The 72,089-nt window shown below is 39.7% G+C and overlaps 1 long non-coding RNA gene across 1 annotated transcript; it reads left to right on the top strand.

Moving 5' to 3' along the window:
* Positions 1-17,138: 17,138 nt before the first annotated feature.
* Positions 17,139-41,341, top strand: LOC132665135 (uncharacterized). Its single transcript, XR_009603993.3, has 3 exons — positions 17,139-17,226; positions 17,475-17,586; positions 39,806-41,341. It is a non-coding gene; the product is annotated as an uncharacterized LOC132665135 (long non-coding RNA).
* The last annotated feature ends 30,748 nt before the right edge of the window (positions 41,342-72,089 follow it).

Genomic DNA, 72,089 nt, shown 5'->3' with positions numbered 1-72,089 from the left:
ACTTCTGGTGACAAGAAACTAGGAGTACAGACAGAAAGCAGATGACTGATAGCATTTAAGCCCATAGCAACTAAAGTTTTAGAAGACTACTCATTTCGATACATTCAATACTATAGAGTAAATCATTTTGTTTTTACAACTTAAGTTTTAAAACATGCTTTTTTTCCCCTTCTCTTTCTCCCTCCCACTAGATCCAGGACTACATGCCAATTGTTTCAGCCTCGGTTTTGTTGCTTAGAATGTGCAAAGTGATGGGGGATGTGGTGGGGGAGAGGGGAAAATGGGTGATGGGCACTGAGGAGGGCACTTCTTGGGATGAGCACTGGGCGTGGTATGTAAGCGATGAATCACAGGAATCTACTCCTGAAACCAAGAGCACACTGTATGTTAACTTGACAAGAAATTATATTTTTTATTTTTTTTTATATTTATATATTTTTGAGAGACAGAGAGAGACACAGACTACAAGTTGGGGAGGGGCAGAGAGATAATGAGACACAGAATCCGAAGCAGGCTCCAGGCTCTGAGCTGTCAACACAGAGCCTGACACGGAGCTGGAACCCACAAACCATGAGATCATGACCTGAGCTGAAGTCGGACGCTCAACCGACTGAGCCACCCAGGCACCCTGACAAATAAGTATATTTTTTAAAAAATGAATATGCAAAGTGAAGAACAGATTCTCCCATGGAACACTGATCTCCTGGATGCCACAGCCACACAGGCATACTGCTACAGGTTACATCAGTCATTAGGAGTCCTATTATTAATGGCACGGTGTGTGAATGTATTGGGGTGGCAACTTCTTGAACACGAGCGGTAAGACTCGCCCTGCATTTTGGAAGTGCCAGCAGGGGACGCGAGACAAGTGAGTGCAGGCTTGACTCTAGGGGACACCCCACGGAAGCAGCACAGAGGTGGCCGTAAACAGGATTCCATCCACCTCCTCGGCCCTATCGTTTGCTTACCCTTGATCTATGATAGAGAATAATCCCAATCCACAAAGGAAAGTGTTCACATTAGTGATGCTAAATATTGCAGAAAGTGCACAAATGTTAATGACATGGAATTTTTTTTGAGAGAGCGAGCATGCACGCAAGCAGGGGAGGGGCAGAGGGAGAAGGAGAGAATCTTAAGCAGGCTCTACGCTCAGTACCGAGCATGACTGTGAGATCGTGACCTGAAACAAAGGGTCAGACGCTCAACCAACTGAGCCACCCAAGCGCCCCAGCGACATGGAATTTTAACGGAGACCCCTTTGATTCCACTCTCTCTGCCACTCGAGCTCTGTGCCCTCTGGCTTGTGGGTTAAACGGAGGTTAAGACCAGGGTCATGGAGTCAGCTATCTCCTCTTCACATCCCCCACCAACCATCTGGGTGGTCTCAGTCCTCTAGTTCAACTTGGTAGACCTGTACCTTATTATCCTTAATCATCAGAATACTTAGCTCACAGACCTGTCAGAGTGTCAGTGAGAGACAGGCACACTAAGCCACAGGCTCTGTTCTCGATGAACCAGGGCTATTACTAAAATGGCCAGAATAATTGGCAATTCTGTGATTTGTAAACAATACAATTACACACACTTCCACAGCCTGGGAAAATTCCACAAAGATGTGGAAACGTAAACAAAGATGCTGGAAGGATAGACAGTTATGTGTCCCAAGGCACATGTGAGAAGCCGCGCACAGCCGGCTGGAAGTCTCAGCCCCTCCACAGTGACTTGTGGCCCTGCTTTATTTCGCACGAGTATAGACATAGCCATGGGGACAGACCAAGTCCTCATCCAACGGAGGAAGAAACAGTTTAACAGATTTGAACAAGCATTTCGGGTCATTTGAAATGGAATTATTTTCTCCATTTGGTTAATAAGATGTACTGTCTTTTTAAGTAAACTCTTTGTTCTAAGACAGTTTTAAAATTTGAGGGAAAAACTAAGATAAATATTACAGTAGTGTGGATATGCTGTATATCAAGAAAGATTATCTCCCTCTGTGACTATGGAGATGAATGTTATTGTATTCCTTCTAGGCACTCTTTTTTGTATTTATTAATGCTTAATAAAATATTAATCACAAGAGAAACAGAGGTTTGGGTCGGAAGAAGTTTTCTGTGCACCATACTGAGCAGACTGGACTCATAATGCAAACACTTTGACATTACATTAATGAAGGCACCACTGTTGTGAGCTGAATTCTTGTTTTTACTGAACTAAGCGAGGGCTTTGTTCCAACGATTTTGGACTCTGGCAAGCCTATTTAAGCCCTAAGAAATTTCCTTCTATTAAAGTCGGCGACATCTTTCAAAGGGCACTCTATTGCCAATTACATTTACCCTTCATTTTAAGGCTATAATTGTAAAGATACATCCAGTAACATTATTTCTTCTGAATTATTAAGCTTGTGCATAGTTGACATATGGTAATGCTTTTGGAGATTATAGTTAGACTTGGTGAAGTGCAGATAATTAGAAGAGTACATTTAGTATTTTTGTTTGCACTTTCAATTTACCATGGTAGGGAGACTGCAGGCTTCACAAGAGTCCGCTGCCTTGATTCAAACCCCGACTCTCCCACTTGTGTGGCCTAGGGCAAGCTGATTAACGTATTTATACACCGATTTCCTTATAGGGGTGATCAGAGAGGAGCACATAAATACTATCTTGAGTCTATAGTACTTACGTTAAATACATGGAATAGTAGCTTGTTTACTGCTATGGGTGTTGCTTCTTATTATTAATATAAATATTCAGAATAGACGACCTGCTCTGTGCCAGGAATTTTTCTAGGTTGTTAATAGTGCAGATGGACAATAAACACTGAAAATAAAACTATATGGTACTTAAATGAGAAGCACTAAAATAAAGCACTTTAAAAATAAAGGAGAGGAAACAGCAAATATTGAAAGGTACCGAAATTTTAAGAAAGGATGGCTGTGTTAAGTATTCAACCTTCGTCTCTGAGTTTCAAACTCACCCTTCCACATTTACTTGGTAAATGCTAACATTAGAACTTTGTAAACCACACCCCTGCTTATCTAGCAGGCTCCTTACAGGGCCCTCCAAGTTTCCTTCGAAGAAAAGTAAGATAGGAGGAGGAAGAATGGACATTCTCCTTCTTGCTCACATCCTGCTTGCTTCCGGTTTCTATCAGAGTCCTTCCAGCCATGATTTACTGCAGAACATTCCAACTGAATCACTTACCGCCGGTTTTTCCCCCCGACATTTGCAGCACCCATCTTGTAATTTTCCCATGTCCCCACAGCAGTACTTGCACTGGCTGGCTGCTGGCCCCTCCTCAGAGATGCTCTAACCCTAGCTCAACGGATCCCTTCCTGAAAGCTCAAAGACACCACTTGGTTAAGCAGCACCCTCCCCTTAATAATCCGGACCAGGCTCTGCAAGGCTTATCTTCTATGCTCTACACTTTTAACAGTCTCCGTCTTTTCCCTTCATTCTCCAACCCAAAGGATAGAAGCCCTTTCCTGCAGCTGCTACCTCTGCACTGGCTTAGTGTTCCCAACACACCATCTCCAGTTACCCAGCTAACAAATCTTTATACTCCGCTAATATTTTATTGTTCTTCTTAAAAACAGGGCATGGGTTTTCTCTCTTGAACAGCGTGACTGTATGATGCACAGCAAATGCTTGACTGAGTAAAGACCCGAATGAAGCGACAGAGGGAGCCACACTGATATATGGGAAAACATTCTGGACAGAGAGTATTGCAAATGCAAAGGCCCTGAGGTGGGCTTTACCTGCTATGTGTGAGGAGTAACAAGAAAGCCTGTGCTTCTGAAGAATAAGCCAGGTGGAGAACTAGAAGCTGAGATCTGAGAGACTACAGGGGCCAGATTATGGAATGCCTCATAAACAGGGGGACCATTACTTATTGTTTGAACAGGATACTTTAGAAGATGAGGGGGTACTATTAATCAGTATGCAGAGATAAAAGCCACTAATTAGAATGTTCTGGCGTATTGATTTGAATTACCTTCCTATGTGCAGGTCATTGTCAGGACTTTCATTTTTATTTAAAGTCACGTATGAAGCAATTTGACAATAGAGAGAGAATTTGCTCCAGCTTACATTTTAACTGCTCCCAAGAGGAAAACAGGGACATATTCACTACAAAACACAGTATTTCTTCACTCAGTATGAATTATTAACTCCAATCTATAAGTGTGGCAAGACATACATGGGTTTTTGAGTAAATCTAATAGAAATAAAAACACAAATATACCACTATATTTACCATGAAACCCAACCTATCAATAACGATCTAAGTTGAGTTTTTTTCTAGTAAGGAAAATCATTGACTTCTCAAACTTTAAACATGTTAAAAATCCTCAGGCCTTTGTCTGTTACAGATTTTTCCTTCTGTTCTTGAATACTATAAAGGACAAATTGGCCTACCCATATTTCCAGCTAATATCAATCACAGGAAAAATGTTAGAAGGAAAGTCAGAGCTAAGAATTAACAGGGCTGGGATGAGCCCTTGTTGGTGTTCAAACCCAGTACCTTTGTGGTTCTCACCAAGCCCCACGTATTAAATCCTTTCTAATTGTATGACCCTTTAATTTCATATTAAACATTAAGCATAAAAAAAAGTACGTGCTGTTTTATTTTGCCATTTTGAGAAAGAATGCCTTTGAAAGTGAAATTTCAACAACTTTAGCTGTTTTCATCTGCCAAAAAGTGTCTATTTGGACTCATCATACCTCTGCTCTAACATTCCCACAGGTGTTGAGAATTGGAAGACTAGACTGCATTGTCAGTAGGGCTTCGAGGGGAGACTGCACCATGGAGATGCACTTCACAAATGGTTCGTTACACGTGACTACCAGTTCTGTGAACTACCCAGAAGGCATAGTCCCTCGTTTTCCGGGTCATTCTGTGTCCTACTCAGGCTAGAAGGAACCTCAATTCTATAATGTTCTCTATATCACATGTACTGGGTAAAAGAGAGGTTTTAATCTACCCAGAGCAATGAAACAGATACTTTAGCTCCTGTCTTGTTTTATTCTTGGTAACACTAAGAATTCAACCTCAAAGAAAGGGGAAAAAAATGTACATCAAGTTCAGTCTCGGTTTCAAACAACGGCCTTGAGTATCGCCCTGGAAACAAGGGTGGTGACAGTGATCTTGAAATAAGGAATTTTGAACTCAGCAAGATAATAAAGACTAAAAATAAAATTCATCAGTTAGAATTTTGCTTCCCCGATAATATATCCTACTGACAGTCTATAAGTTAAATGTGATTTGTTTCCTATTTTGCTGCATATTTAATTATATGAAACAAATATCTGACCTGAAAAAGCATAATTAAGTTATTGAATTCTGGAGGAAGAGCTACCTTCTTATTTTGAAGTTTTTAATAGTGACGTCATTTTTTCCTAAAATCTATATAGAGTTTAATGAAAACCATCCCTCTGGGTGACCTGACGGATTAGTATTTGTCATGATAGTAGATTCAGTGAGCACACGAGGACTGGATTCTAACCGTCCTCCCGATACTGAAAACATTTAGTGACTCTCTCCTGGCTGCTGAATCAAGTCCCAATATCTCATTTAGTCATCAAGTATCTTCTACCAAAGGATTCACACTTTTAACCATTTTTCGCTATTCGTCAACGTGAGTGTTTCTCTTTAGCCAAAGTAGATTTCTCGCTCTTATCTGGAGAGATCCCTCACATTCTCTGCAAGTTTTATCGGACTTATTTCTCCATACAGAACATAACTTCATTCTCTTCTCTTCTGGGACTATTGCCATGGTCTCTGGCTTTACCGGTGACCAGCAGAGCAGTATGAGATGTTTTCAGTTATTCTGATTCACGGGAGATAGGACTTTGCTTCAGAATCTCAGAGCTGTGTGCTGTGACTCACACAGTGCTGGAGATTTCCGTGGCCTATCTCAGTATCAGACCTCTCAGATCACACAATCTTTCTCAGAACATCTTGCTGAGTACTATCTCTTACTCTAGCCTCCACTAAAACTTGAAGACATCATTTATTCCAGTAAAAATGGAAATATATTTAGCAAAAAAAAAAAAACAAAACTTCTATTAGCATCACACAGGCAATGCATCACACATGAACGTATCTTTCAGCATGTAACCCAAAACAAGCTGTACGTAGATAAATTAGTGTAGTGAAATCTATTGTTGTACACACAAGTACATAAGTAGGTTAACTCTGAACTTCAGACAAAAGACTGAAAACCACTTTGCCCAAAAGAGCACTTATTTTTAGACTTTAAAAAAGTATCCGCTTGTAAGCGGTAGAGCATCAAAAGTATCAAACGATGTGCCCAATTAAGCTTCGTAATGCTTAAATGTTACCTGTTCATTCATTCCCTGTGTGGTCAGGACTGTCCTGGCTTGTTTAAGTTCGTTTATTTTGAGAGAGAGAGCAGAGGAGGAGCAGAGAGAGAGGGAGAGGGAGAGAGGATCCCAAGCAGACTCCACAGAGGCAGTGCTAAGCCCGATGCAGGGCTCAAATTCACAAACCGTGACATCATGAGCCCAAACCTAGAGTCAGACACTTAGCCAACTGAGCCACCTAGGTGTCCAGCCCTGTCCTGTTTTTTAATTTTTTTTTTTTTTTTTTAACATTTATTTATTTTTGAGACAGAGAGAGACAGAGCATGAACGGGGGAGGGTCAGAGAGAGAGGGAGACACAGAATCGGAAGCAGGCTCCAGGCTCTGGGCCATCGGCCCAGAGCCCGACGCGGGCCTCGAACTCACGGACCGCGAGATCGTGACCTGAGCTGAAGTCGGACGCTCAACCGACCGAGCCACCCAGGCGCCCCCTGTCCTGTTTTTTAAAGTTCAATTTAAGGGGCGCCTTAAAATAAAATAATAAATAAAATAAATAAATAAATAAAGTTCAATTTAAGAATTTCATAGTGTCATCTTTCAGGATACTTTTAAGACTATTATTTTTAATTTATTTTATTTTATTTTTTTAATTTACATCCAAATTAGTTAGCATAGGGTGGAACAATGATTTCAGGACTGGATTCCTTAATGCCCCTTCCCCATTTAGCCCACCCTCCCTCCCACAACCCCCTCCAGCAACCCTCAGTTTGTTCTCCATATTTATGAGTCTCTTCTAATATCTTAATCATGTCAGCAAAAACACTTAGCTATTCATCATTTATAAGTGGTAAGACCAAAAGCGTTTCCATCCTATGGTTTAACTAGGAGTAAAAAAAAATAAAGACACCAAACATCGAAAACTTAAAAAGCCAAACAATAGCAGAGCCAGTCCCAATACAGAAAAGTGCTCAACTGTGTCTTCGAGCTCATGACGAAGTAGTCAGCAAAATATCTAGCCCAGTTAGCAAAATAAACAAGGTCATTCCAATATCCCCTCTTTTGTGCATGCTAAGTGTTCCAAGGCCAAGTCCACATTTGGTAAGTAGGCATGAAAGCGTGCCTCCTAGTGCTTCAGACCAACGTGCGCTAAGGAAAATGAGTACAGACCCCTCGCAACTACTGCGAGATGGAGGAAAGATTGGGGCTTAGGAAACGAGGAAGAGGAGTTGCTACCGGGTGGAAGGAGAGCAGGGCCGGGAACAGAGGAAGGGGTAGCAGACAGGCCAACAGCTGGGAAAGTCCCACTCGCAGAAATACTTGCAGAGGGGATACGTGTGGCCTTCAAAGTCCACAGACATCAACCAGTCACTCTCAGGGGTAGGAGTTGCAGGGGGCGGCAACTCTCCCTTTCTCTCGGAGGCAAGTGTCCCAGCAAGGCCGAGACCTGTTATTTTTACTGTAGATTTTACTGGCATGCAAGTGGCCACGGAGTTCCTCTCCCACTTCTGGTACACTTGAGTTTTGACAGAACATTGAGGATACTTGCAACATCCTGGTCACCGGGTCTAATTATTAGCACAATGTTAACGATAGGGTGAACCGACAGGCCACTCTTCAGAACGTCCAGATTACTGAGGTCCCTCTTACTACTACGAACGACAGCGGGAGAAGACACACGGCCCTGCAGCAAGACATGAACGCCTGCTTCTGTTCTTGCTATTTAGAGGCAAACTGTTCTTAATCCTCCCCGATGACAGTTTTAAAAAAGAAAGCAGCTGTCAGATCAAAGGCCACACACCAAGGGCCGGCGGTGGTGTCGATATGGTCTGTTAAAAATACTCCATCTTACATAGCGTCTGTGATCAGGGCCACCACCGTGTGGAGAGCAGCAGTCTGCCATTGGGCCTGAGCGATCCTGCTTCCCCTGCGGGCCGCGCCGAGAAGGCAAGCTCCTGACCGCTCTCGAACGGAGCCGTTTCTCAGGGTCGGGTTTTCAGTGAGCAACCTTGAGGGATAAGGTGAGGTCTCCCTGCGGACACGACGTTCTCTCACTTCTGAGTTCCTCAGCTGTGATGCACACTCACTGCCCCTGCAGAGCACAGTCAAGCGATGGTTTCTCTGGCTGCTCTTAATGTATTTATTGTAACATATCCAACAGCCTGAGCCCCCTCACTCTGGCATCTTTACTTGGTTCACTATGGGCACAGTTATGTCTAGATCTCAGGGCATATCCCAGAACACCACTGGGAGGAGTCCCAAGAGTCCCTGAAAAACACTGACTCGTAAGTCATTGACCAGTTTCCTCATGTTAGTTCCCTCCTGTTGTGGTAAGCAGACGAACGACGCTCCCCAGATGTCCTTGCCTAATCCCTGAAACTCGTGAACACGTTACCCCACGTGGAAAAGAATCACTGCCCCGATGGTCAGTTTTCCAAGTTTGTGATGGGGAAATAATCCAGGTGGGCCCCATGTTACCACAGGCTCCTGTAAGACAGAGACAGGAGGGTCAAATGCAGATTAGAAGGGGTTGTTGTGACACTAGTAAGGGACCGCAAGCCCAGGCAAGCGGGAAGCCTCTAGAAGCTGAACAGGCAAGAAAATGAATTCTTCCCCAGAGCCTCCAGAACGAGCGCTGTGCTGCTGAACTATCTTAGACTTCTGGCCTACAGAACAGTAAGGTGAAAAGTTTATGTCATTTTAAGGCCCTGTGTTTATCTGTTACAGTGGTGATAGTGAACCGACATGTCTAGTCAGTCTTCTATTTCTCCTTTTCCTCCCTGAGCCTAATTCCCTCACGGCCTACTCCTCCTAATATTCCAGTTCCTGTCAGTGAATGTCAGCCAGATACGAATTCCTTTTCTGTATAAGGCTCGAACTTCTCCTTATGGGCTACACACTGAGAGCTGGAGGAAATGAGGAGAGAGGAGAGAGGAGAGAGGAGAGAGGAGAGAGGAGAGAGGAGAGAGGAGAGAGGAGAGAGGAGAATGGGCCTGGAGGAAAACAAGCATCACCTTGCAAGACAATGCTTCAAGTGGGGCCATGACACAATGTCTAGGTAAGATGTACCCCCGCCATCTGGAGGAACTCAAAGGTGTTTTGGAGTGGAGGGTATTTTGGGGTTGGCTTACCAAATATTCCAATCCAACGTCTTAGGGTCCTATTTTCCATGGAAAGTTTCAAATGGAGCCTCTCTTGTGGTTAGGCCACCATCACATTATCCTGACCTACTTTTTTTGTTTTAGCACAGGAGCTAAGAGGATCCATTCAAGTTGTGATAAGAGCTCTCTCACTTTCGAATATGCCTTAAATGGTCAATTATCTGATCTGAACTTATGTATCTGAGATACTTGCAGGATATATTTTTCAATGCTGCACCTTTATGCTAGAATCCCTACCACCTCTAATTAAATCAAAGTTATACCATTCACTGCCAAGCAAAATGATAGTATATTATAAGTGAAGGTCAAACATGAACTGAGTTTAAAGACTATAAATATCCCAGGGCACACTTCTTCTCACAGAGCTGAATGGTTAATATCGATCAGGTATCTAATTGCTAATGTTTATCCAAGAAAGGCACACCAGAGTCTAGTAAGGGGACTTTTGTTCTATTGTGCCTTCCTCACCCACTCCAGTGAGTAATTTGTGTTAGATCAGTTTTATAGTTTTTGCAGAATGAAAGTTTTCCATTTAAATCGTCCCAAGTTCCTCATTTTTCGTTCCAAATACACGGTATAAACTTTCTCCTGATTATTAGCAGCTAAGAAGGGTATGGCATTGGAAGTTTAAGGTTGTGGCAAAAGAGGTATTTTTTCCCTAGAATCTTATCAGCGTTGGACAGTATTGTTCAGAGTCAGCACAGGAAGAATGACGTTTGGATAAAATTTGATTGGTAGGTAGGAGATGAAGCCAGAATGCTTTCTTGGAAAAGTTAGCTTGATGAATGGGACAGACAGGGGAGGACTTCAACATCAAGGGCTACTTAGTCAAAGGGATATCCTCAGGGTTGCTGGTTGCTCCTATGGCACATTCCTAAAAATTACTGAAAAGCATCCCTACTTCCAGATACTTTACTCCCATCTATAGGAAAACTTTTATAATGTATCGATCTTCTATCGCCATAGTCTAGACCAAATATGATAAGGGCTATATACGTGTATAATATGTGCTATATGAATGACTCCTACTTAATGTAGGGTACTATGCAGGACACAATGGAGAACTCTGCATAAATGTCCTGGATCCCACTTCCTCACAAAGTAGTAATCCTTGGTTATATATATTCTCTTGTAAAAGCCTGATCTTCCATTGGTCTTACGGGTTATGGATTCAATGACAGAAGCCCAAGTTGATAAACATTAGGATTTAATTTAAATGTATACATAGTTTTCAGCTATTGAAATGTAAATGGGGAATCCAAAAATCAGTGAAATCTCTATTCATATAAAATCAATTTCTGGCATCTTCACAGTGGGTGACTGATGAATCACTGATAGGAAGTGGAGTGTCTTAATACAGAACCACTGAGATTGGCACAAGGAGTTTCTTTCTAACCGTGTAAAAACTCCAAGAATTAGACTGGACTAAGTTCTGTCACAGTAGATCTAACCCTCTCAGACCATAGGACCCTGAAATTTCAAACCAAATGAGAGCTCCTATCACAACTTGAATGAATACTCTTAGCTCCTGTGCTTAAAAAAAAAAAAAAAAAAAAAAAAAAAAAAAAAAAAAAGGAGGTCAGGATAATGTTATGATGCTGGCCTAACCACAAGAGGCTCCACAGGAGAATTTCATGTAAGCACATGATGGTATTTTAACCTAAGTAGTCATGAAGGGTCTCATTCATCAGTATTGATAAATGATATTTATTCTTCTTTACTCCAATATTATTGTCAAAGCTATTAAATTTCCACTACCTTTCATCACCATAAAAACAACTTAAAAGTTATTTTTTTTCTAGTGGGTTCTTGGCCTTTTACACTGCACCTACCAGTAAGCATCATGAATGTTCTCCAAATTATTTGAACACCATTTTGACTTGATTTCTATTTGTATTTGACTTGATTTATATTTCACTTAAATTATCTGCCTCTAATACCTATCCATCAAATACACACACCGAAGTAACACACATCCAGCATAGCAGAAAACTATATCTGCAGAAAAGGAAATGCTGCCTATTGGTACATATTATGACGTATATATCACATAATCTTATAATCCTGCATTAGACTTTATGTTTTCATACTCAGTAACATTCAGAGTATTGGTTCTTGACATTATCCCCAACCTCTCACTGAAACACCCCCTTCCCTTGCCTTTGGTGATTAACCGTCCTAGTTTTGCCCAACTCTCTGTCCACAATTGTTCTGTCCATTGTTCATCTCAGCATCCTCTACTTGGCCATAAAATTCTGGGATTGCTCAGGCTTTCTCCCCCCACACCCCACTCTACTGTACTCATTCCAGGAACATCGACTCTTAGTGATTTACAGAAAAATACAAAATCAGTATTTTTTTTCTCTAAGGCCAAACCAAGATATTTGTCTACACACATGACAATTTAATTGTATCCAAGTAGATTAAATCACCAACTCTATTTACTACCAGCTCTATTGGAGAAGTGTAATTCCATACCCTTTGATACTGAGCTTTCCAGAAGACTTTGGTCTCATGATTTGCCATGTCACTAAAGCAACTCTAACCATGTTCCAAACCAAAATAATGATCTCTTGTCATCATCCAAAGGTTGCCTAATTCTCATAGTGACATCTCCACCTAGGAGAAAAATATTTTTTGGCATGATCCAGAATCCTTTGGACCATACACAAAAGCACTATGCCCTGCATGTGCTTATCTGATACAAGAAAAAATCCTGTCAATTTTATTTTCAAGATACCTTTGTAAGAGAACTTAATACTTACTACAAAGGGCTAAGCTATTACCAACTTTTACCTAAAGTAAAAAATATCCTAAAGCAGTGAAAAAAATATCCTAAGCAGATTCTCAATCTTTAGTAAAGTCAATTTACAATTTTAACTTCAACTATGGCCCCAACTCTGCAGGTCAAAACAACAACAAAACAGCTGAATAAGCTATGTTAACCATCTCAGTCTACCTTAAAAAATCAAAAATCTACCTTAAGTTTATTTATTTTGAGACAGAGAGAATACGTGAGAGCAAGCAAGGGACAGAAGAGAGAGAGGGAGACAGAGAACCCCAAGCAGGCTCCATGCTATCAGCACAGAGCCCAATACGGGGCTCAATCTCACCAACCATGAGATCATGGCTTGAGCCAAAATCAAGAGTTAGATGTTTAACCTACTGAGCCACCAAAGTGCCCCAAGGAAATTGCTTCTTAAGGTTTTGTATTAACCCTTTACCTTGACAGAGCAATAATCAAAGTGCAATAAGATGTATTAGTGACTATACAGAATTCATCCTTTTTGCTTTGCTTGCAATAATGAGGTCAAGGGCAATTTATTTAATGTTTGTTTTTCAGAGAGCAAGCGTGAGTGGGGGAGGGGCAGTGGGGGAGGGGCAGTGAGAGGGAGGCAGAGGATCTGAAGCAGGTTCTGCACTCACAGGTCAGAGCCTGATGAGGAGGCTCGAACTCATGAACCGTGAGATCATGATCTGAGCCAAAGTTGGGTGCTTAACTAACCGAGCCACCCAAGCACCCTCTGTACAGGGCAATTCTATCATCCCTGACAATTGTGGAGAGTGAGCCGTTATTGACCTGAAATTTCTTTCCTGAGCTTAAGTAGCATGACTGATCACTTGAGCTAAGTCAGGGACAAATTTTGAATTCAAATACTTACTTCAAGGGGTGCCTGGGTGGCTCAGTCAGTTAAGCCTCTGACTTCGGCTCAGGTCATGATCTTGTGGCTCATGAGTGCAAGCCCCGCATTGGGCTCTGTGCTGATGGCCCAGAGCCCGCTTCAGATTCTGTCTCCCTCTCTCTCTGCCCCTCCCCCTCGTGTGCTCTCTCTTTCTCTCGAAAATAAACACATTAAAAAAATGTTAAAAAAAAAAAAAGAATAAACACATTAAAAAAATGTTAAAAAAAGAAGAAGAAGAAGAAGAAGAAGAAGAAGAAGAAGAAGAAGAAGAAGAAGAAGAAGAAGAAGGGAAATGCTCAAAACCCTGCTCCCAAGAAACCCCCTCCCCCAGCAATAAGTATTCTACTCCCTAGGTAACAACTGTCAAGGAAAGACAGAAACCCAAACTCCGGAAGCAGCTCTCCCTTGAGCCTGCCTGCTCCCAGATCTTGAGAACACTCACTTTGATGAACTTTTCTACTTGTACCACTCAACCATCGTGTCTGGTCTGTCCTTGAATTCTTTCTTGTAAGGAGACCGAGCAAGAGCCTCTAGGAACAACCTGGGGGTGGGCTGGGCAGAAGCCTCAGAGCAGAGGGGTCTCTCCAGTCCACCTGGCAAGAGCTGTAAGGCCAAAGTTGGCCGAATTGAAAGCTGCTGTGGAGAGGCTTGTAGGAATTGTTTTAAGCCTTCTGTCTAAAGCTAAAATGAAACTAAGAACTCTGAAGTAAATAAAGACTTTCTGAAGCCATTGCAGAAAGACCTACTACAACATTCCAAAGAAAAAGAGCTCTAAATCTAGAACACAGGGATCTTTGACTTCCACTTTCACTGAAGATCTTCTCCCTGACATAAGGCAGCAGATGGAGGACAGTGTAGTTGGATGCCTATGTCAGGGTCCAGTTACCATAGGTTGCACCCCAATTCCTTGAGGAATTAAACAGTAATTGTGTGTATCTGGCAAATGTAGTCTTTACAAGAACAGAAATGTGGCGCTACAAACATTTCAAGCCCACTTAATCCTTTTTACCAATCTCCGAACCTCCCCTATTCACCTCGAAAGGCTTGCAATATTAGAAAGATCTGGAGTGAGAAAACAAAATACCTTCTTGAAGAAACATCCTTTCTCTGTGCCCCTGACATGTAATGTCCTGCCTGGTCTCATTCAGGAACGAGAACCATCTCTTGAAATGCAAGCTTCAGGGAGGTAATTCTTACAGGAACAAGACAAGACAGAGAGACGCTAGTATTTGGAAATTAGGTGAAGGAAAAATCCTAAAAAGTCTTTCCCACAAATACCAGTAAATCTTTAGCCATGTGAGTAGGTAAACTAAACTTACTCTCCCTGCCAAAAACACAATTTGGATTCAACTGCCCTTTTACAAACTACTGAGTTTTCTATTATTAAAGTTATCTCATAGCTAATTTTCTTTTTAAAACAAAAGTTGTAAGATGTGTCTGCCTGGATGTTTAAGTATGTCTGGGCATGCACGTCACACATGTGTGATATTTTTCCACATCCAGATGACTCTGACGATGTTAATTCATAAAGAACTTTGTTTTAGAGGCAAACAAACCCTGTATAAACTAAGCATGCTCTCAGAAATATGAAAACTAACCCAAATGTTTTTCAAGTCCATGGGATCTATAATAATCTTTAGTAAATAAAATCTCATTTAAGTTTGTTGGTTTAATTAAAGCAGGCATATCTTTAGAGTTATTAGCACTAAATGTAATACTTTTATTTTATCTAGGTTTACTAACTGTTAAATATGCTTACGTTATCTTTGTTACAGAATCGTAAAGAAAATGATATGATGGTTGGCTGTTTAATGTCTCATGAAATTTTCATGAGTAATCTAAACGTAACTATTAAGAATACATCCAACAGATGTAAGGTGAAAGTTTATAAATCAACTTTTCAACAGTATTATGCTTTTTGGTATGTCTATGTAAAAATAGTTTCCAAAATCTTCTTGGTAACTGGAAACCTTGAACTTATGTTAAGTGATGGTTATTTTATTGAATACCTCGGTCATTTCCTTTTTTTTTTTTTTTTTTTAACGTTTATTTTATTTTTGAGACAGAGAGAGACAGAGCATGAACAGGGGAGGGGCAGAGAGAGAGGGAGACACAGACTCGGAAACAGGCTCCAGGCTCTGAGCTGTCAGCACAGAGCCCGACGCGGGGCTCGAACTCACGGACCGTGAGATCATGACCTGAGCCGAAGTCGGACGCTTAACCGACCAAGCCACCCAGGCGCCCCCCTCGGTCATTTCTAAATAAGAAGGAATATTGAAACATTAATTACAGAACATAGATTTATCTACTTTGGGCTTTCTTTTAAGAAGAAGTAAAGATATTTGGGCCTAATATTAAACATGTGTTATGCTACATTGAAATAGTACAAGGAAGAATATATTTCCAGAAATTATTAAACGTATTCATAAATTTGTCGATTCACTGAATGTTAGTGTAACAAGAACCCACGAGTGCTTACTTCTTTGAAGACTTTATTCCTAGTGAAAACTAGGGGTTAAGAATTCTAATCAATATATGCAATTAAAACTACTTAGAAATAATAAGGGTCAAAGGAAACAACTGTTTAAGAAAAGCAGGAAAGTAGAATGACTGGAAAAAGAGAAAAAACATAGGACAAAACCTGTTTGATATTACAAAAAACACTGTAGACATTTATGGACATCTTGAACACAAAATTTTATGTGTGATAAAGCAAAAATGGAAGGGATTCATTCAAGGTTTTAAAAGAGTTTTAAAACCACATTGGTGCAAAATTAAAATTTCGTTTTCTGTTAGAGTTTTTGGGGTTTTTGTTGTCTGTTTTCTTTTTGTTTTTGTTTTTTACTTTTGGTCTGCTCTTGATAAGCAATTTTTTTAAAATATGAAATTTATTGTCAAATTGGTTTCCATACAACACCCAGGGCTCATCCCAACAGGTGCCCGCCTCAATGCCCATCACCCACCCTCTCCTCCCTCCCAGCCCCCTCCCCATCAACCCTCAGTTTATTATAAGTTTTTAAGAGTCTCTTATGGTTTGGCTCGCTCCCTTTTTTTTTTTCCTTCCCCTCCCCCATGGTCTTCTGTTCAGTTTCTCAGGATCCACATAAGAGTGAAAACACATGGTATCTGTCTTTCTCTGTATGACTTATTCCACTTAGCATAACACTCTCCAGTTCCATCCAAGTTGCTACAAAAGACCATATTTCATTCTTTCTCATTGCCAAGTAGTATCCCATTGTGTATATAAACCCCAACTTCTTTATCCATTCATCAGTTGATGGACATTTAGGCGCTTTCCATAATTTGGCTATTGTTGAAAGTGCTACTATAAACATTGGGGTACAAGTGCCCCTATGTATCAGCACTCCTGTATCCCTTGGGTAAATTCCTAGCAGTGCTATTGCTGGGTCGTAGGGTAGATCTATTTTTAATTTTTTGAGGAACCTCCACACTGTTTTCCAGAGAGGCTGCACCAGCTTGCGTTCCCACCAACAGTGCAAAAGGGTTCCCGTTTCTCCATATCCACACCACCATCTATTTTTGTTTTTTTTTTTGTTTTTTTTTTGTTTTTTACTATTGGTCTGCTCTTGATAAGCAATTTTGTAAAAGGTATTTGGTTTTGACCTTTTGAGTAATCTGTCTAGAGAGCAAAGATTTAGTGTCTTATCTAAATAATTTACTCTGCTTCGCATTATCTGGTCTTCATTACTTAAGAAAAGCCAGTTTTCTCAATAGTAAAGGAGCTAAGTTTTGTTTACAACTATTTAATCTTGTGCATTTGCCTTTAAAATATTCTTCCCTTTAAATAATTAATCTTTCATAATGATCTGAGATTCTATTTAGTCAAATGTTCAAACCTTTTGACATTTTGACTTCTCAAATTCTAAATGGAATTGACTACATGGAATTCTAAATGGAATTCTTCTAATGGAAAATTCTAAGTGGAATTTTTCACCTCAAAGAGGATCCCTGAAAAATCTTGAAGGATTTGTCTCTCACCTTGTAAACAAGTGACATTAAACTAATTAGGTCATTTGGTATGTTCAATTACTGGGAAGCATTGTCAGGTAAGAAGTGTTAAGAAACTTAAATTACATATATATGGATATACGTTCTCAATATAGGTATTCCAAAAATTGTTAAAAGTTTCTAGACATCTGTCAGTACTATCATGTCCAATTATTAACCGTAATTAAAATATTTAACCTTAATAATCTGTGGCTGTAAACAGCCACAGAACTATTTACTTATCAAATGAACTCTCATCTGATCTTTAACGGTGACCACTTTTTAAAAGTCTTTTTATCATTTACAGGCAGGTTTTACTCTGATGCTTTCACAAAGATGCTTCATCTTCAGAGAGTCATGAGAGAACTTTGGCAGGTACTCTAGAGTACAGGTTTCTCATAAGATCATGAAACAACTTGGTAAGAATTTCCAGAACTAATGGGAATACTGGACTCAAGTAGAACAAGAATAGTATGGAATTGAATGAGCTGATGAAGATGATTACATTTTTTCTTAGATACACTGCTGGTTCCTTCATGTTGTAATTTTCTAGATGTAAGGAAATCTTTTCTCTTAAGCTCTTTATGACTTTCAGTAATTTTGTAAAGTACACCTCTGTGAACAGAATGGAAACACCTAATTTTTCTACTTGATCCCCCCGGAATTCAGAAGTTTATTGAATTCCTGTAAATAACTGTTCTTACTATCCTGACAATAATAGTAATTCGCTTAAGTTCAATAAGAATCTGTTTTCCTTCTATCAGGGCAGAATTGGAAACATTGGTTTAATTACCAAGGCTTTGGCTGGAATACCATATTTGAGAATATACATAAAATCAGTTGTGATTCAGACAGTTTTAAGAAACTAAGCCAACTAAGGTGGATTTTACAGAGCCAGTAAAAACTCTTTGGAAAAAAGCAGCCTGGTGCCTTGCTTATAGGGTTCTCAGCAGCCTTAATAGGTGAGTAGGGAAGGTCATTCTTGGCAGGCTTGGGAACCTCAAGGAGAGAGGAGTTTTCCCAAATCTATAGGCATTGCAGGCAAAGTCCAATGGTGAGTTATTGTCTTGGCTTCTTAACCTTGAAAGACTTATAAAAGTCTAACCTGAGATTCCTTTTCATTTTTTTTTCTTCCAAAATTTTATTTAAATTCTAGTTACTTAACATATAGTGTAATATTGGTTTCAGGAGTAGAATTAAGTGATTCATCACTTACGTATAACGCCTAGTGCTCATCATAACAAGTGCCGTCCCTAACACCCATTGGCCATTTAAGCCCATTCCCCGCTCATCTCCCTTCCATCAACCCTCAGTTTGCTCTCTATCCTTAAGTCTCTTATGATTTGCTTCAGAGATTCCTTATGATAAGTTTCAGCAAAGCAGATTTCGAAAGAGCCTTATATGGTCAATCACTATTCATGTTTCACTTACGTAAACAATCAGGCCAACTTTAATGAGACTAGATTTATTCTGCAGATTAGTCTGTGATTATCTTCAATAGAAATGAAGGCGATAGTACAAGAAAAAATTATGTGTCAGTAGAAAATTCTAACATAAGCTTGTGAATAACAGATTCTAGTCCTGTCATCATTTCCAGTTTTGTTTTTTATCTGCAAGACCAAACTGGATCACGATTTCTAGTTTCCTCAGATATCCAGCCATAACTCTCCAAACTCCACAAACATTTCCAATTTTCTCCAACCCTCCTGACTTGCAATCACTAAGAACAAAACCTGCCCTTGACTCTCTTTGAAAAGGGCCACGCCAGGTTCTCTTTACTACTGACACAGTAGCTAAACATCAAGGACTTAAACCCTTGGGTCCACATTCAACAATTAAAATGGGCTCCTCCAGACTCTTGGAAATGCACACAAGCTGGAGATCTAAAATGTCAACGGACTAAGGAGATTCCTCCCTGAAGAAGACAGCACCTTAAAGTAGACAGCTCGCCCAAGATCAAGACCAGAGGTCAAGATCTTCATCTCTAAAATGGAACCTCTATTCCTTTTGCCACTGGCTTTTTTCTGTTAATGCACAAAAAGACAATGCTCCTGAACTCTGGCAGGTATTGCTGAACCTACCATTAGGGCCACAGATGCGAAACGTAAGTCCCTAGAGTCTCTTGCTACGGTGGTTTTAGACAATAGAGTTGCTTTGGATTACTTATTCACTCAATGAGGAGTCGTGTGTCACAGAAAACACCTCCTACTATACCTGGATCAACACTTCTGATATTATATATAGGAAATATAAGAAATTAACAAACACATCACTTGATGAAACAAATTGATGCCCCTTCAGGTACATGATCTATTTGATACCAACTGGTTAGATTTAAGGGTCCCCTGGCTAAGGAGTATATACTTCAGTTTTTTTGTTATTCTCCCAGTAGTTATTACAGTCCCGGTGCACTATGTTCTCTGCAAAGCCATAAGGACATGTCTGCAGCCATCAGCAACTCATCAGATGGGCTCAGTGCACTTGTAGAAACAAAAACAAGATGAACAAAAAGATAAGTAGCTGAAGCAATTCTTCCATTGATCTGACTTCATCACCTAGGGTGGTTTCACAAGGAGTCAAGATCAATTTAACTCTGATGGTGACAGAGTGACACTGATACCAAATTTTTTGCCAGTTTCTCATATGTGAGAAGATAACCCAAAAAGGGGAATTGTTAATTAAGCAAGGAGGCCATTAGACTGATGTGGCCCTAATACCATCGCAGCCTACATAAGCAAACCAAAATCTAAGCCTATAAATGCCTTAAGATTATGAAAGACAGATGCTAAGAACAACCAACACCAATAGCCAGCTAGGCTTTAAGCTGGAGCTGATCAATATTTTCTGTACACAGCTTCCACCTTCTATGAAAACTTCTTCCCCAACTCCTATAGCTGGAGTGCTCCTCACCACTTCTGATTTGGTGCTGATTCTAATCAATGCTTGTTCCGTAAAGCTCTAGAAATTCTTAACCTGGACAAATTTTCTAAGAATTCAGCTCTAACCCTTCTGTCTTCACTTTTTCTGTCATCACAATTTCACCTGAGCACCCACTTTGCAGCTGGTGCACAACACACACACACACACACACACACACACACACACACACACACACCCCTCCACCCCAAACATCTAAAATTAACATTCACAAAAACCAAGGTTTTATTCAGAAAACAATTAACAAAGTGTGAGTACTGAGGAAAATACCTTACTTCTAGCAACTGTAGTTCATAACTAACCCTCCGGTATTAGTTAATAGCAGCAAGGGATGAATGGGAAATTTAAGTAAAATGAAAAGTGATTTCAGAATAATGAGCTATCATTACATACCTGGGGCCACAAGCAACACAAAAATAGAACAAGTAAACAGACTGTCAACAGGAGATTCCTTTAAGTTTGAAAAACGATTGTGCATCTTATAAAAGCACGATGTGTGGTCATTCACGTCTAAGGGCTCGAGCAATACTCCACACCCAATTTACACGTTATGGAAGATTCTTTGATTAAACACTAGGCAGTCGGGGCTCAAATAGAATTGATTACACTTCTTACGGGAGCAGCCTGTTTCACTTTGCTGAGGTTTTGCCCCCACACACTAAAAAACACTTGAATCAGCTCAGAAAATTGGTCAGATGACTACCAACTTTATCCCTTCCGGCGACAAAATACAAAATAAATTAAGTAGTGTGAAAATGTGTAAAAAAAAAAAAAAAATCTAGGCACGGGAAGCATTGTGAGAGGTGCAAAGAGAATAAAGTACTATGGAATATTCCCCATAAAGAGATCATGGAGGTAGAAACATCATTCTTGCTTTCTGCTATAGCATCGGTGTGTAGAATAATGTACACAGTAGATGATAAAATATTTTTAAATGAGTGACTGATGAAATTCCCTGGGCAACAGAAAGGCAGTGAAGGTCAATAATTTTGAAACAGTTGAGAAAAACAGTTCAGCCCAAGTTGCCTTCTGTAGCCATTGTCCAAAAATTGCATCTGCCAAAGACAAGAACAAAGACTGTCAGATGTGTATCTTGGGGCTCTGGATAGGACGGATTAGCTAAGGTTTGGATTCTGGATAAGCAGCAGCTAATCCAATGTCTAAGAAGGATTTACCACTTTGTTTCCAGATTAGCTGGGTTGGAAAACCCAGAAGTCTACAGTTAGATGGTATGGGGTAAGAAGCTTAATCTAAAATAAAAAAAATAGAGGGAAGCCTGGGTGGCTCAGTCGGTTAAGCGTCCGACTTCAGCTCAGGTCGCAATCTCGTGGTCTGTGAGTTCGAGCCCCGCGTCGGGCTCTGGGCTGATGGCTCAGAGCCTGCTTCCGATTCTGTGTCTCCCTCTCTCTCTGCTCCTCCCTCGTTCATGCTCTGTCTCTGTCTCAAAAATAAAACGTTAAATTTTTTTTTTTAAATAAAAAAGTAGAGTGTGTGACTCTTGATCTTGGGATTGTGAGTTCAAGCCCCACGTTAGGTGCAGAAATTAATTTAAAAAGAATAAAACCCTAAAAAAAAAAAGGTAAATTCAGGGCTGGAGCTTCCATGAGTAGCCCATGCTTCAGCAGAATAAAGTGGCTAAGAAGGTGGCAGTGTGAAAATACCATGCAGTCCAGGGGAGGAAATGAAGGCAAATCAGGTTTTTTCATACTTTTCCATTTCCAGTGCAAGCCAGGTCAATTTCTGAACTTTGCTACCATTAAAATGTTTAAGACGTCTCGGTTTATCTTTTAAGAGTTCATTTGAGCAAAATTCGAATCAAATAGTGCAGCACCAAAGCAGACAGGAGCCAGAGAAAAGACATATACAGAAAAAGTAGAAGCAAAGAAAATAAATTATTTGACTGGCTATAGCTTAAGTACCAGTTGGCTGTTTGTGTTTGTCCTTAGGTTTCAATTCCATAACCTTGAGGTATTTAGAGGCTTAGATCCTGGTTTGGTTACATACATCGCCTGGGCATTAGAGTCACGTGAGCCTCCTGTCCTCCTGCTTTAATTTAACGCATCATGATACAACTTTTTATGACTTCCATTTATTTATTCATTTTACAAATAAATATTGAGCTCCAACATTATGTTGTACACTACTCTATATGCTAGGAATCGAGCAATGAAGAAAACAAAATCTGTGCTCTATAGACATATAAAGAGGGAGAAGCTGCAAACTGTAAATACACGAATACATGTTAACATGGAAGCAAGTGGGCAAGGAGAATACAAAGAGCCAGTAATTGGACTTGACTTCAGTTTTACGAAGAATGATCACAGAAAGACTCATCAATAAAGTGTGTAATTAAGAAGTCATTAGCAGAGGTATTTAAAATCATGAGACCAACAAGATAACCCAAGGAGCGCATACAGCTTTAAAAAAACAAACAAACAAAAACCAACTTTTTTTAAGCCCTTCTTTTTACACTTACTTGAAGAGATTTCTGCTTCTTGCAACCAGACAAGTTTGAAATGAAAGAGAAAATGTTACTGGAAGCGGCTAAAGATGCCTGATACCACTTTGTTCCCAATTCAGGGTCTCAGAATGCTTCACTCTGCTTTCTGTGTATCCTTTCATTAACTCCACTTTATTTGAATTAGCTAGATTGAATTTTGCTTCTTTCTACCAAATAACCTTTTATGAAAGAATCTTAATCATAAACTTGGCTTCAAACGTACCACGCACTTTGCTGGTCCTCTTAAAAACTCTTTGTATCCCTTGGCAAAACCAGAATGCCAATGCTGCCATTTGGCTAGGCCCCTAAAACTAGTCTTGCATTTAATTAGTTTTAATCCTATTTACAAATGATGAAGGCAAGATGGCAATAAATCACTCATTAAAAATAAATTCTTTCCTTAACTCGTGAAATATATAATAATGTCTGCTTTCAGTCTGTGAAAGAATAAATTTAAAGCAAGCAGAATGTTGGCCATACTTTTAACAACCCTGTGTACCATTTGAAGAACTCTCTCTTGAGACCGTCTGTCAAATATATGAAAGAAAATGGCACTTGGAAATCGTTGCCTGCTGTAGCTGAAGGCTTCCGATATATTTTCCTAGTACTTTGTAGAATCAAAAAACTTTGTGTCAAACCATATGGTTTTTCCCTTCATTAAAAAAATAGTTCTGCTTTGTTTATTCTTAAACAAAATAATCCCTCTTACTCTATCGAAACTATTAAAGACTTTTTCCTCAAAGGCTTAAAAATAGATGGCCAGGATAATAAGCAAAAAGCAACTTGAATATACTCTGATTTTTTTTTCCTCACATTAGATATATTTTATACCCGTTCAACACAAAAACTTATTATCTTGACTTAGTAAAACTCAGAATTTCAGCTTAATAGTCAATCTGTAAGTTCTATTGACTTGCCAGTTTAAATAGAGCAGTGATTAATGGACAGAACTGTCAAATCACTGCATTGTGTACTTGGCGCTAAAATAACCCTGTACGTTAATTACACTGCAATAAAAAAATAAATAAATCCTTATGCTACAGTGTTACAGATATGACAAGAGGAAGGACAATAAGACAGAGACCACACCCTAGGGAAGTTTAATTACTGACACTCATAAAACCACGGGGTAACAAAGCAATACCAGGGCTGTTTAACACTGACAATGTGAGAACAGGGGGTGAGCCGCGTGGAAGCATGGAAATCCTCTCAAACAAGAAAGGTCTGGTATGGGCCTTTTACAGGTTATCAAACAGCAGCAGCAACAAAACATTGCTCTGATTACCTCGAACGCTCCATTTAACAGTATCTGCCATACAGAAAGCATCATGCGATGTCCCAGGAAGGCACGCACTTCATAGACATAAGACATTGTCGCTGACATCAGACCACGGCCCAAATCCTGGGAGCGGGAACAAGGGCTCACCAAGACTAAGAACAAGTGAACAAAGGAGGAGGGCCAGTGGATGTCCTGTGATTTCATGTGGTTCAGGTTTCTCTCCTAGAAGCCTTTATTATGGCAATGCTCCCTTTAACATCTGGCCTACTGATGCTATTGAGGCGAAAACTACCACACGGAATTTATTAGGCTAACAGGAGAGGCCAATCTTTCTCCCAAATTGGAAAAAAAAAAAAAATTTAGCGCCCAAATACAGACAAAATGTTAAGTGAATTGTAATACTTCCATAAAATAGAATACCATGATTTCACGTTTTTAGGGTATTACGCCCACCTTACAGCCACATAAAGACATATGCAGATACCAGTATCGACACGTGTCAGTAGGAACAGAAAATCAGACAGGAGCACTTCCGTAAGCTAAATTTATTTATCTAAATGATGAAGAAATGGACAGGCCCCGTAAAGATACCTAGCAGAGAGAAGAGCAATGTTCTTTTAGGGCAACACAAACTTCCTGGTCCCCAAATGTCACCGGCTGGGCTCATGGGAATGGATGACAGTATCTAAACCGAGGATGTTAATCCATAACTTTAATTCTAACCTTTAGTCTTTACGTGTACACAGGGTGGTCCAGCATGAGCCCAAACCTGTGTTATCTGTGGACACCGTCTTACCTAGGTGAGAGGCACCACAGGAGCACAGTATGATTTCTGGCTTACAGCGTGGCCAAATTCATTCAGACCAAACAAACCTCTCTTTCAATGCCCTCAGCGTCTCCCGGTCGACATTGTTTTGTCCAAACACACTCCTAAACTCAGAACTGAAGGATGAGAATAAGAACTACTCAGGCATCTCTGGGAATCATTTGCTGGGACATTAACTCAACTTTAGGGCTGATCTTTGAGTAAGATGCAAAACTGTCTGTCATTTTGTAAAAATGTATAGGCACAGGCACTGGGGGTACAGGTTAACAGTTATGATACAGCTCTCCAGGTTATACTCAATCATTATACTGCAATTGACCAAATGCAAGTAAGTAGTACATGGTGGCATGAAAGCCAGGTGTTTCACTGTTGCAGTGGAAAATTACAAGCAAGCAGGGAGGGACCTAGAATGTTCCATGTGGTAATGAGTTAGAGTTGCAGACAGACTTCACCTCAGCTTAATATAGATACAGGTGATTACATACAGAAATATTCGTAGGTATGTGTACGTTACACAGGTTACTACACATGTATTGACTAGCTCTGTCAGCTAGTGGGTCTAGAAGCAACGGCAGAAGCAAAACGAGACGATCACACTGACTGCCCAGATCTTGGTTTCTAATTCTCCAGTACAAGGAATGAGCGTTCCTCGAAGAAATGCCTCACTGTAGGGCTGGGGCAGGAAATATGCAAGATGAATCTGAGACATTTTGTAATGCCAGGAAGTAGGAAGTTCTTAAAAGTAACACACGCACACGCATAAGGATTTGTCGGAGTGCAGAGACCAACTGAAAGATTTCCCAATAGCTAGTTGCAACACCCTGAGTAACAAAAGAGTGGCGCTGGATTGTAGCCCAAAGTATAAATAGTCATGACTCCACAGTGATATAGTTTTTAAATACATTAATAAGCAAGGGAGAGGACAAATATCCCATGCAGAAAAATTCCAAATAATTTCTGTACATACTTCACCTTCAAGGAGGGGGAGTATAACTCCCAGTCAGTAAGAGTGGTCTGTACATGGTGATCTCCTTCCAAAGAGTACAGTATGGGGGCACTTGGCTGGCTCAGCCCATGGAGCAGGTGACTCTTGACCTCAGGGTTGTGAGTTCAAGCCCCAAGTTGGGTGTAAAGATTACTTAAAAATAAAATCTAAGAGACAGAGAGACAGAGAGAGACAGAGAGAGAGAGAGAGAGAGAGAGAGAACGAGAACACACAGTATGGAAATAAAATGGAGAAACCAGAAAGGCTCCGATGGCCAGACGATCAAGATGAACATCAATAACTGTGACTCTTGTTGATAGTTTGTGTCCTTGATACAGTGTGATGAAAATGGTGTGCTTTACTTCTGTATTATTCCCCAAACACATACCCCCAGTCTTCAGAGAAAAAAACATATAGTAAATTCATCTGACAGTGGTGCATACCTGAGCAGTATTCTTAAAACTTTCAACCAACCAAAAATAAGTCCAAAAAAATAAAAATGGAGGAGCCAAGAGAGATCACAGAAGACAACTAAATGCCATGTGGTGTCCCAAAGGGGATTCTGTGATAGAAAAAAAGCAGTAGGTGAAAACTAAGGCAATGCAAATAAAATATGAATTTTAGTTAATAAATATTAGTTTATCATAATAAATGTTCCATACTAATTCAAGACATTAATAACAGGGAAACGAGGTGTGGGGCACATGGGATACCTCTGTACTATCTTTTCAATATTTCTATAAAATGTAAAGTGTTCTAAAACAATCTATTAGGAGATACATTGGCATGTTGATTAAAATGAAACCTATAGTGAAAAAAGTAGATACAGTACAACAATGGAACTATAAGGAATATTTTTATAGCATGTGTTTTTGTACCTTTGTTAACCAAAAAGAGGGAAATTGTCCCCAATGAGATATATTGCTAAATATAGGGTTGTCAGATTTTTTTTAAATCTTTTTCATCATCTTTTTTCTCATTTTCCTAACTTCCTCAGATTTTTTCTCTTGAGAAATTAGAGGATAAATAACAATGATAATTTTGCCAACTTCACATTTATTTTTAGAAAAACTTGATCATTTAAATGGAACTTGTCTGTTTCTAATGATCTAATAAAACTGCCCCTGAGGGCAAGATAGAGCTTCCCAAAAGCAAGTTCATAATTCAGGTGGCTATGGTAACTGAAAAATACTGCAAGCATTTTAGCCTGTCACAAATTTACATCTAATTTAGATGTGAGTTAAAAATAAAAATATACGATGTTTCCTTTTTCTGCATCAGCTGTACATTTAAGCAAAAGGTAAAGAGAATAAATGTATCTGTTTCCTGGCTCACATGGAAATGTCTGAGACATTCAAAATATTTAGAACTGTTCAGAATGTTTCTGTGAAATTTTTTATCTGATACTGTAATGACAAATATTTTTGGAAGCCTTGAATTTGTATGATCTATCTTTAGTTTTCCATTTAGCACATATCCTAAGTCCAGTGGGCAGGTTCAAGTGTATATCTCCCACCGTAAAAAGAAATTGTCTAATTTGAAAGTATTTCTAATGCCTAATTCAAACCAGGAAATCAAAATGCAATTTTAATCACTTATTTTCAGACTGATCAGTTGTCTAGTGGAACAGTTAACAAAAGATGGCTAATTATGAAAGATTGAGATGTAAAGGGTGCTATTTTCACATAAACAGTTTTTCCAAAACTGGAAATCCAAGAAGAATCGCATGGTCTAGGAGGAGAGAAACTTGAGTAGGACTACATCAGGTCCTACCTCCCCCTTCCTTGCACAAGTTATATATTATGGTTTACAAAAAAAAGTGGTGATAGTCTTCACTGAAACAGATATTGGACACAGGGGACTTCTGGCACAGTGGTCATTTGGCCCTCCCAAAACTTCCTGTATGTTTGAAGGTGAGGGGCAGAGACCCAAACGAATCCTGCTTATGATTGGAGCACAGATATCAACAGCCTTTCTTGGTGTGGAAGGGTAAAGACAATTTTAATTTCGGTATGATCCTGGGGAATCCTGAGGAAGAATTTAAGGAAAGGGACTAACATGAAAAAAGAAATCCAGCAAGAAGGCCAGTGGCTGGCAAGGGAAGATGCTCCTGAACCTGAGCCAGACCCTGTGCTTGAAGGGGAGCTCAGCCCTCCCCCAGGCACCTGAGAAGCAGGCTGGCACCTGCAGAAAAGGTACGAATGGACGTGAAAGAAAGCTCTAGATCACTACGGGCTCTGACACCCTGGATCTCGAGAAACCGTTGTTATAGGGCTCTCTGCAACTGTCTTCACGTACTGCAGGGTTTCCTATCAACTTGGACAAAGCTGGGACACAGCTCTCCAGGGCTGGCCCACAACTGGATCACCACCATTGCCATCACAACGAACAGAGCAGATCTCCAGTTCCGAGGCCGCATGGTGTGCGCGGGGCCAAGAGTTCTACTCGCTTGAGAACAGTTTAGTGAGCGCACCTACCTGTCTGCCACAAGGCTGCAGAATCCCAGCTTTCCCAGCCTCGGGTGGTGAGGGAAGGGAGGGATCTTGTATCGCTATCCAGTGTAAGGATACTGGTGTGGGAGCTCCTCACCGTTTCTTCACGAACAAGAGTGTCCCTGTGTTCTGAGCGACAGTGGCGCCCGTACGGAGTCAGCTGATGCAGGTGCACTGACGTTTGGCGCTTTGTCACCGCATCGCAACCCCCTATTATCTTCACTACTTTGGGGGTCTGAACGCTTGGCCAGTCTAAACGGGCATCGAAGGGTAACAATGGTAAAACGACCTAACAGAAGTTTTTACCAAATGGCAAAACTGCGTAACTCACGGTGATGTTTTATGTTTGCTTGTCGGTTTTTATCGCCTGTGCACATAAAGCTTCATGTATAATGAAGTTTCATACCAGAGAAATTCACAGTTCAGGGAGATTTACACCTTTGTGAATATAGGTTTGTTTTTTTTAAATCTGTAGAGTACTCCAAAAAATCTTCCCTTGATGACAAAAACGTCCTGTGGTAAAACGGCTCCTCAGCCCCCAACGTGTGGTTAGTGAGGCTGAGGAAGGAAATTCTTATTTAACATAAATAGCCACTCACAACTATTGGCTACTACGTTAGACAACACAGGTCTGCAAGATTAAAAAAAAACGTTCATTTTTTAAAAATATGTAGTTTAAAAATATTCTTTTTGTCAGTAGTGTAAACTCTCTTCTCCACCGAGGTACCAAGGAGAGGCTGTCTTAACGCGACAGCAAACTTACTAAGTGCTGTTACATGGAAGGTTTACCGGATACTGGCATCTACTTCCTTTACCACAGAACTGGTTAAAAAGCAAGCAAACAAACAAACAACAAAAAACACACACAATTCAGGCAGAAGAGGAATCAGCGAATAGCAACAAATGGCCATCATACCTGGAAAATCATTAGCTTCTAAACAGTTGTGAACTGGCTAAATCATAACCTAAGACCCTCAAAACAAAGGCCAAATAAGCCAGGTTACTGCAGCCATTTTAAAGGAATTTATTGAATGCCCACTAAAGGAAACGTGGTTGGTTTTTACTTTTTGTCTTTTGGATACCGGAAAGGCTAGAGAAATAATAGATTTTCAGTTTGTCTGCACTTTAGCTATTGTTCACATAACTTATCTATAGCTATTTGCCATTCTTTTCTATCCAATAAATGCTGACACAGATTCATCAGTAATATCTGTATTCTACCATTTTGATAAGCAACTTTCCTCTCCATCCAGATTACACTGACCATTTTAAAATTATGACTCTACATTCTAAATTTATGTTTTTCTTTGCAGAATTCGAAATTTAATCTGTTTTTAGCATCGGGATCCTTTATGATGGATATAAATGGTGGCTAACACAATGTGACTCAGAAAGAAAGATTGACAGTCTATGTTAGTCTCCTGATTTACAACTTATTTCACTCTCCTAAATCAACATCAAGAAAAGGAAACAAGATATTAGCCATGACATCTTGCCATTTTCTGTTTGGATAAGAATAGTGTGAGGGTAGTGTCTTGCCTGAGTCATCTTTTGATTATACCAGATTCCTGACCTCTTCTTGGTAGGCACAGGTAAGAATCTGTAATACGTTTTGGGATTTGTTAAAACTTTAGGTGATGGGGGCACCTGGGTGGCTCAGTCAGTTAAGTGTCAGACTTCAGCTCAGGTCATGATCTCACAGTTCATGAGGTTCAAACCCTGTGTCGGGCTCTGCGCTGACGGCCCAGAGCCTGGAGCCTGCTTTGGATTCTGTCTGCCCCTCCCCCACTCACGCTCTCTCACCCTCTCAAAAATAAACATTCAAAAAAAAACCTTCAGGTGATGAAGAACAGACTGCAAAAGAGTAAGACTCCCTTCAAAAATCACCTCCAAGCTTTATCCAGAACTTACCCTCCATCACTCAATTTGGAAACAGTAGTCTAAAACATGTCACCCAGAGTACACAAGAACTATTGGCACTCTTGCACATAAGATGCTGAAGAGCTTTCTCCTCTCTATGCAGTAAAAAATGTTATTGGTTAAAAATCCAAGATAAACCACATTTACGCACCTTCACTTTCTGCACTTCTCATATTTGCAACCGGGTAGTAGAACATTATGAAAACTTTATGGAAAGACCAGGCACAATGTCTGAATGGAATCACCTGTGAAACCCATCTTCCTGCAGGATGCCAGTCCCCCGTCATCTTATTTAGTTGTACTTAAGCCTGCATCTTGTGGTTACTTTAAAAACATTTTTTTTAAAAGTAGCCACTTTCTACTGATATAAAACGGAAATAAATTTTTAGGAGTTAGTATTTTTCATATATGTGCATAGAAATACTATTTATAACAGCCCTAAAATGTAGCATTCTTATCAGATTTGTTGTACTATTCAACGTAAATTACAGTTATGATGACAATGGGTACTATAAAAAACACACTCATCTTTCCAAAATCTCTACGTGAGGATAGTACATTGAAGCACATTTTCTTCATTGCCACTCACTCAGCTGTATCTTCCAAAATTCCTACGTTCAAGCCCAAGGCTCCAGGCTGAAAATTGGATTTTTAGGAGGTGACTGAGGTTAAATGAAAACATAGGGCTGGGCCCTAATCCAATAGCACCGTATCCTCGTAAGATGAGAGCAAGCAAGATATCCCAGGTCATCTACAGGCCAGGAAGAGAGCTCCCACAAGAGAACTCAACCATGCTGGCTTCCAGCCTCTGGAACTCTGAGAAATTATGCTTGTGTTGTTCTCTGCAAGTCTCTGGAGACTTGCCTGGAAGACCTAGATCTGTACTCTCACCTCCTGCACAAACTCCAAAAGGGTGGGCTCCTGCAAGGGGCCTCTAGGAGCTCCTCTGGAGATCTGGCCTATCCAAATAGGCCTCATCTAATACTGCTTTGTAATGAAATCTTTTCTTTGCTCTCAAGACCACTGATTAGTTGAAGCCCATAGGCTCTAAACATAGAGCCAACTACGCAACTTGGTCATAACACAGCTATCAGAAATGATGTGCCAGTCCTCCATTTAAAATACAAAGTTGGAATCCAGTAATATGTGTATAAAGTACAAGAACGTTACCTGTGTCTGGGAAGCCCAGCTAAGGAAGGACTCATCACTTGTATTATGGCAGGACGGTAACTAGCTGGTCCCAAAGAGGGTTTGTTGGCTGAACTTCCACAAAAGACTGAGGAATTTGGTCATGTGCCCATCTCTGGTGAGACCAGCTACCCTTGACATCGTCTGTCAAGAAAAAGCCACTGGACCTAGTGACCCTCCTGCCCCCAATCGGTAGTGAGCACCTGAGTTGAGGAGAAAAAAAACCCTTACTTATCTTTGTTGTCTAGTTTTATTTTACCAATTTCTCATGAGCTTGTGGTCTCTATAGAAGATTTCTTCATTTAAAGGAAAAAAAAATAATCTGATCTTAACACTTTGATTAAAGTATTGATTAAAGCAAATACGTGATTAGGGAGTGCCTGGGTGGCTTAGTTGGTTGGGCGTCCAACTTTGGCTTGGGTCATGATCTTGCGGTTCATGGGTTCAAGCCCCGCATCGGGCTCTGTGCTGACGGCTCGAAGCCTGGAGCCTGCTTCCGATTCTGTGTCTCCCTCTCTCTCTGCTCCTCCCCTACTCATGCTCTGTCTCTCTCTCTCTCTCTTTCAAAAATAAACAAACATCAAAAAAAATTAAATACATGATTAGAAAATCAATCTCTAATTAGTATGGTAGAGGGGATTATGTATCAGTCCTCAGCAGAGAATTACAGACGCATTCCACGAACATAACCACCTTGCCTTCCTCCCATGACTCGCCAAATAACTCCTTCTGAGACTCAATGGCTTTAGTAAATCAGTGTCAGAAGATCAAGGCAGAAATTAGGTAGATCTCCTAGAACTACAGACCAGAAAAAAAGGCATTTTCACAACATTTTCCTATTTTTTATTCATTCTAGTTCCTTTACGTTGTACTCATTTCTGTCAATGGAAGCCAGGCTACACTATGTAAGGATGAAGCAAACCATCTCACTTTGGAGGAGTTGGCAGTCCTTTGTCACTCAGCAGGCCTCAGACACCTCTACCACCTGAGCCCTAAGCTAAAGGCGTTTCCTCACCACTTTGGTTATCAACTAATATTCCTTCTTATCTCACCAAGAAAGTATACTTTGTCAAAGAATTTAAAAATCACCGTGGACAGTTTTCTCGGTGCTGTGTGTGGGTACACACACAGATGGGCTGGAACCCTGGGCCTGCTGAAGAACACTCCTTGGAATTTGAATTCCCCTAACTTAATCTCACAAGCAGACTCCCAGAAATGGGCGGAGTTTGTTTCAGTCGCTTACATCTGGTGTGTGGGCAGCCATATTGACAGACTCACATGAACAGGTGTAGGGACAAAGGAAAGGTATACTCTCTGAGAATGCGAAGGACAACTTCTTACACCTGGAAGAAGCCTCACTCTCCATGCATGGAATCTGCCATAACTGTGCTTTAGGGAGCCAAGGAAGATATGCTGACATCTAAGATCTCTTGTTTACTGTAATCTACCCCCAATTACTTCATTAGTCCGTGGTCACAACCAAGCTATTTATCAAAACCACCTAATTCTAAATTTCTAATGCCAGCTATCCTGAACCAAAAATTGAGATTTAGACAAGTTACTATGCCATCATTCAACAAATGCTACACTGAGTATTACTCCATGGTTTGAGTGTTATATCCTGTTCCCACCTGCTCCATTCCTCACCCTCAGGCCCAATAAACCCAGTGCTTATTCATTCCAAATATATGCTTGTGTTTGTATTGTTCTTTCCCTAAGAATTGCCTGTCACCTTCTCTGTGGAGCTTTTTCTCTGGCCTCAAAACACATCAGATTCCACAGCACAAAGAGCTGACAGCTATCACATTCTGTCTCAGATTACAGTAGCTGGTTCTCTAACAGAATTGGGTGCTTTCATATAGTCTTAGTTTCTTTCCCCAACCCCCAATACATAGCTTAATGCAAAGTAGTACATTTTAAGCCTTTGTTACAAAGGATGTACTTTAATTGAACTTCAAGATTTTGATTTCTCTAAATAAGAACAAAAAAAATATATTTCAACCACTCCTTAACTTCCAGAATTATGTATAAATATTTTTTTGCTTTATTTTTGCAACTCGTCGCACTGGCCTAATCATTAAGTCTTTTAAGTTAAATATTCAGAGAGGTTGGTCGTGGATATGGGTTGCTATGGTAATGTGATCCTGCCAATATCTAGTGCTCTTAAAACTTTATGAGTTTTCTGAATGTAAGAACCCTAGGATAAGCGTAACCTTTACACTTTAGGTGCAGCAGTATAATTTTGAAAGTTATGTCTAAAGGGAAAAATAAAGATAGATTTACATGTCTTAGAAACGTGTGCTTTTAAAATAATGTTTATGTAAAAAGAATAATATTCTATACAAGAAGCTTAGGTCCCATAATCTGAAAAAACATATTTTTAAGTATTATGGGAATAGAATATTACCCTACTGATTATACACTTTGAAAATATATCTATATGTTTGACCGAAAATGTCTCACTGGAAAGATGCTTTGCAATACCAAATCATTACCACTAGTAAGATCTTCTAAGATTCATACACCTATTGCCTTACATCACAGCAAAATTACTTACCATCCAAAATCATCTACCATTTAACACTATCTATAGACCAAGAACTGTGATTGCATATAGCTGGCTACTAAATCACAATTTTTGTGATTTGAGATAAGCAGTTGCTAAATAAAAAATAAAGATCTCTCTCACCTAAATCTAATGTAAATTTCAAAGGTTTTTAATTCAGTTGGATCTATTCAAATCTTTGTTTTCTAAAATAATTCATGTGTACCTTTCATCGAATAAAACAGTTTCATAGTTAACTGATTTATAGAGCATTATGTCCAATGAGTATGTGAAGTAGAGGGAATGATTATAACTACTTAGCTTCAAGAGATATGTGATGGACAATGTAATTGATGGTTTATGCATCTCCATAACTTTCTACATAAATCATGAATGTTTTATTACACAGTTATTTGTATAATTTCTTAAGTACATGTAGGTTTACACTGCTATATAATATCAATGCCTCTGAATAACAAGAGACATAATCAGCAAGCTACTTAAATATTGTGCTTATGAGAGGGTATCATTCATAAACATGCAAAAAGTTTTGTATTTATTCTTAAATTTTTAGAGTTTTGCTTATTTTGTGACACGTTAATAGTGAAAACTCTTGTTTATAGCAGCATTACCAAAAATAGCCAAGCTGATGTCCATTGACTGAGTAAAGATGTGATGTGTGTGTGTGTGTATATGTACATACATACATATATAATAGTCCATATATATATAATGGACTATTACTCCATCAGAAAGAATGAAATCTTGCCATTTTCAAGGACATAGATGGAGCTAGAATGTATTATGCTAAGAGAACTAAGTCAGCTAGAGAAATACAAATACCGTACGATTTCACTTGTATGTGGAAAATAAGAAACACAATAGATGAACATAGGGGAAGGTGGAGGGGGAAGAGAAAAGAAGGAAACAAACCACAAGAGACTCTTAATGACAGAGAACAAACTGAGGGTTGACAGAGGGACGTGGGCAAGGGGGGATGGGCTAGATGGGTGATGGGTATTAAAGAGGGCATTTGTGATGAGCACTGGGTGTTGTAAGTGATGCATCACTGAATTCTACTCCTGAAACTGATATTGCACTGTATGTTAACTAAGGAGAGTTTAAATAAAATTAAAGAAAAAGATGTGTCCTTTAGAAATGATGGCTCAGTTAAGTGACCAGCTCTTGATCTTGGCTTAGGTCATGATCTCACAATTCGTGGGATCAAGCCCCATGTTGGGCTTTGTACAGACAGCACAGAGCCTTCTTGGGATTCTCTCTCTCCCTCTCTCCCCCTCCCAGGCTCGCTCTCACTGTCTCTCAAACATTAATACAAATAAGCTTTTAGAAAGATTTAATAACATAAACTCAAAGCATATTTTTTTTTCTTTGTATTCACCCATTCTAATGAAAGTAGGCATTGTATATTGCTTCCTATTTCTCATTAATACAACTTTGGCCATAAGGTATGTTTTCAAATCCAGAAGAAAGTAGCAACTGACTGTGAATTCATACGTGATCGGGTCATTGCTTATTTCTTCCTAAGTAGTAGCTATAGGAAATGGCAAGTCACAGCAATAAATGGCAATTCATGAAAAAAACCAGGAAAGCGCATAACCTAAGGGGAATCTCTGTGTGTCATTTGTTAGAGCTGGTTTGTGATGGTCAGCAGTTGGCAATTCAAGTGCAGAGGAACATAAATCGTCCTATCCACATTAAAGACTTACTCAGCTTCTCCCCTAAGGACAAATCACCCCAGAGGATTGTTACAGAATCTGCCTCAAAAAAATTTTTTTTCTTACAAATTGTACTAATTCAAATAAATTTTCTCATAATCCCTCCTTGAAAAAGGTAAAGATGTACTTCATAATAACAGAACAGGTTTAAAACTCTGAACGAGTACCTTTACTGACTCCCAAAGGCTTACGATTTTTTCTTGCAAAACTACATTTGGATCAATCTCACTTTCCCCCACATCAGTTTTTCCCTCATAGGTATCATTAAAATGATGTCTGACTTTATCATCTACATCTAGGATATTTGAAAATACAGGGCTTGAAATACATATGATGACCTGAAAATAAATTTGACAAACCTTATCAGAAGTTTCTCACAGAATTTATGAAATAATTAAGATTTTAAAAATAAAACAAAGACAAAAATTACAAAGGATTTTTAAATATACATGCATAATTTAATAGTTTATAATATTAATAATCCGTTCTACTAGAAGTCACAGTCTCTCAATAAGGCAAAGGTAGAAAATATTCATCAAGAATAAAGGGTTTAATTAATAGCTGGTGTGGTAGCTAACCAGCAAAACTGAGAGACTACAATCCAGGGTTGACATTACCAAAATTAAAATAGACCAGTAAGAGGAGAGGTACTCATGAAAATTAAAAGGAAGCGAAACTACAATCCTACTCAAACCATTCAGCACATTGGAGATTCAATCTGCTGGTAATGTAACTAGCAAATAATTACTCATAGCATCATAGCATTCTCTGATCTTATTCCCTTCGCTACACACTGAAGATAAATATCCACTTTCTAATAGTACTTAGACTTCCGAGTCAGATATTTTTTATCATTTTGTTTTTGTTTTTTTGTTTTGTTAATGTTTATTTATTTTTGACAGAGACAGAATGTGAGTGGGTTAGGGGCAGAGAGAGAGAGGGAGACACAGAATCCAAAGCAGGCTCCAGGCTCTGAGCGGTCAGCAGAGAGCCCGACGCGGGGCTCGAACTCACGAGCTGTGAGATCATGACCTGAGCTGAAGTCGGACACTCAACCTACTGAGCCACCCAGGCGCCCCTGTCATTTGTTTTTTTTTAAAGAATGCTCCTTTCATCAGCTTCAGAGAACATATAACAAATTAATTTTGTGTCACGGCAACTAAGCAGATTCTAAAATCAAAACACTTTTGTATTTATTACTTTTTACCATTAGCTAATACCAACACTTAAAGGTACTTCACAGGAAGATCTTTAAATGGAAGCAACAGGAGTTCTCTAAGCTCTATGCTTTCACATTCAACTTTTCAAAGCAGGTACCCAAGAGTCCAGACCAGCCATGCATATCACTTCACCTCACAGACTCAAGAGTTTGATGCCAGAAATATACTTTATCTTAGTGTAAGTTTATTCCTGGGCCCTTATAAAAAATCCATGTAAAATAATGGTATTGCTGGCGAATATGAGTAAGAAGTCACCTAATGAGCTAATTATTTATCTCCTAAGGAATCCATAAGGAGGACTGCCACTACAATTAAGAGCTTATGATATCGGTGAAATCACTGTTTGGTTTTGACAGAACAATCTGCTTACATTTTCAACACCTAATTAACACCCTTCATCGATGGCATTTTAATACATTAGTGAATCATTCTGCAAATGCTAATGGTATATTAAATATGTTTGATCAATATTAGAGAAGTGGGTTGTAATCTATTTCATACTAATGGGCATCATTTTAAGTCTTTACCGCTCTGTATCTACTGCTTAAAGGATTGGGATATAGAATTGGTTAGATTTCCCATAGGCCTTTCACAAACACTGCATCAAAGAATCTAAAGTATAAAACCTCATTATATCATCAAAAATACATAGTTTAAAAATGCCAATACTTTTACTTTTAAAAATCAATATCATCAACACAAATAAAGCACAGTGTCTGAAGAGGTGGGACCCATGACTTAAAAGTATTTTGTCTTTTTTTAAGGGATTCTGGCATGCAATGAGCAAGATCACTGAGGGGTGAGCAGGTCTATTTGAATAAGGAATCTCAGGTCTTCTGGGAAGGAAAGTTTTCAATCATTTATTTCTGGGATTCAAGGTCAGTTAAACCTTTCAGAATAGACCCGGTAGCATCAATCAAGGACCAATGGCTAAGAAGAAATGGAACTGGCGTGATAAAATCACCAAAAGAGAAGGGATGGGTCCAAAACGCTTGCTTGCCTTGCAAGAAACAAATCGGGATGGATGAGTGAGCACAGGGGCTTGGGGTAATGTGGAACAGCAAACACTGACACCTGCTCTACTCTGCCACCACAAAGGCAGGCTGGCACCACCCACCTTGGCTTATAGGCTGAAGCATGGTGGGTTCTTGGGGAAACATAAAACCATCGTCTTCCCTTTCCTTTGCTAACAAACGCAGCTTTGGGATGGCCGCATACAGTAAGAGATGAAGCCCCAGTCCTTACCACTTTGCTGAACAACTGTGAGCACACAGTATTTCTGGGTTTCCATGAAACTGCACTCAAGTGGCAGCTAATTCTGAAGCAAGGAGTTTTGGTCACCTGTGATAGATTCTTCTAACCTCAAGAGGGCTTATCAGAGCTCTGATTTCAGCACCTCTAAAGCACATAGGATTTTCCTTAAATAACACTGAGAACAACAATGCATTCCGAGGGAAGATAGGTTGTACTTCCTTCTAATCCAGCATGGAGTGCCTAAATCATTTGAATTACCCTTAATGGACCATGTTTCCAGATTTAAATTAAAAAACAATATATCCCATAAATTTATAAATCTATTGCCTGACCTGGATGCTTAGCCAAGGGAGTATTAAGAACTGCCACACTGAATCTCATCTAGGATCCAGAGCTCCTTTTCTTTTTTCCCCTTGTCTACAGCAGAAATCCAACGTCCTCCTGATATCAGTCATCCCAGGCAGTAGAGTGACTTCTTTGCCTATTAAGTCAACCACAGGAGGACGCACATGGGCAGTGAGCAATTTCAACTTTCAATTCAGAAGAACCACGGCTATGTTCTTGGGTAAAATTACTTGTCCTCTCAGCAACAAAACTTTCAAACTAGAGTCCCAAGTTGCTAGGACAAAGAGAAGAACTTCTTCCGGATTTCATAATGACAAGATCTACTTCCATTTTCACTATTTTCCTCCACATTTGTGCGTTCTGATTACGGAGGGAAAAAAAAAAAACCAAATGTCAGAAGTGGTTTTTAAGCACAGGCAGTGCTCAACAGAACCAGTACCCCAACAACACAGTTTTGTCTCCAAGCTCATGCTATAGCTGAGTCACATTCTGTTAAACCTGCTGCTTATGGGTAAATGAGGACATGGTAAGTCCAATGAATTCAGGGGATTGAAGCCCATTAAGACAAAATATAACCTTAGTGGAGGCAAGATTTACAGGGTACCACGGTAACAGGGAAGGCATTCTCTGTCCACACACGGCGAGGCTAATAGAAATGCTGAGAACAGAAAAAGAGCAAACCTCCACTGAGATTAAAAATCTGTCCTCAGAATAACAAGAAACTCTCCTCCATAACTGAGAAAGTATGTAGGTATCTATTGATGTGTGTGTGTGTGTGTGTGTGTGTGTGTGTATACACAAATTATCCCAACATTAAGCAGCTTGAACAAACATTTAACTCACATCACCAGTAGGTCAGATATCTGGGTACCTCTCACATTTTTCACCAGGCTGCAATTAACGTGTTATCCAGGGCAGTGGTCAAGATTCAGAGGGGGAGGATCCATGAAAGAGATCACCAGGGTACAGACTGGCATGTCTCAGGAGCTCCACACGAAAGCTCAAAGCAACTAAGATTTTCATTAACCCTCTCTTTGCCATCCTTCCACTCTCTGCCCTTGGCCAATCCAGAAGCCACTCCTACATACATAGGATTTGTTAAGGTCCAGTACAAAGTCTGTGTTATCCATTGCCGTGTACCAAATTATATCAACAACTCACCTTAAATTATAGATATTACCTTACAGTTTCTTAGGCTGAGGATGTGTCAGTTAATTATGATGCCTCTGACTCAGAATCTCTCACAAGGATGCCCTCAAGATGTCATTTGGGGTCACATTCATCTCAAGGCTTAACTAACGGAGGATTCACATCCAAGCTCATACTTGCAGCTGTTGATAGGGAGATGTCAGTTCCTTGTCACATAAGCTCTCCCTATAGCTACTCACAACATACATTTTTTTTCTTCCAGGGAAAGATACAAGGAAGAGAAGAAAGGGAAGAGAGAAGCAATAGAAGTTGGTCTTTTTGTTGCCTATTTTCATCATTTTGCCATGCAAACCTGCCATGCAAATTCACCATGCAAACCCATTAGTTAAAAGGAATTCACCATATCCAACCCACTCTGGATAAGAGAAAATTGTACAAAGCATGAAGTCCAACAGGCAAAGATCATTAAGAGCCATTTGGGAAGCTGCCTACCACAGAGGGGATCACAGTAATGAACCTGCAATCTACACTACTGGTCCTTCCCAGAGCATGTCAGTTTAGCTGCCCCTTTGGCAGGTGGGAAACTCAGCAGTAAGCAGCTGCCAGATTAGCTTTGATGAAGGGAAATTTGGCATTGTTCAGCTCATAGAAAGTCATCATCCCTGACAACATGACCATTTTGTGCAAGGGCCCATTGAAAAAAACGCCTGAATGATCAGGGAAAGAAGCTTATTGGCATGCACCGATGGGTCATCCTGTCTACCTAACAAGAACAAACTTTTTGCTACTTTCGTCAATATCTTCTGGTAGATGTATTTGTGGGATGCAAATTATTTTAAACTTTGTTCCCCTTTCAAGATATATACCTTTCTCGTAGGGGTCTTTGTCACTAGCTTTTTAAGTCTCATTTTTCCAAGTCTCTGCCCAGACAGCCAAACAATTAACCACTGCTCATGGATCGATGTAAATATTTGCCTCCAGTCTTTCCTCATTTCATACTAAGTGGACCAATGTACGACCCAAAGTTCTACCCATGGGGATTCTCTCCGTCAATGTCTTACGAGGCTAATCTGAGTTAGATTGTAATTCTATAGCATCCCAATATTACCTGGTACCAACTTACCATGCAAATACTTTAGTTGACCATAATCAGATTACAGGAACTTCCTTAAAGGTTTGCCTCTGTACATTGAGAAGTAGTGAAGTAAAACCAAGTGTCATGAATGTCTGAGCCACATGCCCTTGAAGTATACTTGGGTCTTCCAGACCTGCTAGAAGCCCATCTCATATATACCATTTCCAGTTTATAAGGAGACGGGCATGTTTTGATAGATCAGATAGCCTCATCATGAAAAGAAGTTTGGGTGGTATGGCAGCCAAGAAGGTGTTTCCTCAGGTGTCTCTCCAAAAGAAATGCTAACGTAGAGCATGCAGTTAGCTCATAGCCTTTCACAGACATGCCCTTGGAATCTGCTAGTGTTTTCACCAAAGCCATGCTTTCTTGGCTGCTACCACTCAATGAGTAGGTACAGTGGGAGTACTAGAGTTGAGCCACCTCTGTCCAATGCCGGACTCCTGTAATGATAAATCCCTACCCTAGACCTCCCATTAGCCTAACTGATACTTTCTCAAAACTGCACTGCAGTCTGGGGCTGTGCTTTATCCAGTCCTCCTGCCCTCCTTGTCTTATTTTCAGACTTCTCACACTGTTATTATAGTCTGAAAGTCCTCTCTGGTTACTTCTTCCATCCTTCACAAGCGTTTCCCCCAATAAATTCTCTCCGTTTCTAATTTTCTGTTGGCATCTGCTTCTCAGAGGACCTGGATTAACATAAATGGTATAGTCACTTCGTACCCTTGGTCAGCTGCTCAATTTCTACCAGTGCTCAGTAGCAAGTCGAGAGACACTTTTCAGGTAGAAAGGAGGAGACGGCCTTACTTCAAAACTCTAGGGACCTGTAACTATCATCCTCCTGTCGACAAAATTGGGCTCATTAGATATTCACTATTTCTTCTTGGTCATAATCACATGCAACAACATTTGGTGTATCGTGTCACCTAACTCAAGTGTCAGGATGGCTAACACTACAGTCCGCAGACCCCTTTCCAGCTCAGCCTCCCGGGTTATCTGGTAAATGTATGTGAATTTCTCTCTTCGAGAGAGATACTGATTTGTCCAAAACGAGCAGAGACCTGGAAGTCCACCATGAGACAAGACTCGGAAACTTCTCAAGGTTTATCTTGCACCCCCCGGCACGTTTAGATCATTTTGAGTCATGCCTGGTACTCACTACTTCATGATCACTGGGTCAAAGTAGCTTAATCGTCGTATGCAGAAAAAGAGTAATGCTCCGTGGGATTCGAAAAAAATCAAGTTACCTCTGGACTTTATTATAACTGGGAACAGAAGGGTTGACCCAGCTCCGAGGCTCTTAAGATATACTACTGTCCCTTTCAGAAACAAACTGTTTCTGCTTTCTTTCCTGAAAATATAAAAGTATTTGCTAGAGCCAGATCTGAACACCAGAGACTGTGTCGATTCGCTAGAATACAAATAGCACATCCAGAAACCCGGCTACAATTGATAACATCATCTGATTAAATTTGCAATAATTTCCTGTTGTTCTCCCTGATCCATCTGGCTTTTGCTGTGACCGAACCAGTGATTTAAAACCGGGATGTGGTATGAAGCACAACCTTGCATCTTTGCAGCCTTTGACAATGACACTAATCTCTTCCTTTTCCTCGGGGACATGGTATGACTTGCGGCTTATTATCTTGATGGAACACGTCCAAGAACTTGTTCTTGTCCCTTTCTATCATAACAGGTCATACTCTGGGGGAAGAGAACCAGTGTGGGTTTCTGTCAGTCTCTGAGCATCTTTACACTAGACCATGCAGAGTTATCATGGCAACACAGAAGACTGGTACCTTTTCTGGTTGTACAAGTATCCTCCTCTTGGAGCAGGCCTCGTCCTAACTGTCTGTGATTCCTACGCTGGCATACGATTCTAATTATGGACCCACACAGGCTATGAAAGTTAATGGAATAGGATGCAGAGATACTGGCGCCCCTTGTGAGGAATCTGCCCCCAGGTCCAGTCATGAGGAGTAGATTTTATGTAAAAGCTGGTTCCCTAGCAGGGTGTGGAGGGTGTGATTCTGTCACCAGGGGAGATTCAGAGCTTTGGAGAACAAAGCCCTCAGCCTTTGCGTCCTTGGCATATATTAGCATGCCATTTCTCCCCACTAGTGTCGGGTTTGACCATTTAACAGACTCCAATTCTGCCACTCTTCTACAAGGGCTCTGCTTTAATTCTTGGACACATGTGCCTTAACATATACCGCAGATTAGAAGGTTCTTCACAACTGCCACCATGACTTTCCAATCATCTATGTGCTTTCTCCTTCATAGCCTTAAAGCTTTCATTTCTTCTTTTGCCCTGTGTGTGTCCTCTGGTGCTATTAGAAGTCAAGTAACTCTATAATCTTTCCGGCCAATATTGCCACCACCGTGACCAAAGGCCAAGGTCAGTGGCTCTCTGAACACCTGGCCCACAAGCTGCATCTGTTCATCCCTTTATGCCAGCAGTGAGAATTTGAGAAGAGAGGTCACCTATGCTTTGTAGTACCCTGGCCCATTTGCTTCCAGGAAAAAGGAATCACACATGCTTCAAATATGTGAACAACTCAGTTCCCGAATCCCACTTTGGGGATCAGTTTCTGGTTTGTTCTGGCACAAGTTACAGTATTAGATTCCCATCAAGAAAGCAGGAACATTGCATGTGGGTATAGAAGTCACTGCTATGAGGGGGCTGTGTTCATGGGTACAAGCGAGCAGCAGCAAACTGACAATGGGTAATACTGTCAAGTGCCTTACAGCCCTGCGGCTGAAGTGGTGAGGGCAGAAAACAGTGACAAGAATCCTGTCCCTTTAGATTACCTGGGGCTCACACTTCCCCCAGTAAAAACAAAACAAAACAAGACCACCACCACCTAACGACATCTCTTAAGGAAATGATATTTGTGAAGTATCTGGCATGTAAGCAACCAACAACAGTTTTTCTACCATCTCTAATAATAGGACAAGTTTTAATGGTTTTACTCACTACGGAAACAACACTACACTAAGGTAATGCATGTAATTTCTGCAACAACTCTGTGAGGGATATAGGACTTGCGTTACCATTTAAAAAGAAACAAACAAAAATCCGAGGCTCCATGAGGTTAAGAAACTTGCCCAGTATCATGCGATTACTAATTACCAGAGCTAGCATTTGAATCTGGGCAGTCTACTTCAACAGTCCTTGCATCAATATGCTATGCTAACTCTGATCTAGGAGAGGCATCTCCCTCGCAAATTTCTTTTTTTAGAATCTACCCTCTCTTTCCTGAATATTACCTCTCAGAGTGATGGACCACATATAGCAGCAGGATGAGGGCAAGATGTGTAGGATCACAGAAGAAAACAGTTGGAATCATTCGAGACTCATTTCTAATCCATCAAAAAATATTCTCTGGAATCTACATTCAAAATCTATCCAGTGCTGTATCTATTCTCCTTCTCATCATATGTCCCCCCAAAATGTCCACGTGGTTTTCTCCTTGACTTGCTTTCAGATCTGGGCTCAAAAGTTGCCTTATTGGAAAATCTTAAAGTGATCAACCCATTGTGATGAAGTTTTCCCCCTAATTTTACAATCTTACGGATAAGAAATTACATGATATTTGTTAGACAGGAAAAAGATGTGTTTGAATTTATGGCTTCATATCCAAAAGGTCATTTCCATGGAACTCCTATCTGTCCTTACAAGAAAAACAGTTGGACAACTGGTAATCATTGACTGTTTTTGAACCCTCTTAAGAAAGTTGCAGTGTGATAGGTCTCTCTAAAATCTGAAGAGAAAGGCATATTCAGAGATACATTGCTGAAATCTATTTACTCAGACTTGAAGCCATTGGAACCAAAAACCAGTAAGAACACTTGAATGATGTTTTTGACTAATTACTAAAGGCTGAACATGTACCAGCATGAAGGTAAAAAATTCCTGTGGTCCACAGTTGGGGGAGCTCCCATACTTGCATGGGCTTTACCTCCAGGTTCTCATGATGAAGATTCAAGAAAGGCTCTGATAGGATGGAAGCCGTTATCATTGTTAAATACAGGAGCACATTCTTTTAACAAAGGTTTACTCTTCAGCAGAAAGGACTCTGCCAGAGCCTTATCTAGTTAGGGGAAGCTGGATCAGTCTCCCAATCCAGCCCTCTCTACCCTTCTTGTCTAACCTAAGGGAGAGGGTGGGGGAAGACAAAGTCGACAGAGGTCAGTTCTTCAAGAAAATAGGTTAGAAATCCTGCAGCTGGGGAAAGGAGTAGGGGGCAAAGTGGGAAAGAACCCAACCATGGTAGAAACATTTCTTAGGACTATAGAACCCAAAACAAAGACCTTCTAAAAGCCTGATGATTGAAGAATTTAGAACACTCGTGCTCCTCATACACCTTACCACATACCAACAGGGTTCCCTATGGTAAAAGTGGATTACAGCTGAAGAGCTCATCACAGGGACTCTGAAGAGGAGTAGTTAGGAAAACAAACAAAAACACTAAAAGAATTTGAAGGTTCTGTCATCCATACCACAGAAACATTAAACAGACCAACTTCTAGACAGATTCAAATAAAGCCTCACACTAAAGAACAATTTATCTAAGTTGACATTACCCAATACAAGATGTCCAGCTTTCATTAAAAGAATTACAAGCCATGCCAAAAGACTAGAAAATACACAGTCTGAAGAGACAAAACAATCATCAGAACCAGATTCAGATATGACAATTGTCTTGGAATTATCTGTCAGGGATAAACATAATTAATATGTAAAAGATGCTCATGGAAAAAGAAAGAACAAGCAAGAACAGATGGTAACACAAGCATAGTAATGGAAATTATACAAAAGACTCAAAAGGAAATTCTTGAAATCAAAGCACTATAATAAAATTGAAGAATGGCTTTGATAGGCTTATCAGGGGGCTGGACACAGCTAAAGAAAGATCAGAAACGTTACAAAGGAACAGGAAAGAAGAATCAGAAATACACTAAGATTCTTGTACTACACGTGAAGCAGTATGTTTAAATACTGATTTATAGTAGTTTAAAATCTATGTTGTCAACTCTAAGGCAATCACTAAATTTTACAAGATAGGTATAATACAGTAAAAGAGGAAATAAAAGGGATCACATATGTGCTCCATTAAAAACAGATAAGGCAGAATATGAGGACGAAGTCAGAGAGAGACAAAGAACAAATGTGTAAGCAGTATTACAAACAGACATTAAATCAACTATTTCAATAACCACTTTACTTTTTTAGTGTTTACTTTTGAGAGAGAGAGGGGAGGGGAGCTCAAGTAGGGGAAGGTCAGAGAGAATCTCAATCTGATGTGGGGCTCGAATTCACGAACCATGAGATCATAGCCTGAGCTGGTGAAATCAAGAGTTGGACATTCAACCAACTGAGTCACACAGGCAGGTGCCCCTCAATAACCACTTTAAATGTGAATGGCCTAAATATACCAATTAAAAGACAGAGATTCAAAAAGGACCCCCCATCGCAAAAAAAAAAAAAAAAAAATACCACCAAGACCTAACTATATGTTATCTATAAGAAACTTAATTTATAAAAAGTCTCCAACAGGTTAGAAATTAAGGTATGAAGAAAGATATCCATGCTAACAATGAAAAGAAAGCTGGAGTACTCACATTAGTATGAGCCAGGTAGACTTCAAAACAAACAAAAATACATGTATATACACACACCATATATATGCATATACACACTACATATATATATACACACACATACACTACATATATACACACACACTATATACACACACTATACATATATACACACACACACACCATATATATAAATATATACACAGACACCATATATATATATATATAATATATATAATATATATATATATTATATATATATATATAAAATCAGGAAGAACAAAGCACATATATGTGTGTATATATATGTAGATATGTGTGTATATATGTATGTGTATATATATATATGTATGTATACACACACACATATACACCTCATTATATATTTATGTCTATACACATACAACTGGTAATCATTGACTGTTTTTGAACTCTCTTAAGAAAGTTGCAGTGTGATAGGTATGTGTATGTGTATAGACATAAATATATAAAATCAGGAAGAAAGAGGACATTACTGTATTAGTTTGCTAGGACTACATATGTCTGCTCAAGCTGCCATAACAAAATACCAGACTGGGTGGCTCAAACAAGAGGAATTTTTTAACACTTCTAATGTGTTAGTATTTAACTTCTAAAGGCTGGAAGTCAAAGATCAAGGTGTTGGCAGTTTTCCTTTTTCCTGAGGCTCCTCTCCCTGGCTTGCAGAAGGCCACCTTCCCGCTGTGTCCTCACGTGGTCTGTCCTCTGCGTCCCCAAATTTCTTTTTTGTCTGAGGACACTAGTCAAATCCTATTGAAGTCCACCCTGACAGCTTCCCTTGAAATTACTCATCTCTTAAAAAGCCCACTTGGATAATATAGTAACTTTCGGAGGTCCTGGGGGTTAGAATTTCAACACCTGAACAAAAATTACAGAAGGAAAGAGAAATCTATTTTCCAAGAAGAAATAACAATCGTAACTACGCATGGGCCTAATAACATAGCATCAAAATAAACGTAGCAAAAAATGATAGGATTACAAGGGTGAGTATGGTTCTTTGTGACCTAAAATAACAGATGTCTAACTTTTCCTAATTATCAAAGTCAAATATTGTGCCCTGATCCCTGGGGAATGTTGGCATAACACATTAACACCTAAAAGTATACTACAATTATGTTTCTGAAGTAAGTGGCACACATGATTTATAAATATATCAACTCTCTAGACTCTTGAACCAGAGGAGGCTTCCCACGGCTTCTCCAAATAACCTCATTCCTTGCCCCACCAAAACAATACCTCCAAATCTGAACGGTCTGATGCTCTTATGTTACGGTCAATAATATCTTCTGCCACCACTCTCTATCTCTAATCCTGATTTAGTCTTCTTTGATTAAACTTACCCTGTGGGAACCATCCCTATTTCTCTTTGACTTTCCCACTCCAGAATTTAAACATCGTGAGACTAGGTCTGTCTCATTTAATGTTGTATCTGAGACTCGAACAGTATCTGGGATGTAATAAGTAGTCAATTACCACTGACTGGTTGAGTAAACGAATCATGAATGTTCTCTACAATGTTGGTATATGCTTAAATAGTGGTTTTATTTTTATATCTTATGAAAACATTCTATCTATAACCCTGTTATGCAATTTTGCTACAGGGGATTTAAGAGCTCACAGTCAGTTCTGGACATCCAGGAAGTATGCGACCCAGACTAGGGGTGACATAAAGCCTCTCTCACATACCCACAAAATCATTTCCTTGTTTGTACCTGAAGTTTGTGAAGTAGGGAAGAAAATCTTTTTATAACCTCAGAATTCTTACGGAGAAAACTCATGAGGATGACGTTCCCACTGATCATTTTTATGCCTTGTTGAGAATTTTTGGCACTAAATTTGGTGAAGTGGGATGAACACAGACAATGGGCCACAGTGCCAGAGAGAAGCACCTAGAACAGGCAGTTAGCAGGACTGCAAGGAGAGCTGGTTCCAGAATGAAGAACCACCTCTAAATTTGTTCCTTAGCCCTACTTTCTTGCTGCAGTTAGAATATGTAGAACGTTCTAAGTTTTCTCCAGTCACCTAAGTAAAAACTGAGTGTGCTCAGTGTTACTCAATGATTCACCTCCACGGCAACACAGACCACGCAATGCATGCTATAATTTAATAGATATGAACATTTACTGCTGCCAAGCATTATATTAGAATTTGGGCATACAGAAATAAAATGACAAGGCCCTTGACCTCAAGGAGTTAAACTCCCGCAGTAACAGGCAGGAACACCATATGTTCCTGTTATAATTGCGGAGCATCTGTATACAGAACATATTTAATGGTGTTATACAGATATTAAGTGGGAATACATAAGAATGCATAATTACTTATCTCTAATAGAGCAAGGAAAATACCTGCCCGCCCCACCCAGAAACAAATCACTTGAGATCAGACTGGAAAGTCTTCAAAGCCCAAATAACCAAGAAACTGAGCAAGCTTCTCATTTTATACCAACGGGAAAACCACACTTGATACTTAAACCTAACAAAATGTTTTTATTTTCCACTTTATTGTTACTGGCTTCTTGTAGATAGGAATATTGATTACCGTTTGGTATCATTGATTACACTACTGATATTATAATTGATGGTTATTGATTACACTACTGATATTATAATTCTATTGTGTCTTTTAAACACTCTGTATAAAGCAATGGGACAAAAATAAACCAGTACCAGTATTTCAAGCTCTCTGTTAGAATTACATCTAGAGATTTTTTTCAGCCATTTAAATTCAGGAGAGTCTAAAATATAATTAATGGTCTCCCCATTGCCCTCTCCAATTCACTTTCTTTTTTTAAACACTGAGAACTAGTAACTACTGAGTAATACACCCTTACTTTACCTACACAAACATATTAAAGAAATGTAAATACAAGCATGCCTCGGAGATACTGCAGATTTCATTCTAGACCATCACAATAAAACAAATATTGCAATAAAGTGAGTCTAGTAATTATGCGGTTTCCCAGTGCATATAAAAGTTATGTTTATACTGCACTGTAGTCTATTAAGTGTGCAATAGCATTATGACTAAAAGAACAATGTACCTACCTTAAACAATACTTTACTGCTAAAAAATGCTAGCCGTCATCTGGGCTTTTTAGCAAGTCATAATCACTGATCACCAACGACCACAACATCGTAGTGAGAAAGTCCAAAATATTTCAAGAATTACCCAAATAGGACACAGAGACACAAAGTGAACAAATGCTTTTGGAAAAATGGTGCTGACAGACCCTAGAGGCAGGACTACCACAAACCTTCAATTCATAAAAAGTGCACAATCTTAGAAACACAATAAAGCCAGACACAACAAAATGAAGTATTCCTATATACACGATGCTTTTTGGTTTCTAATTTTATCCTGCAAATGTTTATCATATCATGCATACCATTCTGTAACTCTTTGAATCTGCCTAACTATATATAAATTATTCCACCATATTTCTGCAAAATTCAGCCATTTACTGAATGTTGAGAATCTAAAATGTGCCAGGCTCTGTGATCAGCACCGATGACAGAATGTGGAATGGGGCAGCTATGGCCCCTGACGCTCTTCCAGGAATGTAAGGCAGATGAGGGAACATCGTGCCTGTTTCAGACCCCAGAAGCTGTGCATTTTCATGATACTGAGAAAGACCCAAAAAAACACCCTAGTTCTTGAACGGTGAAAATAAATGTTAGGAGTAGCAAAGCCAAAGGGAAAAAAAGAGAAACCAATTTTCACAGTTTTCATGTACTCAAAGATTTCAGCAACTATTTACTGAGCACCTGACTGTTTACTAGGAACAAAGTATCCCTGCTGTCATGGAAGGAACAGAAAAAAATATATATGTAGTTTATTAGGGGAGAATGAATGCACAGAAGAAAATTAAAGCAGGTACAGATACAGAAAGACCCAGTTTCAAGATGGGAGGGGTGATTATTTTATACAGGGTGGGAAAGTGAGGTCCTCACTTAAAAAGGGATATTTAAGCAGAGAAGAAGGTAAAGGAAGAAGTCAGGAGGATGCTTGTGAAAAGCTATTCCGAGGTTGATGAATGGTCAGTGCAAAAGACCTGAGGCCCAAGGAGCTGGGCATTTTTAGCGAAGCAAAGACTCACTGTGGCTGGAGTAAAGCAGAGAGATAATAAACGAGGTCATGGTGAGACAGGACAGCAGCGAAGGCTTCGACCAGAGAATCACTCTGGCTGCTGTGAGGCATTGATATTGGCAGGGCAAGTAAGAAAGCTCAAAGACCAGTTAGAAGCCTAATGAGATCGTGCAGGCAAAGGACACTGGTGCCTGAACCATGCCGGCATTCTCAGATCGCTGGTGTTTATGCGGAAGACAGGTGCAGAGATCTCGAAGCATTTTATGTGAAGATTTTCATAAAAACTCTGGTTCCAAGAGAACAAGCATGAATTTGAATTTAAGGAGTCTAGTTAGGAAATTATATAAATTTGGAAATGTTCTATTTTCCTTTTTAAACAACCCTCTGAAGTAGGATGAGAATTAATTCATATTCATGACAGAGGCCAAGCAGAGACCTATATTGGGAAGACAGAAAGAAAGTCAAGTGGGAATGGCTGAAAACAGCAAGCTTGCCCGGTAACCCAGAGAACTGAGGAGCATAAAGGTTTCAAATCTATAACGTTTTATATCATAAAAAAGAACGTACTGGGCCATATTGCAAAACTTGCAAATAAACATTAAGGCTATTTTTTTAAAATACAACTATTTCAGTACAAAAATCGTGTTTAGGCATAAAAATGTCATGATTCAGCTTTATAATTTCTTTATAATGTAAACATTTCAAGTGTGTTGAAATTACTTGCTGAAATAAAAAGTTGCATTTTTAACCCATCACAATCATGAAGCTCTATTCATTATAATTATTTCTAATCGCTGCCTAAGTTAAAGACTGGACTTTGCCAATTAGCTCTTTTCGAACTCTCGTCCTCTGATTCCTGCTTCCTCTTCAGGCAGGCTTCGCAGATTCTTGCTTTTATTTGTATTGACCTCTGACATTTCCATTTTCTGTTTGCTTTTTAAATCCTAGGTAATTAGAGGATTTCAAATTCATCGTGATACCGAAATTCTTGTACAGAGCATGTAATTAAAATATCTGATGAAAAGAACCAGGATTTTAGCACCCCAGGGTTGAAAGATCATACCTCCAAGCAGCATATTCCCGCAGGATATTTTGTGTTTCAGCAATTAACCTCCTGGTCGGGACATGGCCTGCTATTCATCTCCTAACATCCCTTGCTTGGGATTATTTCAAAGTCTGCCCTCTTATTGCCTTTTATCAGATGTACTGAACCCTCAGGTCAAAGTAAAAAGGCCTAGAGAGAAAGTCTCATCATCTTGTAGAAATGATCACAGTCCTTTTATTAGAAATGTATCATCGAAAGCTTGCAAATTGCCTTTTGCCCTGCATAAAACTGTTACGCTTACGTTTCATTATAATGTTACAGCTATTTCCTCAGTGAATTCCAGTACTTGCTGCACCCATGCACTTGTGGGTGCCCACATCACATAGGCACACACCTCCTATGGAGCCACAGAAATTGTTGGAATGAGAGTTAACACCTGAGTAGGCAATGAGCTAAGACACAAAGGATCCAGGAACTCTTTCTTGCCACAAAATTGTAGCAAGGCATTTTCATTCTTCCCTCATTCCGTGTATACTTAGCAAGTGTCCACTCTGTGATCAGCAGTGTAATTTGTGTTGTGGACAAAAATAGGATACACTGTAAGTTGTCCCTGTCTGCAAGACAAAGAACAGAAAAGAAAGACTTAAAAGCGTTAATATCACCAGATACAGTATTACATAAGTGGAAGTACATATACACAGAGCGGCGGTAACAGAGAAGCATCTCTATCTGCTTGGAGACCCCAGGAAGACATCAGAGAAGAGGGAACTTCTGCCCTGAGATTGGACACTTAAATAGAAGATTTCTGGACAGACAAGCATGTAGGTGTGTGTCTGTGTGTGTGGAGGGGTGGGAGTGGTAGTGACAGGGGATTTCAAATAAGTAGAAACACGCAGACCAAAAGAGAGCGTGCTCGTAACCTAGCATGATCCTGTATGTCAGACTGGATTGGGAGAAGAGGAGAGAGAGAAGATCAATCTGGACATCCAATTAGGGAATGAATCAAAACTTCACTGCTCCACTACTAAGGCAGAAACTGCCAGTCTTGGCCCAGATGCCAAAAAAGACACTGCCAATTTTACCCCATAGATGACGGAGCACCGTGGGGAACAGGAGTGACCAGACATGCACTGGTAATATTATTCTGCCAGTAGCAAGGGGAGTAGAGGCAGTGGAAGACATCCACGGAGACTCCACAACACCAGACGTGAGGCCCTGGCATTGGACGATGGCTGTGGAAAGGTGGAGGTGGAAAAATACACAGGACATAATTAGAAGGGAAGCGACAGAAGCTCTTGGTGACCGATAAATGTGACTGGTTTAGCCCATTTTTGGACTTGAAGGGGTGCAGGAAGAAGGGAGGTCTCCAATGCAGAAGCTCAAAAGAACACTCCATTACCTAAAGACGATGCCACGTTGAGCATGTTACCTGACCCCTTAAAACTCCTTTCTACATGGAGGGAATACTGGCATCTGATGATGTCAGAATTAAAGGAATTAAGACCCACACATTAATTACACTGCATGGGCTCAGAGTAAGCTCTAAAATATTACTCTTTTACAGACATCTTTGTAATTTGAGAGGGTTGGGGAAGGGAGTGTGTTTGGGGAGAGGGACAGGTTTGACATGGGGCTTGATCCCACAATCCTGGGATCAGGACCTGAGCCAAAACCAAGAGTCAGACACTCAACCGAACGAGCCACCCAGGAGCCCCTATTTCACAGACATCTTGAACTTCCCATAACTTTGAGGCAATTAACTTGAAACATTTATTACTGGATAAATAGACTAGAGAATTTACGGTTTTCAGCATAAAGTTGATAGATTACACTCACAGACAACTCTAGAAATTTCCAGAACAAAACTGGAACAGGTGAGCCAGCAGTTGTGCCAAGGGCCAACAATTAAGGGGAGGACAGAGAAGGTAAAGCCCACAAAAAGAACACGGGTGAGAATCTATGAACAGACTGAATGCAGCAACCAGGCAATGTAAGATATACTCAGTAGACTGGACTCCAAAAACAAATATCTATTCCCCGCGAAGAGAAAGACATCTAACACCTTGTTTCAACTAGCATTCTGACATTCAAACAAGTGGCTCTATTGTAATGCACATAATAGTGTTAAGTCATAGTTTTCTTTTTAGTAAGTCTTTTAAGAAGTCCATTCTAAAAAGACATAACCTTCTATACCATTATTTATCATAACAAATCATCCCAAAACTTAGCATCTGAAAACAATAAAAATTGTATTTACTTACAAATAACACATATCACATTTTATGCTGGGCTCAGCTGAGCAGTTCTGCTAGTCTCTCCTGGGATGGTACGTGTGCATGTAGGAAAACACTTAACATCTACCCTCTCTCAGCAAATGTCAAGTATACAAAATACAGTCTTGTTAACGATTGTCACATTGTTGTATATTAGATCTCCTTAACTTGTTCATCTTGCACAACTAAAACTCTATACTCTTTGACCATCATCTCCCCTACCCTCCCCACCCATGGCAACCCCCATCCTGCTGCTCTCTGATCCTGTGAGTCTGACTATATTAGATTCCACATGTAAACGAGATGATGCAGTATTTGTCCTTCTCTGTTTGGCCTCTTAACTTCTCCTAATGTCCTCCAGGTTCAGCCATGTTGTTGCCAGTATCAGGATTTCCTTCTTTTTTAGGGCTGAATAATATTCCACTGTATACATGCTTCCATCATCTAGCAACTCAATTGAGGCTGTGAGGGTTGAGGTGGCTTCATCTACAGTGCAGGCAAATGAGGTTGGTTGTGGTCTCGGACTTGTGTCTCCAAAAGGCAAGTGCCATCTTCCTTACATGGCAGTCTGATGCCAAGAGGGGGAACGGAAACTGAAGATCTCTGAAGGCCCGGGTTCCAAACTCTCACGTAATCTTTGCTAACTTCTGTTGGTCAAAACAAGTCATGAGGCTAATAGAGTGTCCAGAGATTGGGAAATCGACTGCATCTCTATGGAGAAATCTGTAAAGAATCTTGGCTAATTTCAATCAACTATCCCTCCTCAGTGCAAAAACCACATGGTTTTGATTTGGAATTCCCAGCTGCTCATACACTATTTTTCCTGAAGATATGCTGAATGAAAGAATACCTCTATGGTTGTATGGGGTACACTCACTTTACAAACATCCAAGGCTCAGAGTGTAAAAGAAAAAAAAAACTGTAATAAAATAGGACCAGATTTACTGAGATTGCCAACAACAACAACAAAATGAACCCCCACAGGAAGAATGAAGCCAGAGCTCAACACTATGACTTTTCTCTTGAATTTTGCCACCATCCAGAGAACTTAGTTTTCATGGCTGCTGACACCATGTACTCACTTCCTTTAAACTATGACCCAAGGGCGTTTCCTTGATACTCCATATTATCTTGAAATGAAACAAATCTGAAACATTACATAAGACTTTACTATGGCAATCAGGGTCAAGAGTAACATAAAACTAAATGTGGCTTGCTCCCAAAGATTTTAGACCCCATTCCATTATCTTACTCCTCCTTCAAGCTTCTATTTTGGCTCAAAAAGAGCCATCATTGCATACCTAAGCAGCTACGTTCATCACCGTCCACACTCAGGAAAGACAGCCTTGGAGAGTGTCATGAACTCTTCTCCCAACTCCTTCAGAATTTTGCTTCTCTGCCTGATCATCTAGCTCTCTTCAGACCCTGACATGAGGATCATGGTCATAACCCGTAGTCATGGCTAGAACCAGAACTACAAGAGAACTAATCACATCATCCATCAATGATGTAGCAGCAGGAGTACTAGTCAAGGTGAGCATGCTTTTTCACACAGCCCTGAAAACTAAGACATGTAAAGGAAAAGGATCCATACTTTTTTTTTTCCATTAACACAGAGTTTCTTGATGTGTCCGAGCCTGAAGGGGGGACATGGAAGGTAAGAAGAAACGCCCAACCTAGTTTAGAATCTAGTAACAGTGGTTTCCTAAGTAACTTACCAGATATTCTGGGAAGCTAGTTACTTCTTGACACTGATGTAGTAAAATTCTGGATGTTCCATAACTTTAATTTTGCAGTCATAAATTTCACATCACCCAGGTTACTCCTCATTTCACGGAGTCCATGATAGGGAAGATTCAAAGCATTAAATAATCATTTCAACTCCAAATATCCCTCAGACCACTTCACTGAGAAAGAATAAAGATATTAAATAAACCTGGATCAACCATACAGTAAATAAATCTCAAATATACCCTTCAATTTCTTCCCTTAGTTCACCAGTACTAACCATAGTGTCACTTTTGTCTGCAGTTGTAGAAATTTTTCATTGCATTCTCAAAGCTAGAGAGGACTTGCATAATACAAAAAAGAAAATAGTGAACAGGACATATAAGCTGCATATAGGAAAAGACTTTCCTTTCATCTCCTACAAGGCCACAATGGAGCCAAGGTTACAGCAATGCAGCAGAACCGAGGATTTTCAAATAGAAGAACTTGAATTTAAAGGAATTCTAGGTTTCAAACAGAAAGAAAAAAAAAAAACCCAAGGGAAAAAATAGATTTAAGTTTGAAAAAAAATTTAGGGAGCAAGTAACAAGAAAGTACCAGAAACTCACTTTCATATGTGAAATGGAAATAACTGAAAACTTTTATGAGGAAAGCAACAAAGCATATTCGTGGCAATAGCAGTAAGTAGTATTAACAGTATTTCGCGTGACTAATTCTCTGTTGAAAAAAAATAACTGAACGGGTATCTCAATTAGATTTTTGAATTTTGTAAACTGAAAATGTCCATTGCTGAACATCAGAGCCATTTAGTTTGCCCTCAATAATGTGGTTCATCATAGCCAATATAGTTCTTTCACATATCAGAGCTAGGTGCTGTTAGACCCCATGCCCAGATAAGGACAGAGACATCTGACATAAGGTCCAACGTTCACACTAGATATTAAGGTCCATAAATCTTTGAGAGGGATACCTCACAGTGAATGAATTTGAATACTAAAAAAAATAATTTTTATAAAATTAAATATACCAGCAAATATGCTGGCATACCAGAAGGGACAGCCAATGCCAGAAGCAACCCCAAACCCATAAATGCATAGATGCAGGTGCTCAAAACTTCAGAGAACTGTAACACGATTACAATTTACAATTGGGTCTTTGGGAACCCACTGTTACCACTTCCGTTCCTGCCAGCCCAATTCCAAATGTTTGGGCTGCTGGTGAAATCACTCTTCAGCATTTGTTATGGATAACCCGTATACAAAATACTGAATCAGGGCTCCCTTTTGCCCATATGCTTTCTCCTTTGTAGTTGCCAACGCCTCTGTACTCCTGTCCAAGTCTGACTTCCTAGGAGGTCATTCTGTTTTCATGGTTTCTCAAGGTGAGGCCGAATACGGGCTGGATCTACCCAAATGCCTCATCTCTTCGATCAGGATTTATCTTTGATCTAAGGACACTGGTAGTCAATCTGATTTTTTTAAGTTTATTTTGAGAGAGAGAGAAGTGAGGGAGGGGCAGAGAGAGAGGGAGAGAGAAAAATCTCGAGCAGGCTCCACACAGTCAGTGCAGAGCCCGATGTGGGGCTCGAACTCACCAACTGTGAGATCATGACCTGAGCCGAAGCTGGATACTTAACTGACTGATCCACCCAGGTGCTCCTGAGTAATTGATTTAACCAAGGTATTCATGTTTAAAAAAAAAAAAAAAACTTATTATCCCTGCCAATTACCAAGTTCAGGCTCACTGGGGATGTATTAGCTGCACCCCATGTAATGAGCACTGTAAGGCTTTCATGGACTGCAGGAAAACTGGAAGAACAATTTAGGAGGCATGTGGGACTGTGGGTCCCACCAAACTCACACTTAACTAGCGGCTGCCTTGTCTGCGTAGGTTACAATGAGTCTAAAACTGGAATGTCTTCCTGTAAGAGCTACAACCGATGGAGATGGAATCCGCCGACTGGCAGCACTTCATTGCTTGGCTCACCCCTCAACGGGAAACTCAGCAGAGAATGATACACAGAGCCCAGGGGGTTGTTGTTTTAATGTCATAAGGGGAATTAATGAGTCTTAGACTTTTTTAATGCTGGGAAAAGGCCAAGGGAAAGTAATTGAAATGTAAATTATAAGTAAAAATGGAACCGTAAAGGTTTTGGATTTCATAACCATCCGATGCACAGTTACGAAGTGAAAGCACAAGCTCCCTATTACCTGCTCCTCCTGGAGAGCGGACTAAGCACAGGTGATTGTTTTCATTATCACCCTGCCCGGAATCCACCAGATGTTAAAGACATCCCACGTGGCAGAAAAGGGCCGGCTTGGATAGCTGCCACTGAATTAATAGGAAGCAGCCAGTGGATGGACTAATAAGAAATGACTAAAACATTTCTCAGGACAAAGCTCTCCATTACATGCCTTTTTATTCCTTTTGTAAGCCTAGGAGGTATTTTAAAAAAGACTATTTTAATATCCAGAACATTAAAAGTAGTTTCCCTAGTCTGATAAATCTCATGTGATTGAGATCTATATTAGGCTTTTATATTTTTGCTACTGAAATCCATGCTCTATCCGAGGTCAGTGAACTTTTTCTGTAAAGGGCAGATAATTCTAGTTTTTATGGGAGATTTTATATATCACACAAATGAATGATCATGGATGAGTTCCAACAAAGTTTTATTTACAAAACTAGTTAGCAAACTGGATTTGGCCCACAAACCATAGTTTGCCCACCTGGCTTCTATATAATGTTTTTTTTTTGTTTGTTTGTTTGTTTGTTTTAATTTTTTTTTTTTAACGTTTATTTATTTTTGAGACAGAGAGAGACAGAGCATGAACGGGGGAGGGTCACAGAGAGAGGGAGACACAGAATCTGAAACAGGCTCCAGGCTCTGAGCTGTCAGCACAGAGCCCGACGCGGGGCTCGAACCCACGGACTGTGAGAGCATGACCTGAGCCGAAGTCGGACGCTTAACCGACCGAGCCACCCAGGCGCCCCTCTATATAATGTTTTTACATATTTTTTTCCATTCACTACCTGCTATATTGTAGTGCAAATGGGTGCTAACTCAACATTTATTGCAGATGGGATGACTACATATAAAGTTGGAGGAACATGTTAATAAATCTCTGCAAAGTTTTATTAGGGAAAAATAACAGCTTAATAATCACTTTGTCTTTTCATTATAAAGTGAGCAAATAAGTGAACCTCAGAAGGTTCTGAGACAATCCCTTAAAAATAATTTAGCATTTTTATAACACAAACACACAAAACAGTGTAAGTTTTCACTGAAGAACTATTTAAAGATAATTTATACCACTAGATTATTAGGAATGAATGCCTTACATGAGTATTATGCTGTGCTCTTTTTCATAGAAAAATGAATGACAGCAGTACAAAGAGGGAGATTTTAGAAATAACATTGGGAAAATCCCTCTAGATTTAAAAATAAAATACTAATAATTGATCAAATAACATATAGGTTAGCAATTAATATAAAATGCTTTCAAATGAAATAACTTAGTTATCTTTAATTTTTTACTCTGAGATTAAGATTTGATTAACGTTGGGTGATGTTTTCACTTAGTTCCGTGGCCAAACAGCTATACGTACCATGTGATAAATTTTATGTCACTGCAATTCTAGTGATAAACCTTTCTAGCTCTTTGATACCCCACAGCATATATAAAATAAAATATTCTTGTGGTTCAAGGAACCTGCAAACTCACCAAACGACTGGGGTAATGAAAAGATCCAGAGTTCAATGTTTTTTATAGGGCATATAAATTCCTACATAGTAATTTGGATTTAAACAATTTTTCACACTTAACTTGCTTCCATTATGTTGCATAAATATCCTACGCATTTATATCTCCTAATGTGGCTTCCAGTAAGAAATGCCAGTCTTCAGGGATCTTTGGGAGACTTTTCCAGGAACAAAGGAGTTGGCAGGTGCTATTTCCCTCCCACAGCCCCCCGACTAAACACTTGTCCACCTGCAGGAACCAATGCGTGCCAACACTCACCACCTAACTGGCTAACAGTGCACTCCACACCCACGTTCCCCTGCAGACACGCCCCCTCCAGCCAGGCCTCCACTCCAGGTTCCCAGCCACAGCAGACCTGCGCAAACATTGCTAACCCCACGCTTCTACCAAGCCACCCCGTCCTGCCAGGCCTCACTTCGTGGTCTTCTCCCACAGAAGAATAGTGCAAACCTGACTAACACCTCGTCTCCCCCCAGTGCCATGTTCTACAGATCTGCCCCCTCTAACACGCGCTTGGACAGAGCCCATCCGAAGCTGTGCCACAAGCCTAGCAGTGTGCAAGCAGCCCTGACAGGGGCCAGCACCAGTCGGAAGTGACTTTTGTCCCAGGGAGAAGGAAAGGTAATCAGGCAACAGTCCAATTGCAGCCCCAGCGGTGGGCTGGGAGCAGACAGCCAATCTGGCTGCAGGCTCCACCCACCAACAAAAAACTTGTAGGGGGACAACAAAGGGAAAGCACCATGCAGTTCTATGCTGCTGCATCTCTGGCAAATGCCTGTTCTGACCCAAATAAAACCCAAGGTGACCCCAGACTGGCCCACGACAGGCAAAGAAAGCCACTGCTGAGGACTGAAATAAAAAACAGCTCAGCCACAAACCAGGGCCACACAACACACGTGGGAGACATCCCTGAAGGGCCAAATTCTAATTAACAGGGACCACTGTCCTGCAGGGCACTACAGGAACTCTTCTTCACAGAGCCACTACTTTCAAAAGCAGATGTAGCGGACTTAACACATAGAAACATATAGATTAGACAAAATGAGAACATAGAGGAATATGTCCCAAATGAAAGAGGACAAAATCACAGCAAGAGATCTAAACGAAATGGAGATATGCATATGTCTAATAGACAAGTTAAAGTAATAATCATAAAGATACTCACTGGACTAGAAATAAAGACTAGAGGACCTCAGTAAAACCCTCAGCAAAGATATTATAAAAAAAAGAACCGATCAGAGGTGAAGAACCCAATAAATGACATTAAAAACACACTAATGGAATGAATAGCAGGCTAAGGGAAGCAGAAGAACAGATCAGGGTCCCTGATGACAGAGGAATGGAATGCAATCACCCAGAAAAGGTGAGGGGGGAAAAGTTATACAAAATGAAAACTGACTTAGGAAACTCAGTGACATCATCAAACAGAGTAACATTTGCATTATAGGATCCCAAAGAAGGAGAGAAAGAAAAGGGGCAAACAATTTATTTGAAGTAATAGCTGAAAACTTCCCAAATGTGGAGAAGGAAATAGACATCCAAATCCAGGAGGCAGAGGGAGCCCCCAACAAAATCAACCAAAGAAGATCCACACCAAGAACAATAATTAAAGCAGCAAAAAGTAGTGAAAAAGAGATAATTTTAAAAAGCAGCAAGATAAAAAATAAAAAAGTTGTGTACAAGGGAAACCTCACAAAGCTATCAGCTGATTTTTCAGCAGAAACTTTATAAGCCAGAAGGGAGTGGTAAAATATATTTGAAGTGTTGAAAGACAAAAAAAAAAAAAAAAAAAAATGCAGCCAAAACACTTCACCCAGCAAAGTTATTATTCAGAATAGAAAGAGAAATAAAGAATTTCCCACACAAAAATTAAAGGAATTCATCACTACTAAACCAGCTCTACAAGAAATGTTAAAGGGGAATCTTTCAGTGGAACAGAAAGACTATAAGCAGGAGTAAAAAAAGTAGTAAGCACAAAAGTGGGGGAAAAAACAGCATATCTATGGAAATCGGTCACGGGACTCAAAAAATAAAAGGATGTAAAGTAGGACACCATATATCTAAAACATGAGTGGAGAGAAGTAAAGAACAGGTTCAAACTTAAGTAACCATCAACTTAATATAGACTGCTACATGCATGAGATATTATATACAAACCTAATGCTAACAAAAAATCAAAAACCAACAATATATATCTAAAAAATAAAGAGCAAGGAACCCAAACGTAACACTAAAAAAGGCCAAAACCATGAGAGAAGAGAGTAAGAGAAGAAAGGAACAGAAAGGAACTATATCAAAAAAAATAAATAAATAAATAAAATAAAATAAAATAAAATAAAATAAAATAAAATAAAAATATGTAACAAAATGGCATAAGTACACACTTATCAATAATTACTATAAATAGAAATGGACTAAATGCTCCAATCAAACGACAAAGGATGATGGAATGAATTAAAAAAAACAAGACCCAGGAGCATGTAAGGTGGCTCAGTTGGTTAAGCATACAACTCTTGATTTTGGCTCAGGTCATGATCTTATGATCCTGAGATCAAGGCCATGTTGGGTGTGGATCCTGCTTAAGATTCTATCTCTCTCTCTTTCCTCTCCCCCACTCACATGCTCTCTTTCTCTAACAAACAAAATAATAAGACCCATTTATATACTGCATATAAGAGACTCATTTCAGACCTACAGACACATACAGTGAAAGGATGGAAAGACATTTATCACACAAATGAAAGTGGAAAAAAAAAAAAAAAGCCAGGGTAGCAATGCTTATGGCAGACAAAATGGACTTTAAAACAAGAAATATAACAAGAGACAAAACAGGACACTATATAATCATATGAGAAAAATCCAGCAAGAAGATGTAACAATTATAAATATTTATGCACCCAACATTGGAAAACTCAAATATTTCAGGCAACTATTAACAGACATAAAGGAAGAAATTGATAGTAATATGGTAATAGTAGCAGACTTAAATGCCCCCACTTAAATTAATGGATACGTCATCCAAACAGAAAATCAACAAGGAAACAGTGATTTTGAATGATACATTGGACCAGATGGCTCTAACAGATATATTTTGAACACTCCATCCTAAAACAACAGAATACACATTCTTTTCTATGCCCTTGAAATATTATCCAGAATAGAACACACATTAAGCCACAACATAAGTCTTGAATTTAAAAAGACCAAAGTCATACCATACATCTTTCAGACTACAACAATATGAAACTAGCAATTGACCACAAGAAAAAAATCTGGAAAGACGACAAATAAATGAAGTTAAATAACATGCTATTAAGGGGTGAGTCAACCAATAAATCAAAGAGAAAATCAAAGAATACCTGGAGACCAATAGAAATGAAACACAACACTCTAAAATCAATGCAGTGCAGATGCTTGGGAAGATGGCGGCGTAGGAGGACGCGGGGCTCACAGCGCATCCTGCCGATCACTTAGATTCCACCTACACCTGCCTAAAGAACCCAGAAAACCGCCAGAGGATTAGCAGAAGGGAGTCTCCGGAGTCAAGCGCAGACCGGAGGCCCACGGAAGAGGGTAGGAAGGGCGGCGAGGCGGTGCGCGCTCCACGGACCGGCGGGAGGGAGCCGGGGCGGAGGGGCGGCTCGCCGGCCAAGCAGAGCCCCCGAGTCTGGCTGGCAAAAGCGGAGGGGCCGGACAGACTGTGTTCCGACAGCAAGCGCGACTTAGCGTCTGGGAGGTCATAAGTTAATAGCTCTGCGCGGAAAGCGGGAAGGCTGGAGGACAAAGGGAGGGAGAGCTGCCGAGCCCCCGGACGGCAGAGCTCAGCTTGGCGGGGAACAAAGGCGCCAGCGCCATCTCCCCCGCCCATCCCCCAGCCAAAATCCCAAAGGGAACCAGTTCCTGCCAGGGAACTTGCTCGCTCCGCGCAGACACCCAACTCTGTGCTTCTGCGGAGCCAAACCTCCGGCAGCGGCAGCGGATCTGACTCCCTCCCGCTGCCACAGGGCCCCTCCTGAAGTGGATCACCTAAGGAGAAGCGAGCTAAGCCTGCCCCTCCAGCCCCCGTGCACCTTGCCTACCCACCCCAGCTAATACGCCAGATCCCCAGCAACACAAGCCTGGCAGTGTGCAGGTAGCCCAGACAGGACACGCCACCCCACAGTGAATCCCGCCCCTAGGAGAGGGGAAGAGAAGGCACACACCAGTCTGACTGTGGCCCCAGCAGTGGGCTGGGGGCAGACATCGGGTCGGACTGCGGCCCCGCCCACTAACTCCAGTTATACACCACAGCACAGGGGAAGTGCCCTGCAGGTCCTCACCACGCCAGGGACTCTCCAAAATGACCAAACGGAAGAATTCCCCTCAGAAGAATCTCCAGGAAATAACAACAGCTAATGAACTGATCAAAAAGGATTTAAATAATATAACAGAAAGTGAATTTAGAATAATAGTCATAAAATTAATCGCTGGGCTTGAAAACAGTATACAGGACAGCAGAGAATCTCTTGCCACAAAGATCGAGGGACTAAGGAACAGTCACGAGGAGCTGAAAAACGCTTTAAACGAAATGCAAAACAAAATGGAATCCACGATGGCTCGGCTTGAAGAGGCAGAGGAGAGAATAGGTGAACTAGAAGATAAAGTTATGGAGAAAGAGGAAGCTGAAAGAAAGAGAGATAAAAAAATCCAGGAGTATGAGGGGAAAATTAGAGAACTAAGTGATACACTAAAAAGAAATAATATACGCATAATTGGTATCCCAGAGGAGGAAGAGAGAGGGAAGGGTGCTGAAGGGGTACTTGAACAAATTATAGCTGAGAACTTCCCTGAACTGGGGAAGGAAAAAGGCATTGAAATCCAAGAGGCACAGAGAACTCCCTTCAGACGTAACTTGAATCGATCTTCTGCACGACATATCATAGTGAAACTGGCAAAATACAAGGATAAAGAGAAAATTCTGAAAGCAGCAAGGGATAAACGTGCCCTCACATATAAAGGGAGACCTATAAGACTCGTGACTGATCTCTCCTTTGAAACTTGGCAGGCCAGAAAGGCTTGGCACGATATCTACAGTGTGCTAAACAGAAAAAATATGCAGCCGAGAATCCTTTATCCAGCAAGTCTGTCATTTAGAATAGAAGGAGAGATAAAGGTCTTCCCAAACAAACAAAAACTGAAGGAATTTGTCACCACGAAACCAGCCCTACAAGAGATCCTAAGGGGGATCCTGTGAGACAAAGTACCAGAGACATCACTACAAGCATAAAACATACAGACATCACAATGACTCTAAACCCATATCTTTCTATAATAACACTGAATGTAAATGGATTAAATGCGCCAACTAAAAGACATAGGGTATCAGAATGGATAAAAAAACAAGACCCATCTATTTGCTGTCTACAAGAGACTCATTTTAGATCTGAGGACATCTTTAGATTGAGAGTGAGGGGATGGAGAACTATTTATCATGCTCCTGGAAGCCAAAAGAAAGCTGGAGTAGCCATACTTATATCAGACAAACTAGACTTTAAATTAAAGGCTGTAACAAGAGATGAAGAAGGGCATTATATAATAATCACAGGGTCTATCCACCAGGAAGAGCTAACTATTATAAATGTCTATGCGCCAAATACCCGAGCCCCCAGATATATAAAACAATTACTCATAAACATAAGCAACCTTATTGATAAGAATGTGGTCATTGCAGGGGACTTTAACGTCCCACTTACAGAAATGGATAGATCATCTAGACACACAGTCAATAAAGAAACAAGGGCCCTGAATGATACATTGGATCAGATGGACTTGACAGATATATTTAGAACTCTGCATCCCAAAGCAACAGAATATACTTTCTTCTCGAGTGCACATGGAACATTCTCCAAGATAGATCATATACTGGGTCACAAAACAGCCCTTCATAAGTTTACAAGAATTGAAATTATACCATGCATACTTTCAGACCACAATGCTATGAAGCTTGAAATCAACCACAGGAAAAAGTCTGGAAAACCTCCAAAAGCATGGAGGTTAAAGAACACCCTACTAACGAATGAGTGGGTCAACCAGGCAATTAGAGAAGAAATTAAAACATATATGGAAACAAACGAAAATGAAAATACAACAATCCAAACGCTTTGGGATGCAGCGAAGGCAGTCCTGAGAGGAAAATACATTGCAATCCAGGCCTATCTCAAGAAACAAGAAAAATCCCAAATACAAAACCTAACAGCACACCTAAAGGAAATAGAAGCAGAACAGCAAAGGCAGCCTAAACCCAGCAGAAGAAGAGAAATAATAAAGATCAGAGCAGAAATAAACAATATAGAATCTAAAAAAACTGTAGAGCAGATCAACGAAACCAAGAGTTGGTTTTTTGAAAAAATAAACAAAATTGACAAACCTCTAGCCAGGCTTCTCAAAAAGAAAAGGGAGATGACCCAAATAGATAAAATCATGAATGAAAATGGAATGATTACAACCAATCCCTCAGAGATACAAACAATTATCAGGGAATACTATGAAAAATTATATGCCAGCAAATTGGACAACCTGGAAGAAATGGACAAATTTCTAAACACCCACACTCTTCCAAAACTCAATCAGGAGGAAATAGAAAGCTCGAACAGACCCATAACCAGCGAAGAAATTGAATCGGTTATCAAAAATCTCCCAACAAATAAGAGTCCAGGACCAGATGGCTTCCCAGGGGAGTTCTACCAGACATTTAAAGCAGAGATAATACCTATCCTTCTCAAGCTATTCCAAGAAATAGAAAGGGAAGGAAAACTTCCAGACTCATTCTATGAAGCCAGTATTACTTTGATTCCTAAACCAGACAGAGACCCAGTAAAAAAGGAGAACTACAGGCCAATATCCCTGATGAATATGGATGCAAAAATTCTTAATAAGATACTAGCTAATCGAATTCAACAGCATATAAAAAGAATTATTCACCATGATCAAGTGGGATTCATTCCTGGGATGCAGGGCTGGTTCAACATTCGCAAATCGATCAACGTGATACATCACATTAACAAAAAAAAAGAGAAGAACCATATGATCCTGTCAATCGATGCAGAAAAGGCCTTTGACAAAATCCAGCACCCTTTCTTAATAAAAACCCTTGAGAAAGTCGGGATAGAAGGAACATACTTAAAGATCATAAAGGCCATTTATGAAAAGCCCACAGCTAACATCATCCTCAACGGGGAAAAACTGAGAGCTTTTTCCCTGAGATCAGGAACACGACAGGGATGCCCACTGTCACCGCTGCTGTTTAATATAGTGCTGGAAGTTCTAGCATCAGCAATCAGACAACAAAAGGAAATCAAAGGCATCAAAATTGGCAAAGATGAAGTCAAGCTTTCGCTTTTTGCAGATGACATGATATTATACATGGAGAATCCGATAGACTCCACCAAAAGTCTGCTAGAACTGATACATGAATTCAGCAAAGTTGCAGGATACAAAATCAATGTGCAGAAATCAGTTGCATTCTTATACACTAACAATGAAGCAACAGAAAGACAAATGAAGAAACTGATCCCATTCACAATTGCACCAAGAAGCATAAAATACCTAGGAATAAATCTAACCAAAGATGTAAAAGACCTGTATGCTGAAAACTATAGAAAGCTTATGCAGGTAATTGAAGAAGATATAAAGAAATGGAAAGACATTCCCTGCTCATGGATTGGAAGAATAAATATTGTCAAAATGTCAATACTACCCAAAGCTATCTACACATTCAATGCAATCCCAATCAAAATTGCACCAGCATTCTTCTCGAAACTAGAACAAGCAATCCTAAAATTCATATGGAACCACAAAAGGCCCCGAATAGCCAAAGTAATTTTGAAGAAGAAGACCAAAGCAGGAGGCATCACAATCCCAGACTTTAGCCTCTACTACAAAGCTGTCATCATCAAGACAGCATGGTATTGGCATAAAAACAGACACATAGACCAATGGAATAGAATAGAAACCCCAGAACTAGACCCACAAACGTATGGCCAACTCATCTTTGACAAAGCAGGAAAGAACATCCAATGGAAAAAAGACAGTCTCTTTAACAAATGGTGCTGGGAGAACTGGACAGCAACATGCAGAAGGTTGAAACTAGACCACTTTCTCACACCATTCACAAAAATAAACTCAAAATGGATAAAGGACCTGAATGTGAGACAGGAAACCATCAAAACCTTAGAGGAGAAAGCAGGAAAAGACCTCTCTGACCTCAGCCGTAGCAATCTCTTACTCAGCACATCCCCAAAGGCAAGGGAATTAAAAGCAAAAGTGAATTACTGGGACCTTATGAAGATAAAAAGCTTCTGCACAGCAAAGGAAACAACCAACAAAACTAAAAGGCAACCAACGGAATGGGAAAAGATATTTGCAAATGACCCATCGGACAAAGGGCTAGTATCCAAAATCTATAAAGAGCTCATCAAACTCCACACCCGAAAAACAAATAACCCAGTGAAGAAATGGGCAGAAAACATGAATAGACACTTCTCTAAAGAAGACATCCGGATGGCCAACAGGCACATGAAAAGATGTTCAACGTCGCTCCTTATCAGGGAAATACAAATCAAAACCACACTCAGATACCACCTCACGCCAGTCAGAGTGGCCAAAATGAAGAAATCAGGAGACTATAGATGCTGGAGAGGATGTGGAGAAACGGGAACCCTCTTGCACTGTTGGTGGGAATGCAAATTGGTGCAGCCGCTCTGGAAAGTAGTGTGGAGGTTCCTCAGAAAATTAAAAATAGACCTACCCTATGACCCAGCAATAGCACTGCTAGGAATTTATCCAAGGGATACAGGAGTACTGATGCATAGGGGCACCTGTACCCCAATGTTTATAGCGGCACTCTCAACAATAGCCAAATTATGGAAAGAGCCTAAATGTCCATCAACTGATGAATGGATAAAGAAATTGTGGTTTATATACACAATGGAATACTACGTGGCAATGAGAAAAAATGAAATATGGCCTTTTGTAGCAACGTGGATGGAACTGGAGAGTGTGATGCTAAGTGAAATAAGCCATACAGAGAAAGACAGATATCATATGGTTTCACTCTTATGTGGATCCTGAGAAACATAACAGAAACCCATGGGGGAGGGGAAGGGAAAAAAAAAAAAAAAAGAGGTTAGAGTGGGAGAGAGCCAAAGCATAAGAGACTGTTAAAAACTGAGAACAAACTGAGGGTTGATGGGGGGTGGGAGGGAGGGCAGGGTGGGTGATGGGTATTGAGGAGGGAACCATTTTGGGATGAGCACTGGGTGTTGTATGGAAACCAATTTGACAGTAAATTTCATATATTAAAAAATAAAAAAAAATAATAAAATAAAATAAAATCAATGCAGTGCAGCAAAAGTGGTTCTAAAAGGGAAGTTTACAGCAATTCAGGCCTGCCTCAAGAAGAATAATCAAACAACCTCATCTTATACCTATCGGAGTTAGAAAAAGAAGAACAAAACCCAAAACCAATGAAAGGAAGGAAATAACAATTAGGGCAGAAATAAATAAAACAGAAACTAAGAAAACAATAGAACAGATCAACAATACCAGTGACTGGTTGTTCGAGAAGATCAACAAAACCGGTAAACCTTTAGCCACGCTTATTAAAAAAAAGAGGACTAATCAAGCAAAGTCATAAATGAAAGAATAACCAACACCATAGAAAGGATTCTAAGAGAACATTATGAAAAATGATATAAAAACAAACTTGACAACCTAGAAAATGGATAAATGGCTAGAAACATAGAAAATTTGAACAGGTCAATAACCACCATTGAAATTGAATCAGCAATCAAAACAATAAATAGGTTAACCAATAAAGAGGTTAATTCTACCAAACATTTAAAGAAGACTTAACATTGTTCTAAAACTATTCCAAAATACAGAAGAAAGCGGAAAGCTTCCAAATGGATTCTATGAGGACAGCATTATCCTGACACCAAAACAAGAACACTACCCCAAAAAATAAAAAAACAAAGAACTGCAGGCCAAAATCTCTGATGAACATAGATGCAAAAATCTGCAAAAAAAAAATATTAGCAAATTGAGTAATACATTTAAAAAATCCTTCACCACAATCAAGTGTTCCTGACATGCATCGGTGGTTCAATATCTGCAAAGCAACCAGTGTGACACATCACGTCAATAAGAGCATAAAAACCTTTCAACAGATGCAGGAAAAGCATTTGACAAAATACAACCTCCATTCATGATAAAAACCTTCAACACAGTAGGTTTAGAGGGAACATACCTCAACAAGATAAAGGCCATACATGAAAAACTCACAGCTAACATCATACTCAGTGGTGAAAAACTGAGAGCTTTCCCCTAAGATCAAAAACAAGACAAAGATGTTCACTCTCACCACTTTTATTCAACACAGTTCCAGAATTCCAAGTCACAGCAATTATATCAGAAAAAGGAAGAAAAGGCATCTAAATTCGTTGGGAAGAAGTAAAACTTTCCCTATTTGTAGATGCCATGATACTATAAATAAAAAACCCTAAAAACTCCACCAAAAAACTACTAGAACTGGTAAGTTCAGTAAGGTCACAGGATACAAAAATCAATATACAGAAATCTGTTGCATGTCTATGCACTCATAATGAAGGAGAAGAAAGAGAAATTAAGAAGACAGCTCCATTTACAATTATATCGAATATCTAGTAACAAACTTTACCAAGGAGGTGAAAGACTTGTACTTTGCAAACTATAAAATATTGATGAAAGAAGTTGAGCAAACAAATGTAAATATCTTCCATGCTCATGGACTAGACAAGCCAGTATTGCTAAAATGTCCACACTATCTAAAGCAATATACAGATTTAATGCAATCCCTATTAAAATACCAACAGCATCCGTCACAGTAGAACAATCTTAAAATTCGTATGAAACCACAAAAGACCCCAAATAGCCCAAAAAATCTTGAAAAATGAAACTGGAGCTACTACAATTCCAGAATTCAAACTAGATTACAAAGTCATCGTGATCCAAACAGTATGGCACTGGCACAATAATAAACAGATCATTATAACAAAATAGAAAATCCAGAAATGAACCCACAATTATATGGTCAATTCATCTTTGACAAAAGAGGCAAGAACATACCTTGGGAAAACTGGAAATCTAGAAGGAAAAGAATTAAACTGGACTACTTTCTTACACTCTTCACAAAAATAAATCCCAAATGGATTAAGGATTTAATTGTGAGACCTGAAACTGTAACAATCCTAGGAGAACACAGGCAGTAATTTCTTTGACATTAGCTGTACCAACATTTTTTCTAGGTATGTTTCCTGAATCAAAGGAAACAAAGGAAAAATAAACTATTGGGACTATATTAAAATAAAAATCTGCCTAGCAAAGGAAACAATCAACAATGGAAAACAACCTACAGAATGGGAGGAGATATTTGCAAATGACATATCCAATAAACAGTTAATATGCAAAATATATAAGAACTTATGTAACTCAACACTGGAAATAATAATTCATAAAAAAAAAGGCAGGAGCCACGAACAGACATTTGTCCCAAGACACATAGATAGTTGACACATAAAAAGATACTCAATATCACTCCTCATCAGGGAAATGCAAATCAAAACTACAATGAGATATCACCTCAAACATATCAGAATGGATAAAATCAAAAACACAAGAAATAAGCATTGATGAGGATGTGGAGAACAAGGGTCCCTCATGCAGTGTTGGTGGGAATGCAGACCGGTTCAGTCACTGTGTAAAACAGGATGGAAATTACTCCAAAAATTAAAAATAGTCACCATATAATCCAGTAATTCCACTATTTATGCCAAAAATACAAAAACACTAATTTGAAAATATATACACACCCCATGTTTATTGCATCATTATTTACAATAGCTAAATTATGGAAGCAGCCCAAGTATCCATCAATAGATGAAGAGGAGGTAATCCACATGCACACACGCACATGCACACAAATAGAATATTCGCCATAAAAAGAATGAAATCTCACATTTGCATTGACATGGATGGATCTGGAGGGTATATAACAAGCAAAGTAAGTCAGAGAAAGAAAAATACAATTTCACTCATATATGGAATTTAAGAAACCAAGTGAACAAATAAGAGACAAAACAAAAAACAGATTCTTATTTATAGAGAACTGATGATTATCACAGGGAAAGAGGGTGGGGAATGGATAAAATAGGCAATGGGGATTAAGATTACACTAATCATTATGAGCACTGAGTGATGAAAAAAATTGTTGAATCACTATACTCCACAACTTAAACTAATGTACAACTTGAAAGAAAGGTCAGTCTTACACTTGGCCAAGCTGACTACCCTTCGAAGCCTTCTTCAACTATCTTATTCTGAAGTCTTATTAATTTTGACTTCATCTTTGTCAAAATTTGCTTTTTTTCCTATTAATGTTACTATTCACAAACTTCTTGAATCTGCTCCTTGGCCATCTAGCCTCAGCATAGACAATAGACAAACTCTCTAAAGAAGCACAATCATGCTTAGTTACCCTTGTATCAGACAGAAGGAATACCAGGGACCATCCAATTTACTTCCAAACCCATTATCCCCTCTATATTGTTGGCCAATCATTATTTATTTTCTGGTCTCCTGCTTACTACTCCATAAGGTACTGACATGAGAGGAGGTAAACTTACTTATTATAAGCCAAAGTATAGCTTTCTTCAACTTTGTCCATTAGCTTTTAAGCTCAACCACAAACAAAAAATAAAGAACGATTTTACAGTAGAAGACTAATCCTTTCCTTTCCTTTCACTTTCAAACTTCCTTAAATACTCTGTCGTATATCATTTATCCTAAAATTTCCCCAG

The sequence above is a fragment of the Panthera onca genome, chromosome D3, assembly GCF_046562875.1.
Source record: "Panthera onca isolate mPanOnc1 chromosome D3, mPanOnc1 haplotype 2, whole genome shotgun sequence".
Classification (NCBI taxonomy): Eukaryota; Metazoa; Chordata; class Mammalia; order Carnivora; family Felidae; genus Panthera; species Panthera onca.
Note: the sequence above shows the minus strand (reverse complement) of the source record. Positions and strands in the feature narration are given on the sequence as shown.